This window comes from Tasmannia lanceolata, unplaced genomic scaffold, assembly GCF_043159265.1.
Source record: "Tasmannia lanceolata isolate RefF3 unplaced genomic scaffold, GAP_Taslan_0.1 ptg000015l, whole genome shotgun sequence".
NCBI classification, from domain to species: domain Eukaryota; kingdom Viridiplantae; phylum Streptophyta; class Magnoliopsida; order Canellales; family Winteraceae; genus Tasmannia; species Tasmannia lanceolata.
In genome coordinates, this window is record NW_027518692.1 from 25768771 (window position 1) to 25826686 (window position 57916).

The 57916-nt window shown below is 39.0% G+C and overlaps 6 protein-coding genes across 6 annotated transcripts; 4 read left to right on the forward strand and 2 right to left on the reverse strand.

Moving 5' to 3' along the window:
- The first annotated feature begins 1335 nt into the window (after positions 1–1335).
- Positions 1336–7993, forward strand: LOC143845690 (primary amine oxidase 1-like). Its single transcript, XM_077354096.1, has 5 exons — positions 1336–2209; positions 4436–4820; positions 4902–5015; positions 6520–7058; positions 7656–7993. The coding sequence occupies exons 1-5, from the start codon at positions 1380–1382 to the stop codon at positions 7855–7857; spliced, it is 2070 nt and encodes a 689-aa protein (XP_077210211.1). The 5' UTR covers positions 1336–1379; the 3' UTR covers positions 7858–7993.
- Positions 7994–11730: 3737 nt separating this feature from the next.
- On the forward strand, positions 11731–18313 carry LOC143845739 (primary amine oxidase 1-like). Its single transcript, XM_077354148.1, has 5 exons — positions 11731–12554; positions 13461–13845; positions 14133–14246; positions 16144–16682; positions 17558–18313. The coding sequence occupies exons 1-5, from the start codon at positions 11785–11787 to the stop codon at positions 17757–17759; spliced, it is 2010 nt and encodes a 669-aa protein (XP_077210263.1). The 5' UTR covers positions 11731–11784; the 3' UTR covers positions 17760–18313.
- A 1911-nt stretch (positions 18314–20224) lies between these two features.
- Positions 20225–26364, forward strand: LOC143846719 (spindle pole body-associated protein). The gene is made up of 3 exons (XM_077355239.1): positions 20225–20543; positions 22064–22205; positions 26078–26364. Exons 1-3 carry the CDS (start codon positions 20263–20265, stop codon positions 26147–26149), a joined length of 495 nt encoding a protein of 164 aa, XP_077211354.1. The 5' UTR covers positions 20225–20262; the 3' UTR covers positions 26150–26364.
- Positions 26365–33430: 7066 nt separating this feature from the next.
- LOC143845742 (thermospermine synthase ACAULIS5-like) lies at positions 33431–37895 on the forward strand. The gene is made up of 10 exons (XM_077354152.1): positions 33431–33937; positions 35027–35093; positions 35195–35289; positions 35389–35491; positions 35602–35690; positions 36644–36800; positions 36963–37038; positions 37142–37200; positions 37374–37510; positions 37659–37895. The coding sequence occupies exons 1-10, from the start codon at positions 33792–33794 to the stop codon at positions 37741–37743; spliced, it is 1014 nt and encodes a 337-aa protein (XP_077210267.1). The 5' UTR covers positions 33431–33791; the 3' UTR covers positions 37744–37895.
- Positions 37896–37981: 86 nt separating this feature from the next.
- Positions 37982–38854, reverse strand: LOC143845743 (photosystem I reaction center subunit II, chloroplastic-like). The gene has a single exon (XM_077354153.1). It carries the CDS (start codon positions 38764–38766, stop codon positions 38134–38136), a length of 633 nt encoding a protein of 210 aa, XP_077210268.1. The 5' UTR covers positions 38767–38854; the 3' UTR covers positions 37982–38133.
- Positions 38855–40195: 1341 nt separating this feature from the next.
- Positions 40196–50971, reverse strand: LOC143845741 (splicing factor Prp18 family protein). The gene is made up of 2 exons (XM_077354151.1): positions 50091–50971; positions 40196–40776 (listed from the first exon to the last, which is right to left on the reverse strand). Exons 1-2 carry the CDS (start codon positions 50916–50918, stop codon positions 40357–40359), a joined length of 1248 nt encoding a protein of 415 aa, XP_077210266.1. The 5' UTR covers positions 50919–50971; the 3' UTR covers positions 40196–40356.
- Positions 50972–57916: the final 6945 nt, after the last annotated feature.

A 57916-nucleotide genomic window follows, 5' to 3' on the forward strand; every position in this document is an offset into this window, starting at 1 on the left:
CACACCAGCTCACTTTTCAGCAGAGTCTGTCTTTATTCATGATGGGGTTTCCTTTCTTTTGTTCATGTCCCTAACATAAGTAGTGCTTGGCTCCTGGTCTAAGATTTCATAAGAAAATAAGTACTCATTTTGGAAAAGGCAACATGTTTTACTTAATTGTCCTCGGAACAAATTTGTTTTTGAGACCATAATTAAAGCATGCCTATTGGCTATTGTAGTGAATAAATGAATGTTTAGACTATAGTAGTCCATGTCCACAATATCACATGCCAGAATAGATCTCAGCCGCAGATCTTTGCTAAGACTATTAAAGGCTAGGATTAAATCCTAACAATTCAGCAGATAATACAGGCAATGATCTAAGGTCTGATCATGCATGGATGATTGTCCAGTATGGATCCATTGATGAGATAGAAAATTTCTATTAATCTCGGATTAATTTACAATCAATTTAATGAGTGTTTATATAGAAGTAGAACAGTCAAGGAGATAAAGATAGCAAGACAAAAACACAATAAAAAAAAGTGAAAAAGCTAGAAAACCTAACTACTAAAAATTGCTTAGTTGCTAATCTATCAAAAACTACCTAATCTACCACACACCCAACCAACGGTCAAGATTTGATCTCATTACTTGACAAAGAACAAGTCAATATGGGTCGGCTGTGATGTACGTGTACTCGCACTAAAATTTGGTTCGGTTGACGCACACTATAATTTTTATCTTCCTAGTTTTTTGAATTCTGAACAGTAAACGATAAGATTGATAAGATGCAAAGCATTGATAAATGTGACTTACAGAAACCAATGTTCAGTGTGTCACAGCATAGATAAATGATATGTCCACCACCAATTCTATCCTTTATTTCAATTTTATAATCTTATCCCCACAATACCAGAACCCCATGCTATTCCAAATTAAGGGGCTGTTCTAAACTGGGTTGGGTTAAGTAGTTTCCAATTTTTTTTTTTTTTTTGGATAATTTTATCTTGAATAAACTCGTGGGATTGGCTAACTTGCTTCTATAACGTACCCTACTCATTGGAGCTGTTCTTGGCAGGAACTGATGATATATAGCAAACTTATCTAAGGATAAAATAATCCCTGGCTTTCTAAAATAATCCTTCTCTAATATTCTTAAACTCATTGTTTATGTGTTTTCAGAGGCTAAGATTCAAGCTATCCACCTTGGCATGATCGTAATCTTGCCGCTGAGTTGGACCTGTAATCTTTTCTCTCTTTTAATATAGTTATTTTTGGCTACCAAATAAATCACCTGCCTTGCTACCCCCGCCGAGAATAGCCCCAGAAAGGTTCTCCACCCATTCACGTGCATAGCACTTGCCTTTAATTAGTCTAAATTATACCATTTTAATGATATGAGAGTTTCATTGAAACTTCTTCTAGCCAATAGCTTTGTTTTCTTTGACAGAGCCATGGCTTCAACCTGGTTCAACACACTTGTCTTCCTTCTCCTTTCTCTCCCCATCACCTTAAGCCGACACCACCCTCTAGACCCTCTTACCCCATCCGAATTTGACAAGGTCCGAACCATCATCAAAGGTTCGACCCTTGGTTCGGCAAAAAATCTAACCTTTCATTATGTGGGCTTAGATGATCCAGACAAACCAACCCTTCTGTCATGGCTAGCTAATCACACCAAAACAAGCCCACCTCCCCGAAGAGCCTTCCTAATTGCGCGAGCCGAAAGACAAACCCATGAGATCGTGGTCAACTTACCCGACGGTTCGATCATTTCGGACCACATCTATACGGGTTTTGGTTACCCTTTACAGACAATCGAAGAACAAATCACGGCAGCAAGTGTGTTGACACTTAAGTACCCTCCCTTTGTAGAGTCAGTTAAGAAGAGGGGGCTAGATATAGATGAGGTTGTTTGTGAATCTTTTTCTGTGGGGTGGTTTGGAGAAAAGGGGAAGCAAAAGAGGGTGACCAAAGTTTTGTGTTTCTATAAAAGTGGGAGTGATAACATATATCTATTGCCAATAGAAGGAATAACAGTGGTGGTAGATTATGATGAGATGAATATATTGGAGTATTCCGATAGGTTGATGGTTCCCGTGCCGAAAGCCGAGGGTACCGACTTCCGAGCATTCAAGCAGATGCCTCCGTTCGGTCCTAAAATGAAGCCTGTAACCGTTGTCCAACCCAACGGCCGGAGCTTCAAAATCGACGGCCACATGATCAGGTGAACTAAAAACTCATTCTAACAAACCCCCTTGTTCGATAGATGGACCCCCTTCTTTTTATTTTAAATTGCTCTTGTTGGCTGTTACAATTCCAACCTGATGTTGTACTAAAAGAAGTGAGATGAGGGTATTTAATTAATTTTTAGTTCACTTCAGCCTTTGCTCTTGGATGAACAAAATTGGTGAACAGTGAATCATATACTTTCAAGCTAGGGTATTTGCTAGGGACCATGCCTTAGGCATTTCGCACCTGGTGCAACAGCCGAGGCGTGAAATGCCTTCTCCAATGGTCCCTAGCAAATCCCACTTTCAAGATATTTAAACTTATCCAAGTACGATAGCCAAAACAAGAAAAGCATATCCAAGGATTTTTGTCACCGTGGTGAATACCACCGGGACAGACTGCCTCGAGAAAGATAGACTTGCTATCTCGAGGCAGCGTATTATCTCGAGCTAGATCCTTGAGAAACCGTGAAAGAGACTGGTTAACCATATACACCGTGTATTAGGTATAGTGTGACTAAAAGACAAATAACTAAACACCGTTGTCCATCTAATACTATATGTAACTACAAAAACTGGGATTGCCATGATGAGCAACCACACAATATTTAATTCCTATACAAATAAAATACCTAGGGTTGTCATGCGCACAAGTCACTAAGTTATTTTAAATCTTATAAATATTAGTATCATTCTATATGCATATTTAATAAGGGGAAACTGTTCATGAGCTCGAGCTCACAGAAGCTTATATGAGCTAGAGTGCCCAAACACATGGGTCCCACATTTTTTGTGGTGATCCAAACCATTCATTTGCAAGGCCCCATCATAGATAGGGTGTATACCAAAAATCAAGTCCATTGGATCATCCTGACCCTTCCAAAAGTGGAGGGCAAAAATGGGCAGATTTATCAACAGTGTCTGTCCATTTTTCCCTCCACTTTTGGATGGGTTAAGATGATCCTATGGATTTGATTTTTGGTACACACCCTATCTATGTAAAGGCCTTCTAAATGAATGCTTTGGATCACCCCAAAAAATGTGGGGCCCATGTGATTATGGCACTCTAGCTCATATAAGCTATATGAGCTCAAGCTCACAAACAATTTTCCCATTAAATAAATACTTTATGAAACAAAAAGGATTATTTAAATCGTTATAGCTACATGTAATTTATTTTGATAAATATTAAATACACGTGCATGTCAAACAATTAAATCAAGTTACTATAGATTATAATATAATGTGATCTCAAAAAGAAAAATGAAAAATGAAAGGTGACTCTAAAAGAAGGTTTCTATTTCTTCAACGTTTCATCATATGTAGAACTCTCTATTGGTATTGAGCATCTTGGTCTCCGCCTTACTTACGAAGCAACCGGCTATTCAAAAAGAAAGAAAGAGAGAAAGAATAGTGGGTCTAAGCCCTGCATGTCACGTTAACTTTACATTATTGGATTCATTCGTATGTCCTACAATAATAAGTCTTGCTTTGGCATCATGCCAAGAAAAGTTGAACCATTGATTTTTGTAGGTGTTGATGTTACTCATGGGCTAAGACCATGTATGGACCACACACGTGGGTTACAAGGTATCCGAGGTCAAAATATTGGGTTTCATAAAAGCATTAATCATAATGGAAAATAATTTTTACACAAATATTTTCTTGAACATAAAACAAATTTTACGTCCATTATTACGTCGAAAGAACGGAGCAAAGAAAGAAATTTTTTTACAATTTACAGGAAAATGATAGGTTAGGGTTTAGTTAGGGAAGTCATTATAAAATAAGGTCACATTTGGCAACCATGAATTTTTTTTTCCATGGAATATTAGCTTATTAAGTGGTGAGAGAGAGAGGGAAGGGAGCGTAGGAGATGATGATACTTGAGATCGCTATGAGTTGTAAGAGATCGAGTCGCGGAAAGCCATTTCCGCGAAATTGCCAAGCAAATCCCAACAATAAATTGTATTTTGATTTTAGAGTTTTTCTTTTCCATGTTTCCCTCCCTTTCTCACCCTCTCCTCTCTCATCCCTTCTCTAGTCTCTCTTTCTCCCACCCTCCCTAGCCCTCTCTCTCACCACCTGATAATTAAACTAAAATTTCTTGGAATTTTTTTTCTTTTTCCAGTTAATTATGCAATCCAAACAGGGCCTATAATGTGTTGCTTTAGTTTCTTGTTAAATTAAATTAAACATAAGCCCATTGTTTTGTTGATTAGGTGGGCTAATTGGGTCTTCCATCTGGCTTTTGACGTCCGGGCAGGTCCGGTCATATCTCTAGCATCCGTTTATGACACTGATAAGGGCAAACATCGACGTGTGTTGTATAGAGGACATGTTTCGGAGCTTTTTGTGCCCTATATGGATCCGACAGAGGGATGGTACTACAAGACATTCTTTGATGCCGGAGAGTACGGATTCGGATTATTTGCGGTCCCACTTGAACCGCTAACGGACTGCCCGGCCAATGCCATATTCATGGACGGATCCTTTGCGGGCCATGATGGGAGGCCCGTTAAGAAGCCCAACATTTTTTGTGTGTTCGAACGTTCGGCCGGGGAAATTGCGTGGCGGCATACCGAGTTAGGGATTCCCGGGAAAGTGGTAAGTGGTTTTCTGGTAAGTTTAAGTTGTTTCCGGGGGGTGGCTTCAGGGTTTTCTGATGATAATTGGGTGGTTTTGCAGGGAAAGGAGGTCCGGACTGAGGTGAGTCTAGTGGTGAGGATGGTTTCAACTGTGGGGAACTATGACTATGTTGTTGATTGGGAATTCAAACAGAGTGGCTCTATTAAAGTTGGGGTATGACACTTTCAAACAATTTTCCCAAAGTACCACTGAAGTTTACCAAAATGCACTCCATTTGAAGTTTGGGCCCTGTTCGTTTTAGATTTTGACCATTGGGCAGATGCCATGTGTCATGAGCTTATTGGATGGGTGGATTCTATCCCAATTCACAAACGGTTCTCAAAATCCAAAACAGAAAGGGCCTTAGGTTCATACAAGAACTTCTAAGCTATTCACAGTGGGGATTGTACACTAGAATTTATTTTATCCTTGGATAGACTTGGTATCTTCTGTTGACGACGACCTTTGTTCTTGGATTAATTATTGCCGGAGCAAGAAGGGGAGTACTATATTCACCCCCTTTCCTTTCACCCAACCACCAGCCATTAGTGCTTTTATGACTACTTTTTTTAACACAAGAAAGGGGTGGCCCAATGAAGAAGGGGGCGAATATATCATTTCTCGATCAAAATTGATGAACCTTGGATTAAATAATTTAAAGAAATTTCACGTCTAATTCAGATTCTCAAATTCACATTAATTTGGAAAACTCAAGAACTTTTGAATTCTTCTATATTTAAATTTAGGGAAAAATACGCTGAGACCCCCTGTGGTTTCTGACACATTCAACTTAACCCCTAAAGTTTAAAAAGTTACAAGTAGGAACCCTGTGGTTTCAAAACGTGACAAGTGCACCCCCTCCGTCAACTGTCTGTCAGTTTAACCTGACGGAAAGACTAAAACTAATGATGGTTAATCTTTTGAGGACAGAAATACCCTCATTTGCAGAGGGATTAGGGTTACGCCATTTCCCACCGCCGTCGTCGCCATCTCCGAACACCGCTGTCACCTCCACCACAGACAATCGAACCACACTCCATGGCTCCATCAAACCCACATTTCAAGAAAAAAACTTTCATAAAAACAAAAAATAAAGCCCTAAAACATTAAGGTTTTTGAGCAAATCATTATAATGATGTGAATGAAGACAAATAAAACTCCTAAATGGAGGGTTTATGTTGATAAATCGGCAAGGGTTTGAATCAAACCCTAATTTTTAGTTTCAAATATGAAAACCCTAATTTTAAGTTGGGGAAGACGAGGGTATTTTGGTCTTTTCCCCCACGCCGTCAGCTCCGTCCAATTAAAAAAAACCCAATAAAGTCATAGGGTGTCTACTTGTAACATTTTAAACTTTAGGGGTTAAGTTGAATGTATTGAAAACCACAGGGGTCTAAGTTTTATTTTTCCCTTAAATTTAAAATGGGGGATGAAAAGTTCAGGATATTTTCGAGAAATTTTCAATATTACTTGGAAATGAGATCGTGCAGTATGGTTGTCTTTAATTGTAATTAGATGCTACTAAATTCTAAACTATGGATTTTTATCTATAGCTCCTCTCATTTCATTTATAAGGGTTTTTTCCCCCTTTTATTCTATAACATCAGCTCTGTAGTTGATAAAATTGCCCTTGAATTTTTTTTTGGAAAATGCCTTTAAAAATACAACACTTTCTTAGGTGGGGCTAACTGGCATCCTAGAAGCGAAGGGCGTGCCCTACACTCACACAGACCAGATGTCCGAAAATGTCTATGGCACACTGCTAGCCGAGAACACTGTCGGGGTCCACCATGATCACTTCATAACGTACTATCTTGATCTCGACGTCGAGGGTGACAAAAACTCCTTTGTTAAGGCCAGGATGCAAACGGAAAGAGTAACAGACGGTAGCTCGCCGAGGAAGAGCTATTGGACTGTTGTTAGGGACACAGCCAAGACCGAAGCCGATGCAAGGGTTCAACTCGGCTCTGAGCCAGCCGATCTATTAGTGGTTAACCCTAACAAGAAGACCAATGTGGGGAACACTGTGGGTTATCGGCTGCTAGGTGGGTCCTCCGCTGGGTCCCTCCTTTCAGACGATGACTATCCTCAGATCCGAGCGGCTTACACTAAGTACCAAGTGTTTGTGACCCCCTATAACCGGTCCGAGAAGTGGGCGGCTGGGACTTATGCCTACCAAAGCCGAGGTGACGACAACTTAGCAATTTGGAGCCAAAGGTGAGTTTAGTTAAGCTAATATTTGAACATTTGAATGAATTGATGCGGTTTTATTTTAACAAGGATGATAGAGCTAAGGGCGCCCTTGCATAAAGAGCTGGAAAACAGCCCTTGATTGGATCCATGTCATTTTCAGTAACTTAATGATACGGATACAATCAATGGCCCTTTTCCGGCTCTTCATTCAAGGGCGTCCTTGGCTCTATCATTTCTCTTATTTTAATTTATAGAGATGATTATTTTAATTTAACCATCATTGTAAATGGGACATTAAGCTCTCTTGGAGGCTATTTATTATAGAAAAGGGAAGTGATATATTCACTCCCTTTTCTTCTCATGGCCACCCCCTCTAGTGTATCTGTAACAAGTAATTTTACACTCCAAGAGGTTGGCCCTGGGAAGAAAAGCGTGCGAATATATCATTTCCCTATAAAAAAAATGCTAAAAGAGTCACTTTTATGCTCCTTCCTAAATTATACCTATTAGGCCCTACTCTCCTTCATTTATGTGATCTGACCCATTCATCCCAACCGTTTATTTTTTGTTGTCCTTCATCTTATGCATGGGATGTACCTTTGGGTTGGGTGAATTTTGCAGGAATAGGGCTATAGAGAATACAGACATTGTCCTATGGTACACAATGGGTTTTCATCACATACCTTACCAAGAAGATTTTCCGGTCATGCCAACATTAACCGGTGGATTCGAGCTTCGACCTTCCAATTTCTTCGAGAGAAATCCAACTCTAAAAATGAAGACTCCTAAGCCCGTTCATTTCCCAAACTGCACCACTGCCTGATCGACGACTCAGATCAACTGTAACACCACTTGAATGGTGAGTAGCGAGTCTAATCAAGAGCTCACAGCAATCCATAGAGTAAAGAATGAAAGATCTTATGTTGATTCAAGATTCTAAATATTAATGGATTGAGATTTAACACCTTAAATATTGTGGACTACATACACCATTTAGAGCCTACATGTGGTCATCTATGCGCACCATAGGGCCAACACATTTAAGATATAGGAAACATAGAATTACACGTACTATGCTACTCAAACTCACATTTCATTAAAAAGAAATTAGGTTTAACTCAAAAATGGGTATTTAAAACCATTCATGGTTTTAGAAATTTAAAATAAGTTTAAAAATTAGCAACTTTTCTCCAATTTTTTAAGGAAGATGATATTTTCAACCCCCCCCCCCCCCCCCCCTCTCTTAATAATGTGAACAGTGGGCAACTTTAACATTTTTTTGACGTCAAATCACATGAAAAGGGGGGAGAATGCGTACGTGGGGTGAAAATATCATCGCCCTTTTTTTATTATTCAAAGAATTGTGTAAATATGATTGTAGATCGGGTATATGTTAATTTCCATGTACCTAGGTAGTCACTTGCACTAATATTTCAATGTGCTGACTTGTAACAACTGCTTAATGTGGAAAAAACAAGGTCAAAACGCAAAGCTTTGATACCACTTGTTGAAGAAGAGATCAAAGCAAAGAAGCAAACAACCAGCCGACGCAAATCTTTGAGAGAATACATTTTCTCTTGAATAATATTTCAATTAAAAATATCACACCACTTCTCTCTTTGTCTCTCTCTGTAAATGTTTTTCTTAGTAGGTTGTCACATGAGAGACCAAACAAACCTGATTTGATTTGGATCCCATCATTTTAACAAATGACTCTCTCATATCACCACTAATCAGTCAGTATCATTGACTTCGGCCAGACGCAAATTTCTCAACTTACTACACAATTTGTCAATACACAGTTACACACATCCTCAAAATGCATTCATGAGCTTGAAAAATTTTAAGGACGTGTTTGACGCCATCAAAAAATATTCCATGGAATATTTGTGGGGCAGCCAGGGGCGGAGCCAGGAATTTACACTTGGGGAGGGGGGCTTACTTTTAGCGGTGTTCATGAATGCCGATAAATGTGTCTAGACTTTTAGCAGCGTTCATGAACACCGCTAAAAACTTATTTCGTTTTAGTTAAAAGAGAGCTTTTTCAAGTCATTGGGGGCCGTGGCCCCCTTCACGCTATATGTAGCTCCGCCCCTGGGGCCAGCTGTGAGAGATGACGAGAGAAAGGGAGATTGAGAAGGTGGGTGTGAGGGAGAAGATGAAAATACACTAAAATGCGGGAAAAATAAAACCCAAATTTAAGTAGTGTAATCATTTTCACCATTTTAGGGATTTATGTTATGATACTAAGTGGTTTAAGGGTGTAGCCTAATATGTTCCATTATTCATAGCATGCTTTTGACATATTGGTTAGGTACTTAGCATTTGGCTCCAGAGCTAATACCATATCTCGAGCTCAAATTACGGAAGAGGCCATATGTGGAAATGATTTGTGGAAATAATTGGGATGGAGACAATCAAAGTGAAAGTTGTCACAAATGCGACAGAGCGGGCCACCAAAGACGTCAGCTATCGAGAGTGGTGTGTTATGATCCTAAGTTTTTTGAAGGCATAGGTGAACTTGTTCCACAAGTTATAGGACTTTTTGTGTATTGATTAGGTACCTAGCAATTTCCCATGCTCTATCCACTCCTATCCTCTTAAATCTCGCCCTCTCCCTCCTCCACAACCCTTGCCTCAAAATTGGGCCCACTAATATTCAATGGAATAGTTTTTCATGGTTGACATCTCGTTGATATCAACCCTGACCGTCTGATCATGCATGGATTGATTGTTAAGTGTGGACCCACTATGTGACAAAGAACAAGTCAATATTGGATGGATATGTGTACTCGTCCTGAAAATTTGACTTACTAGATCTTTTATCTTCAAATCTTTTGGACTCGGAATAGTAAACGACCAGTTTAGTTCATGCATTTGCTCCTTAGTATTAAAAAGACTTGAGAGAGTTTTGATTAGTGTGAAATACAGAAACCAATGCTCGCACTCACTATAGTGAACGCATCAACGTATGTCATTTTTCTTCTATATGCTTATATAAATGATATGATATTTCCACCCCTTTCCAGCAATTCTATCACTTTTTCGTTTGACTTGAAATAACTTTACTTTCGAGAAAATCCAACCGAATAGGGGTGGAAATTTTATTTCCCTATAAAGTAGGGGAGTGATAAATCGACTCCCCATGTGTCTTTCTCTCTCCTCTAGGTTAGAGAGAGAAAGAGGAGAGAGATAGACACATGGGGAGTCGATTTATCATTTTGGGGGGTCGATTTATCACTGCCCATAAAGTTTTGTCTAAACTTAATATGTTACACATGAGTTAGACTAGGGAAATGAAATATTCAATCCCTTTGGTATGTCCTTTTTCTTTAGGGGAAACTTAATTCTATCACTTTTTCGTATGTCCTTTTTCTTCTATATGCTTATATAAATGATATTTCCACCCATTTCCAGCAATTCTATCCCCTTCTCGTTTGCCTTTTCCTTTAAAATAACTTCACTTTCGAGAAAAGCCAACCGAATGGGGGTGGAAATTTCATTTCCCTATAAAGTATTGGCTAAACTTAATATGTTACCCATGAGTTAGACTAGGGAAATGATATATTCAATCCCTTTTCTTCCACAGGCCACCCACTTGTAGTATAAAACGAGTAGTTAAATACACTAGAGTGTCCCGAGGAAGAAAAGGGGGCGAATATATCACTTCCCCATTTTATACTTTCTAGTATAATAGTTCCATCTAAACTTTCCTAAGCCAATATCCTGGTTTTCTTTTAGAGAACCATGGCTTCAACCTTGTACAAGACACTCATCATCCTTCTCCTTTCTCTCCCATTCACCTTAACCCAACACCACTCTTTAGACCCTCTTACGCCTTCCCACTTCAACAAGGTCCGAACCATCTAGTGTATTTAACTTAGGGAACCATGGTACTACGAAGCCATGAAATGTTAGAAATAAGCATTGAATAGAATTATTCTCCCACACTTTCTTTAAGTAGGAGATCGAGGTGTATTATATAACAGGGATTTGGTAGGAAATTTCAGGGAAAGCCCTTTTGGGGCTACATTTTTCTGGAGACAACACCCGCTCACTTTTGAGCAGATTTTGTCTTATTCATTTAATTCATCTGAGGTGATAGTTTTCTCCTGCAAAAGTAAGCTGCGAATTAATGGCTTTCTGCGCATTTCCTAGCAAATCCCATATAGTAATAGAATCATCTTAGACTGGAAGGATTCTATGGGAGTTGGTTTGCAATAACAGGTATGTATCAACTTAATACCATGATCTGACGATATCCCCAAAAGGGTTTTATTTTATCCTTGGTAAACTTGATATCCCCTGTTTTGGTCTAAGTTTGGTGTTGGATAAAATATTGCCATAATAAAATGGGTGAATGGGCAGATAAGATAATTTCAAAATAAACTTAGGTAAGCAAGATAGCCAATCCTAAAAAAATAACTTATAAGATAGCCAATCCCAAGAATAATAGAGACAAAAACCATCTCCCAGTCAACTCAAATCTCACTAAAGTAGCATCTCTATAATTTATTTAAAAATTGCCCTCTCCGCCATTAGAATTTAACTATGCTATCCTTTTTTCTTTTTTTTTTCTCCATTTATTACCGAAATGCCCTTACCATTTACACCATTTTCAACCATTTACACCATTTTCCATTCCCGTGTATAACGCTTGCTTTTGACTAGTCTAAAGTAGACTATCTATTATAAGAGTTCCATCTTGACTTCTCCCAAAGGCAATAGCTTGGTTTTATTTCAGAGAGCCATGGCTTCAATCTTGTTCCACACACTTATCATCCTTCTCCTCTCTCTCCCAATCACCTTAACCCAACACCATCCTTTAGATCCTCTTACACCTTCCGAATTCAACAAGGTCCGAACCATCATCAAAGGTTCGACCCTTGGCTCAGCGAAAAATCTAACCTTCCAATACGTAGGCTTAGATGATCCAGACAAACCAACCCTTCTCTCATGGCTAGCTAATCACAACAACACAAACCCACCTCCCCGACGAGCCTTCGTAATTGCACGAGCTTCAAGACAAACACATGAGATCGTGGTAGACTTATCCGACGGTTCGATCATTTCCGATCACATCTATACTGGTTTTGGCTACCCATTACAAACATTCGAAGAACAAATCGCGGCAAATGCGCTACCGTTTAAGTACACGCCATTTGTAGAGTCAGTTAAGAAGAGGGGGGTAGATATAGATGAAGTTGTTTGTGAATCTTATTCTGTAGGGTGGTTTGGATATGAGGGGAAGCAGAGGAGAGTGACCAAAGTTTTGTGTTTCTATAGAGGTGGGACTGATAACATATATGTACTGCCATTAGAAGGAATAACACTAGTGGTGGATTATGATGAGATGAAGATAGTGGAGTATTCCGATAGGTTGAGGCCTCCGGTGCCGAATCCAGCGGGTACCGACTACCGAGCATCCAAGCAGAAGCCTCCGTTCGGTCCGAAAACGAAGCCGGTAACTGTTGTCCAACCCAATGGCCGGAGCTTCAAAATCAACGGCCATATGATCAGGTGAGCTAAAAAATGATACATACCCACTTGTTTTGAAAGATGCACCCCTCTTTTTATTTTAAATTGCTCTTGTTGGTTACTTGGTTGTTACAATTCATAACCTGGAGTTACTTGCATAGAGCTACTGAAGGAAGTTCAAAATTAAAAGAACGGGGTATTTATTTTATCCTTGGATAGCACTCGGGTTCATTTTATCCTTGGACTAGGCTTTCTATCCAAGGATAAACTTATAGCCAATCTCAAGAACAGTTTATCCAAGGATTTCTGTCTCCATGTTGAACACCCACAAAGGGTTTACTTTATTCTTAGATAGATTTGCTATCCTCTTTTATTGCAGACAAGAAAATTTCAAGAACAACTTATTCATGTAGTATAATCAATCCTAAGAAATGCTTGTCCAAGGATTTATATTCCCGTGCTGGACTGGATTGCTCTAGTCTACTATCTCAAGGTAGTGTATTATCTCGAGATCCTTTGGAAAGCTCAAAGTGAATGGTCAACCACACGCCGAGTTGTAGTCTATATACAAGAGAAATAAACTATACGCATTATTTGGTGTATAGTCTAGATTCCACATTTACCACAAAAAACTGGGTTGCCGTAAGCCGCCCGGAATATTTAATACCAATAAAAATCAAAAGTGAGAATTTTGTCTTATTCATTTGATTCATCTGAGATGGCTTATTCATTCATTTGATTCATCTGAGTTGGCTGCTCTCTCTCACAACAGCCAGCCGCAGAAATTCTGCGAAAGTCCCTAGCAAATCCCTTTTATATAACAAAAAATAGGTTATTTAAAACCTTATCAAGTAAATTTTTCAATAGATATTAAATCATGCAAATAAACAATTAAATCAACTTAATTTTAAATTAAATTAAAAATGCAACCCTTGTTTTATTGATTAGGTGGGCTAATTGGGACTTCCATCTAGCTTTCGATGTCCGGGCGGGTCCAGTCATATCTCTAGCATCGATTTATGACTCCGACAAGGGCCAACATCGGCGAGTATTATATAGAGGACATGTTTCAGAGCTTTTCGTGCCCTATATGGATCCGACAGAGGAATGGTACTACAAGACATTCTTCGATGCCGGAGAGTATGGATTCGGCCTATCTGCGGTCTCACTTGAACCATTTACGGACTGCCCGGCCAATGCCGTATTCATGGACGGATACTATGCGGGCCAGGATGGAGAGCCCGTGAAGACGTCCAATGTTTTTTGTGTGTTCGAGCGTTCGGCGGGCGAAGTTGCGTGGCGGCATACTGAATTGGGGATTCCCAATAAAGTGGTAAGTGGTTTTCCGGCCGGTAGGTGTAAGTTGTTTTCCGAGGTGGTTTTTGTTGGATTGTGTGGACATCAGCCCTCGATCGGAGATCCGTGATGGTGACGATCATCACGTGAAAATCCCCAAACACTTATTACACACATCCACATGCATAGTTTTCAAATTATATTATATTTATTATTTTGTACAGAAAACTGATTTTCAACTTAGTATATTTATCAATCTCATGGCATGCGCTTACAGGATCTTCAATTTTAGTGTTTTCTAATGAGAATTGAGTGGTTTTGCAGATAAGGGAGGTCCGACCGGAGGTGAGTCTGGTGGTGAGGATGGTTTCAACGGTGGGGAACTATGACTATGTTGTCGACTGGGAGTTCAAACAGAGTGGCTCTATCAAAGTTGGGGTACGATTCTTTCTATCAAATTCTCAAAATACCACTAAAGTTGACTAAAATCTCCTCATTTTTTTCAAAAGATAGATTCTGATTTGGGGAAGTATGGTCACACACGCGTGTGCTTAAGGACAATCGAGTAGCTTATATTGACTATTCTATTTAGAAGTTTATGACACTAGGAAATGACTAATGGGACATGTTCACAATGGGGATAGCGACCTGGGTTTTATTTTTTCCTTGGATAGACTCGCTATCCTCCGTTCACGTCGACCTTTGTTCTTGGATCAATTAATGCCGGAAAAAATTAAGATTAGTGAAAAGCAGACTAAATAATTTCAAGATAAACTAATCAAACTAGGATAAGCAATCCAGGAACAGGATATCCAAGGATTTCTATCTCCATTATGAACAGCTCGTATATGATAGTTTCTATGAGATGCAAGAGTGGGCCCACTCACTTGAGATCAATATGATCAGTGTGCTCATCCAATTGGGCCCCACGATGGAGATACTATAGGCGTAAAATCATCCTAATAAAAAAGGGACCTAAACATTTGTTTAGAGGATTTTTGCCTATTGTAGTTCGGTAAGTTAATGTGTCATGTGTGAAACTTTTCGGAAATCTATATATTGAAGAATTCGGGGAACAATGGAAAATGCACTGGCTTTTCTAATTACAGTATGAATTATATGTACATATTTTTCTAAATAAGAGACAACAAAGAACGTTAGAGGATGATCCAATGCATGTATATGCTAGATTAGGATGTAAGTTCAGTTTTCACTGGAATTATACCATTAAATTCATATATAATTTAGAAAATGAGAAAAGCGCTCCTGCGCTGCAACGCAGTTACGCTCCCTGCGCTTTAGTGGCTTATAAGATTTCCTATTGGTTCATATAGCGGGTCCCCCTTTGAAACGTATAGCGGGTCCACAAGAAGTGACGAATGGGAGGCTTTATAAACCACTAAAGCTCAGGGAGCGTAACTGCACTGCAGCACAGGAACGCGTTTCTCTTAGAAAATTTGTATTTAATTCGAAAACTGCAGACCTTTGAATCATTCAAGATTTTAAGTCAAAATGGGGCATAACAAATTCATCATATTTCAAGAAATTTTTCTAAGCATTTGGAGAATTTTGTAACAATGAGATCTCACATTATCATTGCTTCTAATTTTACTTGATGGTACCAAACTCCCATGAAGGCTCCGTTTGGATTGCGGGAAATTTCTGTAAAAGTTTGAAACAGAAAATCTTTTCCAGAATTTCTTGCTTTTCCATTATTTGGTTGCACAGGGAAAAAAAACGTAAATTGAACTACTGCAATTCAAGTTTAATCTATAAGGACCTTTAATTTAGGAAATGATATCAGCACTGCAATGTTTTAATAGATGGGCGGTGCTAGCTTGTCTTTTCTTTTTAATTTTCTTTTTAAGCTCTTCATGAAAATTTCCTAAAGGATTAATCAGCTGACCCCAACTAGTTTGGGACAAAGGCTTCGTTGCGTTGAGTTGTAAGAGCTTTTTGAGAACTGGAATATCCTTTTGACAGCTCTTTAAATAGTAAATGACAAGATGCTTCAACGCATCTATCTGCAGCGCTGATATCATTTCCCTTAATTTATATTGATATAACTTTTATATAATTTTCAGATAAATAGTTGGAACCAGAAAAAATTTCCTTTAAAAAAAAGAAAGATTTCTACACCAAAAGAAGAAGAAAAAATTCTGCAATCCAAACAAGGCCTTATTAGGTATTGTGTCGCTACGTATTGTTTCTCTAGCCCCTCTTATATCATTTATATTTTGTTATTTTTCCCATTTTTTTTTGCACTTCCATTTTTGATGACAAAAACTCCCTCAAAAGTTCTAAAAATGTCATTTCATATACTACACTTTCTTAGGTGGGGCTAACAGGCATCCTAGAAGTGAAAGGCGTGCCCTTCACTCACACAGACCAGATAACCGAAAACGTCTATGGCACGTTACTGGCCGAGAACACTGTCGGCGTCCACCATGACCACTTCCTTACCTACTATCTTGATCTCGACGTTGACGGTGACCACAACTCCTTTGTCAAGGCCAAGTTGCAAACAGAAAGAGTAACGGACGGGAGCTCCCCTAGGAAGAGTTATTGGAGGGTAGTTAAGGACACTGCCAAGACCGAAGCCGAAGCAAGGGTTCAACTTGGCTTGGACCCAGCCGACCTGTTAGTGGTTAACCCTAATAAGAAGACCCATGTGGGGAACACCGTGGGTTACCGACTACTTGCTGGGTCCTTTGCTAGGTCCCTCCTTTCGGACGATGACTACCCGCAGATTCGAGCGGCTTATACTAAGTACCAAGTGTTGGTGACCCCCTATAACCGGTCGGAGAAGTGGGCCGGAGGGACTTACACCGATCAGAGCCGAGGGGATGACAACTTAGCCATTTGGAACCGAAGGTGAGTTTAGTTACTTAAGCTAATATTTGAATATTGCAAAGAACTGATATGGTGAGTAGCTAATGCACCGGATTAATGTGTATAAGCTTACGAGTAGCGTGGGGGGCACCTAGTAATAGGTAAGATTATTTTAGTTTTGTTAGTGCCCCCTACTCCCCCCACCCGCACTCCTTTTACTTGGGAGAGCCACCTCTATTCTAAAAGAATAGTCATAAATACACTAGAGAGGATGTCACAAGTAAAAAGGGGGCGAATGTATCACTTCTCTAATTTAATCTTAATTGTAAACGGGACAAACACCATGTGGGTCACCGCACGATGCTTTACAAGATCAACGGTCTTGATTTCACATAATTGTTCCCTATAACTGACAATCAATTCCAAGGTCCGAAATAGGGGCATGAATGCACACTGTTGATCTCATTGAACATCAATAGGCAACCCACATGGCCTTAGTCCCATGTGGAACATAATTTCATGCATAAGATAAATAAGTACAAAAAACAACGGTTTAGCTTTTGTTGACGAACCCCAAAACATGCTCGAAGGAGGATCAGGGACTGAGATTATCCCCATTAGAGATTGGTCAACCTAAGAGGCAGTAGAAAATCTAGCACGATCGATCATCACCGTGGCCGGTTGTGATAGGTTCTCAATCCTTCTTTGTATTCTGGTTTATTTGCATGGTTAGATTCATTCAAGTAGAATAATAGATCTATAATATTGATTTGATTAGGTTAATTATATGTGTGATCATGACTTATTCTAATTATATGTTGATTGAATACCATGATTCTAGTTATTTCGTTAGAAGCAGAATAAAATTTTCCATGGGATTGAATCAAAGCTTTTGTTGTGTTGGGTCAATTTTGCAGGAACAGGGCTATCGAGAACACAGACATCGTCTTATGGTATACAATGGGTTTCCATCACGTACCTTACCAAGAAGATTTTCCGGTCATGCCAACACTAAGCGGTGCATTTGAGCTCCGGCCTTCCAATTTCTTTGAGAGAAATCCGATTCTTAAAACAAAGCCCCCAAAGTCCGTTCACTTCCCCAACTGCACCCGCACCTGATCGGGCAAATGGTGACTCCGATCAAGAGCTCACAGCAACACATTGAGTAGAATACATATATGGATCTCTATTGAACAATTTGATGATAAACCAGCCTTTTAGTGGGTGTACACCGTTGGCTTTCGTGTCTTTTTCCCACTGTCTTTATGGGCCCATCTCCTAGTTAGGTAAGAAAGACATAGGAAATGGTCTATCCTAAACATTTCCTAATTACAATAGGTGAGGAGTGGAAAAAACTAAATTTTAAATGCTTCCTATAGTAGTGAGGGAGGAAGGAAAAAAGAAACATGAGTTTTCTCTTAGATGTGAGATCCTCTTGGGTTCCATTTCCGCGACATCCACAGGGATCCTTCCATTGGGGGAAAGAGAGGGTGTACGGTCTTGTGGGCTGAGGGTGGGTAAGGATTATGCTTTAAGGGATTGGGTTAATCTCTTGTAGTTGTTATATTTGTTTTCTCTTCCATCGAAAGATGGTGAATTCGGCCTGTGGACGTTGGTTTTTACATTGAACTATGCAAAACACTATGTGCTTATGTATTTGTCATTTTCTTATTTCTTTGTGTGTGATCAGATCAATTTTCAAATTTTCTCCAAAATCAGAGAATGACAGAATTTATGATAGAACTCGTAAACTTATGAGTAAAGGAATTATAAATGCATGTTGATGATGTGAAACCAATGGGGGCGCCCTTGCGGCTGATTTTTGCCTGCATTCCTTGCATTTAAACTATACATTTGGCATGGATATACGATATTTTATATGATGAGTGTGCGAGAAGTCCAATATTTTTCAGAAAGTACAGTGGAGTCCACTGCTTAGGATGATCCAAACCATACATTTGATGGGGCAAAACATAAAGAGGCCATATCCCAGTAAATCATCTCCATAGGATGATCCTAACCCTCCGATCTAAAAAGGCAATGCACATTATAGAAATCTCTACCGATCGGAGGGCTAGGATCATCTCATGGAGATGATTTATGGGATACAATTTATTTACTCTGGAAATACAGGATATAATCAGTAAATTAGATTCGTTGCCATAATACCGGACCCATACCCATAGAATGATATGGATCAAATCTCTTCCACCCATGGGAGAAGGAAGACCACTACTTCCATGGTCGGTTCTGGACCAATGAACTCGCACTTATTGGTTTGGTGTTACCATTTCTTAATACAGTGGAGGCTATAGAGACTGTATAAGGGCTTTTTGCAAAAAGATGTCTTCTACAATGTTTTATTTGCACAAAAAAGGTCTACTTTCACAATTTGCAAATAAAGACATCGCATTTGACTGAATTTTGAAAATCCGGTCATGCCATTCTTTTTGTGACCAACATACCCACGGTATTTATATTTTTGAAATACCCACACTCAACAATGTGTCTGGATAGGGCAGGTCCCACCAACTCAACTCAACTCAAACTAGACCCGGCAAGAATTGACTCGGACCCGCGGGTCGACCCTGCCCGTCCATAATTTCCGGGTCCGGGTCAACATTTTGTGACCCGTTTCTAAGTTGACATGTGGGTCAACCTAGACCGTCAAAACTGGGCGGGTCCAGGTGGACTCGCGGGTGCCCGTAGAAGTGAAACAAAGTAGTTTTTCCGTAATTGTCATATTTTAATACCTATTGTTTGTAGTTTTTTTCGTAATTTTCCTTATTATTGCTAGCTTCTTTCAGTACTTATTATTGTTAGCCACCCTTCCAGAAATAGTATTTCCGTGCAGTTTTCACGTCTAATAAGACAAATCTCTCAACACATACCTATAAAAACTACTTTGTAGAAGGTGGACGAGAAGTAGCCTTTGCAGAAGGTGGCTAGCAAATACCCATAAAAACAAAAACAAAAATTTACTAAAAACACAGGTGACCCGTGAGTTGACCCGGCCCGTACGGCCGGGTGCGGGTCCAAGATTCGTGACCCGTAAATTTTTCCGGGTCATTTTGACCTAGACACGTACGGGTCAGGTCAAACCTGACCTGGCCCACCCGTTTGCCAGGTCTAACTCAAACCATGCATAAGGTTGGGCCCACCATTTTATGCCTCATGTTTTGACGGAGTGGGGCCCTTTAATATTTTGATAGGGTAAGTCCCGCCAACTCAACTCAAACCCATGCATCAGGTGGGGCCCATATTTTTACCTCATTATTTGATGGGATAGGTCCCAAGATATCCACTCGAGCCTATGCATAGGGTGGGGCCTACTATTTTACATCTCATACATTGATAGGATCAGGGTATTTTGATATTTTCAAAGTCATTTTCATCCTTTTCACATATATGGTGGACATTTTGGTCCTTCTACACATAAAAAAAAATCTCTACCATGGGTATTTTGGTCACTAGATTATAGCATGACCTGATTGCAAAATTGCCAAAAACTAGATGACTCTTTTTGGAAATAAAGCAAAGTAGGTGGCTTCTTTTGCAAAAAATCCCAAGCTATAAGTTCGTTTTAGTTTTTGCGGAAAAAGAGACAGACCCAACGGCTGAAATGGGAGCTCTATCCATTACTCTCTCAATTTCTCCCCTAATAAGACACAATCAATCTCCACCCAAAACCCATTTTTCAACTACAATTTTCTCATCGAAATTCACCTCAATAAACCTCAATTCCACTTATTTTCCCCACAATTCCTTAGTTCTTCGAAGCATTCAAAAGGACTCCAATGACCCTCTCTTCTTAGATGAAGATGGAGTTGTTGATGACATGGATGGTTATCTCAACTACCTTTCTCTAGAATACGATTCCGTTTGGGATACCAAACCCTCATGGTGAGATTTTCTTTATTACTTAGTTGGTTGGTTTTAATTCGTGACCATTTGTGCCAAGTTCACCTATTTCTAGTGTTTTTATCTGGGTTTTCTTTGTTTTCTTTGGTGGGTCTTTGTATACCAGTACTTTGTGGGTTTCCTTAATTCGTTTTGGATTTTGCTTATTGGGTTTGAAGTTTTGGGTTTTTAGTTTGGAGTGAAGAGTTTCTTTATTTACATTTCCGGATTGAATTTTGGTGCTGGGTTTTTTAAGATATGTTGCATATTTGTTCCATGTTTCAATGCATAACTGTAGATTAGGGAAAATAAGTGCTTTGTTAAGTAATTAATGCAAATTTCTCCATTAATTTCATTGTTAAGTAATTATTTATAAGCTGATTCCATGTTGGGATTTACTTAACAGCTTGTCCCTAAATGCAACCGTAGAATAGTACCAAGTGACCATGGATTTGGACTGAAATATTTGCTTTGGGAATTTCATCAAACTCTTAAGAGTGCGAAAATTTACAGAACAGGATTGTGCACTCTTGGGGACAAACTGGCAAAGAGCTAGTTCTTTGGAGCAAAGTAACGAGTTACATCTCGTGTAACCTTGACTAATTTGGAATATCCTAAATATTGAGTTTTAGATATTTCGGTTTTGGTTTCAATTTTGCTTAAACGAAAAGATTTTAATTTCGGTTGGAAATTCTTTAAAATCACAGAAACTTACGGAAACATGTGCAAATGATAGATTTTTAAGATGAAACTTTAGGAAATTGTAGAATAGGTGCTAATGCACACTTAGAAATCATCACATAAGTAAGACAGTAATCCATAAGGGCCCGTTTGGATACCTCATTCATTTGTATTTTGATTTGGATTTGAGTTTTAGATACAAAACATATCAATCATCTTCATGATCATGTTTTAAGAGTGAGAGAAAGAGAGAGAGGGAGGGAGGCAGGGATGTCTCGTTGCTGCCGGAGCAACATCAAGGAGCAGCGATGGTGAAGGAAAATGCCACAAATATTGATTTTCAAATAATGTCTTACAGAACAGATTTGAAAATCGGAATTTTTTGCGCTGTTGTAGCTGATTTGAAAATCTAAGGATCTGATCCAGTTGAAAATATCAACTAAATCCAAATCTAAATCCTGTTGGTATCCAAACGTCGCCTGATAGTTTAACAACATCAAACACCTAGTTACATACTATAATAATCACCTACTTTTAATAATTTTTGTTACCATAATGGTCCTGATGTGCAACGTGAAATTACAATTCAGTGAATCACATTATAGCATCGCTGTTATACAGCAGTTAAACAATTGCTTTCTCCATATGATTTTTGTATTTTATTTTAAATAATATCCTTCTGCATTTTTATGCTTATGAAACATTCAACTTCGTTTACATAATAAACTGACTTTAGCTGAAGTTCAGTCAGCCTTTTAACATCTAGCTGGTTCCTCAAATTCATATCTATATTTGTAATTATCTATTCCCGTATAACCTATGGAGTTCCATTTTCGTGCTAGGTGTCAACCATGGACAATATCACTTACTGGAGTAATGGTAATTGCTTGTAGCTGGGTATTCCTGCACTCAGTAGTAATCACCACGGTTGTCCTTACTCTAATTTGCACATGGTGGTATATCTTTCTGTACGCCTATCCAAAGGTGACGATCACCCACTTTTATATCTTCTCTTTTACCACATGTAATCATCTACTTGACAACCTTTTAAGTCATTCATGCTGCTCAATTTAGTGACTAAGAACATTTCTGCAAGTAATTCCGGACACACCTTCAAGGGGCAGGGCACCCTCTCTTATGTGATCGACGATTTTCCACCAGTTGGTAACTGACTGTCCGTCATAGAGTCAACTTGTCTAACATATTCCTCAATTGTCAATCAAGAATTTTTTCTTGCTGATGTCAGATTTATCAAAATCAACATTCATGTGACTTCCATCGCATGCTTACCATCATTTGTAACTTCAGGAAATGCTTTCCATTCCCAGATCAACTCAGAGCATGCTCCGATCTTCCTTGGATCTGAGGTATGATATGATGGCCCTATACCATTTCAGTTTAAGTACATGTGGTTCAAGATGCTGGGATTTTAGAAGAAGATCAGAAAGAGGTGAAGGGAATAGTTGGAAAGATCACATGTTCATGCATAAATTTTAGTAAAGAATGTATTTAAGAGTGGAAGGCTAAGGATGCGAAAGCGGAGAGGAACAATAAGTAGAGGTTGGTGACTGAGCTAAGGGCCATTCAGATGAGTGAAGAGGATTGGGCTATCTCTGAGAAATAAACTGTTAGGAGAACACCCTTGAAGAAGAGTACGAAGCAATCTTGATATTGGAAGAAATCAGGTGTGGACAAAGGTTTAAAGCCCAACGGTTGAAATAAGGTGAGTGGATAAACTTGCCAAGGCAGGGATGGACAAGTCGGAGGTGGGGGTGTGGTTGAAATAAGGTGAGCGGATAAACTTGCCAAAGCAGGGATGGACAAGTCGGAGGTGGGGGTGTGGATGAAATAAGGTGAGCGGATAAATTTGCCAAAGCAGGGATGGACACGTCGGAGGTGGGGGTGAGGTTGGGAAGCATTGCTTAGCTGTGGATATTGTTTTTGTAGGCCCAACATTAGGCTGTACACTGATTGTAACCGGGTCGGCCGACATCTTGTGTCCTGTACCGAACTGAATGTTTGGAAATTAATAAAGTTACATTTTCTAAAAAAATATGACCTTTTCTTCCAAAAGATGAACTCTAAAAGATGACTCAATAGCATGAGGGTTATCAAAGTTAACGAGAGATTGATCGGGGATCAGGAGATTGTGGGTAGCTTCAAAAGTCTTGAGGATAGATCAACAGAGTAGCTTGCATGGGCTTTCAAGGAAGTTGAGGTGAAAAAGGTGGTTTTTGCTATGGATAAGGATAAAGATCCTGCTCCAAATGGGTTGGGAGTGGATTAAGTGTGAACTTACGGAGGTTATGAGAGAATTTTTCTCTGGAGGTTGTATTAACGGGCAAGCCAAGGGAACCTTTGTTTCTTTAATCTCCAAAACGCGGAATTGGAAGAGATGAAGGATTTTGGACCGATTAGCTTGGTTGGAAGCTTCTATAAAATCATTTTGAAGACTCTTACTTTGATGCTAAAGAAAGTCATATGAGCCCCAAGGTGCTTTTGTGGAAGATTGACAAATTCTTGATGGGGTTTTGATAGCCAATGAGTGTCTTTGACACTCGGAAACAAAGGTAAGATAGTGGTCGAAGAAGAACTACTTATATGTGGGAGTGTGAGTTACTTTGATTAGGGCTTCTTTGTGTTACTTGTTATTTTCTTTATCGCTCTTTAAGATGTCAAGGGAGTGACTCATAAGATTGAAAAGCTCCAGAGAGACTTCCTTTGGGAAAGGAAAAAAGAAGGGATAAAGGTCAAACTCTCAGTGAATTGGAAGAAGATCCTGAAAAGAAAGGAGGGTTGGGAATTTGAAATTCCTTAAAAAGAATTTTGGATTTGTGGAAGTGGTGCTAGAGACTTGAAGAGGAGGGCCCGTGGAGGAAAGTTATTGAAGGGAGGGTTGGAGAAAGTGGGAGTGTCACGAGTTAGGTAAAATAATTTGCCAGGAGCATGGCAGTTAGTGTTTCAAGTTAGGAACGAGTTTCTGTCCGTTGGTAAGTTTTGATTTGGAAAGTGGGAGGGAATATGATTTTTTGCACAGATCTTTGGTTAAGGGAAGTTCCTTTGTGCTGTAGTAATGGCTCTTCCTTGTGGAAATTTCGGGGTCATATCGGTGTTGTTGACTAATGAAGTGGGAGCGATGGCGTTCTTGACAGAGCTATGGAAGCTCCAGAATTGATGGGTATCTCATTGTCGAAGGAACTCTCATAACAGAGTTACGTGGGGGGCTGACAATGGTAGGGGCCATGGCTCTTATGTCTGCTCATTAATGAAATATTTAACATTGCAAGATCGAAGAATTTTACACATATGTATGCTTTTAGAGAGGTCAATGAGATCGCTGATTCATTGGCCAAACCAGGAGTATTTGAGGGGCAATCTCTGCCCCATTTGTAATTGGGCTTGATTTGCCCCTCTATATTTTCTGTTTATGCTTTTTGAATTTGGATCTTTATAAAAAATATGTTGTAAAGGAAATACCTTCGTCAACTGTTTATCTAAGTTTTCCTGCTACATTGTGATCACCTGCCAGTACATGTCTTCTTGTAATAATCTTTTATAGGCCCTTTCTTGTGTCTTTTCTTGTGTCTTTGTAATTCTGACTGCATTTGGCTATAGTTATTTTGATTGACAAGATTTTTTTTTTTTTTTTTGAGCTTTTCAAGTGAAAACCACTGCTGAACAAATACAGTCAATATCAGCATCTAGAATCATCAGAACCTATTTATAGATGAAGAGAAAAGAGGGGTAAGAAGCACGGGGGAAAATGGGGAGAAAAGATGGGAAAGAAGCTCACTGGATTGTAAGATTTGGAGTTCTAGAGGTTTTAGTTTCCTTTCATGAATAAAACATTCAAAAATAAATAGTTTTCTTTCATGAATAAGTACAGTTTCTGGGTTACAAACTAGAGCCATGATATTGGTTACTTGTACTTGATTCAAATGGTTCTCAAAAAACTTGCACAACCTATCGTGTCTTAGAATTTTTTAAATAATAATTCACATTGAAAGTAGTAGTGGTACCAGGGTCTGAAATTGTTAAGATTGTTATCAGGGTCTGATATTATTAAGAATGGGGTTACAGCAGGAGTTTTTAGTTGCTGAGAATTATCATTTAAGACAAGTGCAGTTATAGATGTAGGCAGTTCATGCGATTCATGAAGTTTCTTTTTCCTCCTTAATTTAATATTATTTCGTCTCCAATTTAAGTGTTATAGTTTGAGAAGAAGTTCTCATATTCAACCTTCAAATTGAAGATGGGTTTTACTTGTAGGAAAAATGAATTTTATAGTTATTGAACCTTTAACTTAGTCCCCCATTTCCCAGTTTAAGAACTGATTTGCATTAAAAAGTCTGGTGTGAAAGTTTTGGTCGAAACCGTTTATGTTTTGGCCAATAAAACCAAAACAAAGCCGAGGCGTATGCAATTCTTATGTTTAAGTCAAAATGGTAAACCATGAAGGGAAGTGAGATGCTCTAGTATATGTTGCTAAGTTTATGAAGATCTTGGAAGACTACACTTGTATATCTGAATGCATCGGGCTATTGCCTATCAAATAACCTTTCACTATTATCTATTTACAGTAATCACACAGTTGATTAAAACAAAAATTTGGTGTCTCCCAGTGAAAAGTTTCTAACTTAAGATTCGACTGCCTGCTCAATTAGTCTCACCACATTTCAAGCAAGAAATGGGGAGTGACATCTGCTTTTACTTTAGTATATTTATGGAGCCTCATAACCTGCATATTTGTATTTTAATTTATGTGCTCATTGGATAGCTCACCACTGGAATTATAAGGGCCATTCGTAGTTTATCACAATGTTATGTAGTAGCTAATAGAATTTTTCATCTTTCAGGCATATTTGGATATGATCACAGAGAGACGAAACAAAGTGACCAGTGGCGTTGAAGACACGTTCGGACAGTGAAAGAGCCAATGATATAAGTGAGCTTTCGAATAAGCAGTTATTTTTCTTCTGTAATTTACAGCACGCACAATGTCATTCATCCAGTTAGATTGCTTGGGATGAGAAAATGAAATCGACAAAAAAAAAGAGAAGGAATTGTTTTTCTTTTCGTGGAATCTGGCAGTCAATATTTGATTACTTTCATTTCATTTCCTAATTAAAGTATCCTTATGTCATTTAAAGGACTCAGGTAGATTACTGTTACACTACTGTTAGCAGTTCCTATAATTAGATTACCCCAGTGCCCAAGATTTGTAAGGCCCTGTTTGTTTTGGACTTGCGATTGGTTCTCAAAATCCAAAACAGCAAAGGAACAGGTTTATGATTCGAAACAGCAAAGGAACATTTGCATCAGCTTTGGCGCAGTGATTTGGGTGGCCAAATTGGGAAAAGGCAGAAAGAGAAAGGAGACTGATAATCCATAACAAGAGAGATAAAGGAGAAAATGGGTTGTGGTAGATATGTAAGACAAGAGGTGACCAGCTGGTATTGAAATGTTATTGTGTTCCTAGTAGCCCAAATTTGTGTTGGATTAGGTGCAACTTGGGTCGGGACGGGTTGAGCTTTTGCTAAAAATTGAATTGGAATCAACCCGAACCTGACCTGATTTTAAGGTAAAAGCTCAACCCGAATTCCCAAAAATTGACCCGAGTTGCACCCCATGATATCCCTAGGATTGAAAGTTGGGTAAGAATGCAACAGCCTAAAATGCTAGCAAAAACTCTAATTTCTTAGAGTTTGACGAGAGCAGTCGTGAAGGATAGGCCTAGCACAAAAAAATCTGACTATGTATGTGCAATTATATATGAGAAAATAGTTCCTACACACTTGTGTAGATAAGTTATCTACACACTAGCTTAAAATACAGTGGGGGCTCACATTGTTTGGGTGATCCAAACCATTCATTTGAGAGGCCCTCACATAGATAGGGTGTCCACAAAAAATCAGATCCATAGGATCATCCCAACCCTACGATTTGTGGAGGTAAAATGGACGTGTATAAACCTTCACAAATTAGTCAATTTTTTGCCTCCACAGTTCGAATGGTTAGGATGATCCTATGGATCTAATTTTTTGTGGACACCCTATCTATGTGAGGGCCTCTCAAATGAATGGTTTGGATCACCCAAACAATGTGGGCCCCACTATTTTAAGGTAGTGTGTAGATAACTTATCTACACAAGTGTGTAGGAAACTAGGAACCGTTTTCTCATATATATATATATATATATATATATATATATTAGCCCACATGGGGCTCGAGGTACTTTTAGAGAAATATCATACAAACACACACTATTTATCTTTTGACATCATGTTTATCAATGCGATTGGATAGATGTTTCTGTTCACAGTTACTCAAGTGATTACTATTGTAAATCCCAAAATTTCAGATCTAGTCCATTTTCACTAATCTAGTCTCCAGTTTTCTGAGATTTCAAATCCTCATGATGCGAAAAATACTTGCTGATTCATGTCTTAGTATTTAATCAGAAAAATTCAATTTAAGCAGAGAATAAGATCCAATTTGATGAAAAATATGAGAAAATTAAAATTATAAGATCTAATGAGAATTAGTAAAAAAACAAATTATGGCTAGTAAAATATGGAATACTAAGGTTATTTGATTGATTTAAGGAACCTTAAAGTGAAGAAAAATATTCATGGTTTAGATATGAATTCCTTTGGTTGGAAGATCTAAAGCTAATAAGAAGAGGAAATGTAAAAATTTAAGCTTATAAATCAATGATAACTCTATAACTAGATGGATTTTGTCCATTAAAATGAACTAAAAACAAATTTTAAGAACTAGCTAATGTAGAACTTAGAAAAACTGATTATTAAATTTGAAGGTAGAAGGTTGGTGTTGCGGAGGTTTGGTCTTCAAATCTTCTTCACTAGCTCATGACCCACTGAAAGAGTGAAATAAATGCTACGGATTTAGTGTGATCTCCCTGTGTTTAAGAGTTAAAACATTATCTCTTTTAGGAGGGAGAGGAGAAATTGAATCGCATTCCAAATGCTTTTACATGATTGCCTTATTTAGGACTCAAATGTAGAGATATGGAGAGTTGTAAGAGGCTATTCTTGAACAGATCTAAAGGCTCTCTTTCCACATTCTTGAAGATCATATCCATTGTTTTTTTTCTTGGGTGAGACCTCCCCTCTAAATTTCTATTCTACCTTCGACCTCAGATTGGAAGGAGACATACTATGCTTCATAAAGAGGCCAATCAAGTTGCTGAAACATGCCATATTGAGAGGCCAATCAAGTTGCTTACTCCTTAGCTAATTGCGCTTGCAAAAGAAAAGGTAATACATCTTTAGCTGGTGGAAGGATCTTCCTCTTAATGCTAGGGGTGCTATTAGATTTGATGCTTTGGGTATTCCAAATATCAGTTGTAAGTAAGGTGTGCTTATATTAGGCTTTGAGGTACGGCCGAATTGCCCCCCTCTTGTATTTTTCTTTCATCAATAAAATCCAAGGTGCCTCCCCAGGTTCCTAGATAAATTTCGGGGTTTAAAAAAATAGAAAAAAAGGGATGACCCTCCTATTCCTAGATGGATGCTGCCGGACCCTGGATGGCTTAGGTTCAATTTTGAAGGCTGAAGTATGAGATACCCGGGCCCTATTGGGGTGAAAGGTTTGCTTAGAGATGAGGAGGGAGAGACTGGATGGGCATTCTTTGTTCCCATCAGATTCTAGAATTCTAGTGAGGCAGAGATTAGAGCGGCTTTTTCCAGGTATGAGGCTCGTCGACGATAACCTAGTAGATAGATTGGTAGTGGAGGGAGATTCACTTAATACCATTAGATTAGACAGATGAATGGTAGTAGACCGTATCCATGGAGATTTGCTGATTTGATCGATGAGATCTGTGACAGGATGGATGATTATATTGTCCGGCATGTTCGCCGCCCATCTAATAGTGACGCTGACCGGTTAGCAAGAGACTGGGTGAATCGGGCATCATTAGAGATATTTGATTTCCTTTAGCTGTGATTTGGTTTTCCCTTGTGTTGTTCTTGTTTCTTATTTGGCTTGTATTCCTCCCCTGGATCTTCTCGGTCTCGGGGTTTGATTCTCTTCTTAATTTAATCTTATCATTTCAGAACAAAATAAATGGGAAAGGTTACATAAACCTTATCCATACTCTGCTATGTGGAAAGTTGGGTGGCCTCCCAGGTTATTTAAAAGCTTATGAACGCAAAGTTTCCTTTAACTATTATATACCCTATTAATGTGTATTATTTATGACTATTAAATACCTTATAGATATAAATTTCTTTATAGCTATTAAACACCTTACATTTTAAAGCCTTTTACCTGGTCAAAATGACAATTTCTCAAAGGTGTAAATTAAGAACCTGCTTCCATGAAATTACTAGCAAATAATTCCTTCTTACCGACTAACATGAAATGCCAAAAACCTTTGAATTGAGACTGAATTTAGCACATCAAATCAGACCTAAAACTAGTATAACTTTTGAGTAAAGTTGCAACTTGGGTCGGGTTTTACTCGACTCACATCTACCCAACCTGAAAATACCCACGCCGGGTTAAAAAATCACGGGCCTTGGGCTGAGTCAGTTTTCAAGTTGAAATACCCAACCCGATCTCAGGTCGGATCGGGTCGAGTTTAAAGAAAAAACCCGAAACTCAATCCAGCCTGACCCGAGCTTTGTAACATAAAACATTTTCCTTCTTCATTAAAGCTAGAATTACTTCTCTCTTCATACAAGAATCATTTTCAAACCCAAAACCATTAGTTGAACTCTAAGTAAAATTAGTGCAAGTGAAAAAGTTATGTTATCTTGAATAGTGTAGAGACTCGAATTTACAAGCCATGTCAGGAGGCGGGAATTTTTTTTCATGATAAATTAGTGTCTCTGATGGCATGATTGAGGTGAGGGTGAGAAGTGGCTAAAAATCAAGAAAAAGTCGACCCTATTTTGATTATAGTTTTTTGTTTCCTAATTTTTAGCCACTTCTCACCTTGGTTTTAAATTTCAACCGAAATCTAAAATTTCAAGTTTCGGTGGAGACTGACACCGAAACGTTACATACCCGAAACGGTATTTTATTTTGTCCGAAATTCCGAAATTTCACCCAAAAACCTGTTTTTTTAAAAATAATTTAATATTTTGCAGAATTTTTGACCGAAATTTGGTATCGAATAAAATACTGTTTTTATCGTTTTGCCGGATTTCGGCCGAAATTTTGATCGAAATTTCGATTTTGGTAGGGTATGAAACCAGTAACGAAACCGAAATTTAAAACCATGCTTCTCACCACTTGGAGATACTGGTTTCCTGATTTTTAGCCACTTCACCCACCCCACCCCTCTCTGACACACTAGTTTATCATAAATTTAAAAAAAAAAGAAAAAAAAGAATCATGGTCGCCAAACGTGCCCTACGAATCTCCTCGAGCTTCCCCAGTAAAAACCTAGACACGACCAAAATAGTTTTTAAGATAAGGTAGTGTTATGAAAAACCAGACATAATTATAAGTGCGATAATAAGTTCCTATGGGGCAAGTAGCAAAAAGTACTTTGGCTGGTAAATGATATATTCTCCCCCCTGTTTTTGACTCGGGCATCCCCCTCTACCGTAAAAGAGTGGTCATAAATACACTAGAGTGGGGCTGTGGGAAGTAAAAATATCGCTTCCCTCTGGCTCTTCATCATATTTTTAACAAAACTGGCTAGGACAAGGGTAACCCCACAATCATGCCTAAAACTCCCCCACTCTTCTATTTAATTAATGGCTCTCATTTTGGCGTGCATGAAGATGACGTGTACATCCACGTCACGATGATGTGAGGGTAACATCAGCATTGGTGGGTTCCACATGGACACAGACTGAGTTCTTCTGGTGAGCTCAGTGATGGCAGAGTTGACGGGGTTAGGGTTAGGGTTAGGGTTTTAGTGGGAATGGTGATGGTGATGATGATTGTGGCTGGCATGGCACGCCCCATTTGTTTTAGGGGGTGGAAAATCGAATATATGGGGGGGTATATAATGATGGGGCATTGCACGCCCCTCGCTCCTACCGATACTTCCGATTCTTCCATCATCATTTTTTATCTTTTTCTCTCTAACTCCCCTTCTTTCTACCAACTTTCGTACTTTTAATACCCGTTTTTTCGGATGTGATATTTCCACCTCTTTTCTACCATTTTCACCCCCTTTATTTTGTCTTTTCCTAAACATTACTCTATTTTGTTCCACCCTCTTTTTCTTGGCTTTTCCGTTAAATGAAATGACAAATCTAAATCTTAATCTTGTGGGTATCCAAACATGGCCTCAAGCTATTCATCTCTTATTTTTTGGAAGGGAATTGCTAGCGTCCATCGCTAGCAAATTCCAAACAAGAGAGTGTGGGTTTATACTCTGTTTTTTTCTTTTATGCTTATCTTTTGCCTTACTTCTACAGTTATGCTAGTGTAACTCGCGATATCCCCACCATCTCCACGTGGGTTGAGAGAATATGGATATGGTAGGCCATTGCATGGATCAGCAATACGATCATAGGTTGATCAACAATCTGGGCCGTTTATTCCTTATTTTATGATAAAGTTCAAAAATTGATATTTGCACCCTCTCTTTTATTTACTTGCATTCATCGCAAATTTCTCATTTTGGTATATCAAATTACAATCATAAACAGCTAAAGCCCAACCAGAAGGCATATATCAAAACAACTACAATGAACAGTAGCGTGCATATATCAAAACAAGGGGGGCACGAATATTAGCTCTGTTTAAGCTAGATTTGTTAAATGGATCTGGGTTTATTATTAGTAGTTTGGGCTTGCCAATCAATGGGCCTAACCAGAAGGCATTAATCTATGTCCTCGAAGCTTATTCTATTATATTGCTTCTTTTCCTATATGTATCAATTGAAGCCCAAACTAAGGCCCAACTAAGTAGATTTAGGCGCTGTTTATTTTGGATTTCAAGAATTCGTTTTGAGTCCCAACAATCAGTTTTGGCTCACAATCTGTGCTAAAAAATCCATAACAAACAGTGTAATTGGATTTTGAGAATTGATTTCGAATCCAAAACTTATTATCGGAATCAAAATTGTGTTTAAATTTGAGCCCTATTAATTTATACTGATTTGCTAGGTAATTTTGCGGAAAGCAATCTAGCAGCTCACTTTTGCAGTAGAGAACAACCACATCCTAGCAGATTGATTGTCTTATTCATTTAATTCATTTGAAGTGACTGTTCTCTCCTGCAAAAGTGAGCCTTGAAATGGCTTTCCGCGAAATTATCTTACAAATCTCTATCTATATAATTGGAGAGAACATGGGTGACACTCAAGATTATTTAAAATCTTATAAATATAAAGTTCTCTTAAGCTATTTAAGTACTGGTAAATGTAAATTTCTCTACAGTTGTTAAATACCACATGGCTGTAAATTTCTTTGTAGCAATTAAATGAACATTTGAAAGGTCACACTCTATGTGCACATCGTGTGTTGTTTTTTGTGTTCCAAGTTGATCTTATTTGTAAATGGAACTTTAAGGCCACTTTGGAAGCCATGAACTAAGATATAAAATGTTTCCTAACCTTTATAGGCATATAAAGAACATAAAAAATTAGATAGAGAGAATAGGAAGGGCCATTTGGATGCATGTCAAGTGGAGATTTTATATGGTATATCATTTCCACAGGATGATCCCAACCCTCCGATCTATAGAGGGATTGCACATGGAAACCTCTATAGACGGGAGGGATTTAGGCCCAACAAATGGATGGTTTGGATCATCCTATGAAGTGGGCCGTACAGTACTTTTTGAAAAATATTGGACTACACACCGTATAAAAACTAGTCAAGTAGAAGTGGAAGAAAAGTAAAATGATGTCACTCCACAAGTAAAATTGTAGTAAGAAGTAAAAATTATATTTACTCTCCCTTCTCATCCTTATTTATGAGGAAGCTCAAAAGGGTTAGGATCATCCTGTGAAGATGATCTATAGGAACAACCTATTTACGTTTTGGCCCAACAAAAATGAACAGTTTGGATCATCCAAGTGGGTCCTATAAAATCTCCTTAATCTTTTCCTACCTTGCTTAAGAATAGAAACAATCTCTCTCTCTCTCTCTCTCTCTCTCTCTCTCTCTCTCAAAGGAGAAATGAGATATTGAGATGGTTCAGAAATGCCCATCATAACTCTCACCATCGAACACTACCACGTACCAACAACATCATTCAACTATCTTTCTCTGTCTACCCATACAAGAAACCAAGCTTTCTTTCACGCGACCATATCACCCTCAAGAATCTCATTTCCCTTTCCTTTAGTTGCGAAAATCCAAGCGGCTTCTCTACTTTTCTAGCACCCACTCGATATCCATTCCAACTATAATTCTCCTCCTTTCCCCATGCCAATGAAATTATAACACTCATCGATTCTCCTGCCACCACCCCCTCCTTATAATGCCAATCACTCCTCAACCATTTTCACATTCACTCTTATTCTTCTCTCCTCCTTAGCTTCTTCCCCTTTGTTTGAGAAGATAAAAGAAAGGCTCATTGGGTTTCATTGTTTTTTTTTTTCTTCAACTTTTTTCTTTTGAATTCTAGAAAATGGGTGATATTTCTAGCTCTAATGGTAATGGAAATGGAAATGGGTTTTATGGGAATGGCCACGTGGCAGGAGAAGGTAGGAGGAAGAGCTGCTGGTATGAAGAAGAGATTGAGGAGAATTTGAGATGGTGTTTTGCACTTAATAGGTATATCTATCATATGGGATTTTTATCAAAATGTCCCGTCTCTTATTCCTCTGTTTTAGTAGCCCTGTTTTGATTCCAAGAATTTTATGCAAAAGTTGGGAAAGGAAAATCTTTCTGAATTTTCGTACTTTTTTTTTTTTACACATGAAAAGAGATAACTTGGAGAGACCTTCAATTTATGATAGGGAAGTGATATCAGCACAACCATAGTGTGATACTTTCACTAACCCATCTTGTCTTTTAGCATTTAAAGAGCTGTCAAAAGGTTATTATATTTCCCAAAACGGTCTCACAAGCGAATTGAAGCAGAAAAGACAGCTGGGTTTGTGCAGATATCAAAATATGGTTGCGCTGATAACATTCCCCTTTATGATAATCTCTCTCCAAATTGACTGGTCATATAATCTCCCTCTAAATCATGGAAAGGAAAAAAAAATCATCAGAAAGGTTTTTCTTGCAATCCAAACAGAGCTTAGGGCAAGTATAAATCAAAATCAAAATCAAATAAAAATTGTCTTTTTTCAGAAAAAATTCTGATCAGTCTTTGTTCATGTTCTTGAATAGGCTGACAAACAGTAGAACATCGATAGAGAGAGAGAGAGAGAGAGAGAGAGAGAGAGAGAGAGAGAGAGAGAGAGAGAGCTTGTTTTAGTGTTGGGTTTTAGGTATATGATCTTTTGGTTAGGAGTTTTAGTGTTGGGTTTTAGGTATATGATCTTTTGGTTAGGAGATTCTATCTCATGATCATGAATTCATGACAAGCTCACCTTCTGGTTTTTCAACACTTTCATATACATTACTTTATTCAAAGCTTTGAAATGAAAAGGCTTGAGAAAGGAACAAGAGTTGAAGCTCTCTTCCATGGCTGTCTTGCAACATCCACTTTTCCTTTCTAGAGTTCTGCTTATAATCATGACAGCTTCTAAAGTAAAATAAAAAAAGAAAGTTGTTTTGTTTTATTGTGTCTGGTTGGTTTGCAACACCAACTTTTTAATGGTCATGTAAAAGGTTGAAGGCATTAATAATGATAGTTCGGCAAAATAGATAAGAAAAACATTGGTCTAATAATGATAGTTCTATCTTTTGCAGCATTTTGCATACTGGGGCCACTCAATACCAGGACATTGCACTGCTGGACACAAAGCCTTTTGGAAAGGTCTGTTTAAGTAAAAGAAACACTTCTCATAAGTCATAACTGTAGAAGATAAATATGTTCTCTATATCCTTCTAAGCTTTTATCTTTATATTCTGTTGCAGGCTTTAGTCATTGATGGGAAGCTTCAAAGTGCAGAGATAGATGAATTTGTCTACCATGAATCCCTTGTTCATCCAGCACTTCTTCATCACCCTAAGTATTTCCTTATTCTTAAATCATAATCTACCCAAATCTTCTATGATCTTAATTTTTCGTGAATGGTGAAACATATAAAAAATCCACCTTTTATTTTCAGCGCCAAGACAATTTTTATAATGGGAGGAGGTGAAGGTTCCACTGCAAGAGAAATCCTCAGGCACAAGACTATAGAGAAGGTGATCATGTGTGATATTGATGAGGTAATATCTCCTAACAGATGTTTGATTTCTGCCTTTTCTCTGTCTTTTCCATCTGTTTTTTTAATCTGATTTTTGAAGGTTCTTACTACTTTGTTTTCCTTTGCTGGCAGGAAGTGGTGGATTTCTGCAAGTCCTACCTTGTGGTAAACAGAGAAGCCTTCTGCGACTCCAGGCTTCAGCTCATCATTAACGATGCCAGGTTTCGTCACTAATGACTCCGCCATTTATGTTAATAGGAAACTGATTTTAAGCTTCAATTGACTGATAAACCCCTTCTGTTCTCTTTTAGAACTTTCTTCTATTGATTGTTAGGGTGAACACATTTTATCATACAGTTGGGACTCTAATAATTAATATTGTTGGTGAACACATTTTATTTAAGGTATTAGATAATATTAATTACACGACAGGTATTGTCCATCATCGTCCCATTTGTAACATGCAGTTGGGACTCTATAATTAATATCGTTGGTGAACACATTTTAATTAGGTATTATTAGAGAGTGTTAATTGCCTGACAGGTATTGTTCATCACTCCGTCCGTTGCCCACAGTTACGTACCACTTCCAAGAATAAAATCCTACGACAAAGAAGACAACTTGACGACCTCCTACTGCCATTGTCAGGCGTGAGTGTCCCTTTTTGCCTATGCCAGAGTCCATGTCTTCTGTGACTACCGCAACGGATTCCACGGGAGAGATTGAAGAATGTTAATTATATAGAGTATCTACTTTGAACAGTATTAATGTTCACCTGTATGTATGTATTTTAAACAATGTTTCTTGAGAAAGTTCTCAATGTCTTATACCACTGGATTTTTTAGGAAGTATTAAGAGATAAGAGAGTATAAATTATGAACATCGGAACTGTGTTGGCTCCGGGTCTGAGTAATAAGATATAAGAGACTAAAAATTTATGGAGCATTAATTATGAGAGTGCCAACTATAGTTCATAACCAATGGAAGAAAACAGAAGTGGGTGTAAAAAAGTGCTCTTTTATTATGATTGTAGCTCTTTGTGGATTAGGCTACTTGAGTGTGTTTGAACCTCACTTGCGCTAATTAAATGATGTGAGATGATACACTCTGCACTTAGTGTGTACACTGTTAAATAGGTTTGTTGGTGAGGAGAGTCTAATTTGTTGTTTCACAGAGCTGAGCTTGAAAACAGAGAAGATTACTTTGACGTGATCATCGGCGACCTTGCTGATCCCATTGAGGGAGGGCCCTGCTATCAACTCTATACCAAATCATTCTATGAATCCACTGTTAAACCTAGACTTAATGAAGGTGGCATTTTTGTCACTCAGGTATTTATCAAGGACTGTTATTTATCTAAATAAAGATCATATTTGTGTGCTATGCAAGGCCCATCTATACACCGTCTAATCAATGGACCTTTTCTCTTTCGATTGGATTGAATGGGGAATAATACACAATCTTATAATATTTTCCCTTTTTGGGGTTTGCAGGCAGGGCCAGCAGGAATTTTTAGCCACACAGAAGTTTTTTCCTGTATTTACAATACTCTAAGACAGGTTTTCAAATGTTAGTAAGATCTACCTCTGTTTTTCCAAATCATTATAATTTTGATGATTGAAAAAATCAAATGGAATTCAAATCATTGAAACTAATTGGGTTTTTTGTGCAGATGTTGTCCCTTATTCAGCTCATATTCCTTCATATGCTGACACTTGGGGATGGGTCATGGTATATAAACAATCCCCTTCTTCTCCTTCCCCATTTGATACTCAGTATCAACATCACAGCCTATTTAATAATCAAATTTCTAAAACAACTTATCCATAGATGCTCTGTTAACTGCTTTTATAACTAGAAATTAGATAAAAGAGAGTTTGCTAAAAACTTGCTGCAAGTCGCAGGCTTCCGATTCTCCATTTACAATGGATGCTGAAGAGTTTGACAGTAGAATCAAGCGGCGGATAAAAGGGGAGAACAGATATCTTGATGGGAAAACTTTTGCATCGGCGTCAATCTTGAGCAAAATTGTCAGAAAATCGTAAGTTTTTTCTTCTATTTCCCCCTGACACTGAATTTTATTATGGCCAATAAATCTGTTTCTCATAAGAAGATCCTACTCCATTAACTTGCTCCTTTTATAGTGATAGTGTTCTCTCTTTTCTGTTGTTCTCATTTGGGATGGACAGACTCGCCATGGAAACACAAGTGTACACAGAGGGAACAGCCAAATTCATCTATGGACATGGGGCTGCCCACAAATCTCATCCTTAGCTGCTGTTGGGTTTTTACATAGACAATCTCTTTTTTTGTAACGTTGAGAGAAAATCATACTATGACATCTCTCTCTCCCACTGAAATGGAACTCTGTTTTGCAGTTTGTTTTCCTGTTCGATACGTAATCAATCATGTTTTTCAATTTGAAATTAGTCTCATCTGTGAGCAAGAAGAGTCTTTGAATGGATGGTCAAAAACTATGAGCAGAAAGAGGAGGCACATATGATCATACAAGTTTAAGGAAGTTTAATAACTAACCATTGCCGAAATCAAATAGAATTACAGAACCCAACCAACCAATGTTCTTGTGGGAGCTTGTTAAAGAAAAATACACATACACAAAGCATTGGAAATAGTCGAATACATACAATCACTAATCAACTCACCTTACAATTCATAAACCTGTTTGCCAGTAAACTTGACCTCGATTGGGCTGACGTTCTTCCCGATCGATCGGAAGTTCACGCCGACGCCCTGGCGACCCGGATTCACCTTCTCAGGGTAGACCCCATCCTTAGGGTGGAGATATTGCACCTCTCCATTAGGGAACACCCTATAGAACTGGTACTTGATCTTGTACTTAGACCTCAGTCTAGTCCCAAGGGCTAAGCACTGTTCTTTCCTAGCCAACTTAAGCAAATTAGGCCCTTGTCTCATAATAGCTGCCCCTCCAGTTGGCATTTCAAATATTTGCTCCTTAGGGGACTCCCATGTGATCACATAGAACTCCTCCACTTGCGCCTTTCGTAGTAACCCTCCGGTGGAACCGCCGAAGATCGGAGATGGGGTGTTTGGGTCCAATTCCGGTGGGGTGAAGCCCACTGGTGCCTCTGGTGGGGCCGTTTTCTCCTCTGTGGCGGACACTTTCATGGTCCGTGACATCGAGAAGTTGACAGATCGAGGGCTAGCGAATGGCATCGACACTGTTGATTTCCATGGGGCTAGATTATGGGTGGTGGATTTTGGTGTGGAGAGGGTGGGGGTGAAGAGGGTTGCTTGGGTTGCCATGGCCATGGACATGGACGAAGGTTGAACAGAGTGAGGGTGTCTGTGGGGGGATAATAGAGGTGCTATGTACAAAGGGTAATGATTTTGGATGTGTGGTGGACACACTATTGGATAAGATGATATTGGGTTGGACCAATTGGGTTGTGTGATTTTTATATTTTGCCTTACCCAGACCAAGTCTTTTTTCCTTTTCATTTCTTTCTTTATCTTTCAATTGAGAACTGCTACTAATACACTCTTTTCAGCAAAGTCCTAACACTCCTCCCTCTTGTGCCAAATTTGAAATACTACATGAATTACCTTGTCTACGACAGAAGTAATTTTCTTTCTTTCTTTTTCCAAGGCACAAAAATATCCTTACTATGTTACACAGTTACACTCAGCATCTTTTGGAGTGGTTGTTTGGGACAATCCTAAAACAAATGTGTCTTTGTATCGCTGATAGTTTTTGGAATCTGATATCTGCACTCCATTGTCTCAAAAATGGCACTCCACGATTTTGAGCTTTCTTAACTAGCTTAAAACGCTATCATGTTAGCAAGATGCTCTCAACTGCTAACTAGAAAAGTGGATTGTAAAGTATGGAGTAACATCAGCAAAACAAGATTGCTCTAAGAAGCCCAGTCAGAAAGCAAGAATTGCACTATGAGATGGTTAGATCGTGTGGTTGCTATGAATTTTGGGCTTGGTGGCCCACCAGATCAACGCTTGTAATCACCCTAATGTGCCACATTTCGAGTGGAGAGGGCCAACGTCTTCTATCAAAAAATAGATAGTATAAATTTAGAACTTAGGGCAGACCAAATCAAAAGGAAAATTAGTAATTTGATTTGAGACCTAGACCTTTTCTTTTTTTAGGAGTAATAACCTATACAAAAAAAATCTTAATAGCCTTACTTGATTTGTGCCTATACCAGTTTCAAATAAAAATGATGTTTGGATCTAGGAAAATCCAAGGAAAAAAAATCCATCTTCTGATTTGTCAGATGGATCCAAGCAAGAATTCATAATGGCCCAACATCTCACCCATAGTTAGATTGATGGCTATGATTTTCGTATGGCTATTTGGGCACATAGTCCATCTGCAATTAGGTCCAAAATATCTGGATCAGTGCGAATGCACGCCCATCCGTGCAATTTGTTGGACCAAATTCATTAGGTATTAGATGATAAACATCTAAGATTTTAAGTTTAACAAAACTAAATCAAGTTTACCCAATGACCACAACCTTCTTACTTTATCGTAATAAAACTAGAGATTACACCAATAAGATAAACTAATTCATGCAAACAGAGATGAGGAAACCATCTTCCCCTACCTCACCTTGAAAATCAAGGCGAAAGCCCCTCGCAACCATGAAAAGTTTTGACCTTAATATACAACAAAGTCACCCTTTTCCAATCTTGTCTCTCGAGGCTAAATCTATCGGTACACGAGACATTTGAAACAAAGTAAAGATCAAATAAAAGCCAGATTGGTAATTAACAAAAGACATCTGTAAGCAAATTTGTAAGTTTAGAAGGTATCCTTTCAACAAATTTAGATTCGAAGAAATGTCTGGAAAAGCCAATCTGTAAATACGCCAGTGACATTTACGGTACCTAATTATCCTTCGGAGCCGCCGTAAGCATTAACCGAAACATTTCCTCTGAGGACTGACTCCCGGTAACAGCCTTTTCCTCAGATAGAAGTGATTGCAAGTCACTCCCATTTGCCAAGCTGTTGAATTCCACTGCCTTTGATGGCATAGCTGGATACTTTCTTTGACAGAATGTCATCAATCTCTTCACAGACTGCAAGTATTTACGAGTAGTCTCATCGTTCATGATGTGGGCTACACTATTTGTGTAGATTTTTTCACGAGCTGAACGCTCGTGGATACCAACCATAGTCACACCAATAGGCCAGGGTGCATTTCCAATGGCCATTTTGATGTATTGGTCCATCGCAGCCAAATAATCTCGCTTCATGCAGCACTGAACCACCACTAGCAATGCTTCACGGATATCGTCTGGGAGAATCTGCAATCCGATAAGAATTGTTTCAACACACAAACAGAATACTCTGGGTTGTGATTTAATTTGGATCTAGGAAAATAGTTACACAAAAACCATCTTATGTCAAGAACGGAAAGGATAAAGGACACTACGGGGCCGTTTGGATAAGCGGATTTTAGAAAACAGGTTTTTAGTTTCAAATCAGTGTAAAAGAGGGTTCATGATCAGGCTGCTGTGTGCTGTCCCAGTAGCGTTTCTAAATCAGGTTTTAAAAATCTCTCCTGCAACCTGAGATTTCTAAAACCAGGAAAATAGGAGGATCTTCTACTCTCTTGCTGATGGAAAGAAGGGAGAGAAGTCAAAATGAGTCAAAAACGACGGCTGGTCCGCTTCTTCTCGTCTCTAACCCTCTTTTACACTGTTTTCAAACTAAAAACCTGGTTTCTAAAATCCGCGTATCCAAACGGCCCCTACAGGTCTATGAAGTGCTATTGTTATAGACTAGTTTTTATAAGTTGAGCTCCAACTAGAGTGCTAATCGAGCAAGAACTAGAAGCAGAATACAACAAGTTGAGATAACAGGAACCTTCAAACAGCAAAGGGTCTGGCTTAGAATTAAAATTCAATGTCTCAGTAAAACAAGAAAACGTTAGAAATTTGATGTAGAACTAGGGGTGCAACTTGGGTCGGGTTGAGGCCAACCCAACCCAACCCGACGAACCCTTTTTTTTCCAACCCAACGAAGTTCGACCCGACCAGAGGAACTCTTTTTTCCAACCCGACCTGAGTTCAACCCGACCCAACCCGAGTTTTTAAGCTGGAAAAAAAAATCATGAAAAAATGCCGGATTTCACTCGGGTTGGGTTGCCCAAACCCTCAACCCGAACTCAAGCCAGGTTGGGAAAACTCAACCTGAACCCGACCCAATTTTTTTAGGGTGGAACCCGACCCGAGTTGCACTCCTATGTAGAACAGGCTGTTGAAGAGTTTCTAAACGTTCAGGGTCAAAAGAAGGCAGTTAGGAGGGTCAAAACTTCACATGACCATAACTTTTGTTACGGCCGTTGGATCAGGCTTATAATAAGTTGTTGGAAATTTATTGAGAAGCTTTAAGAAGCTCGAACCCACTTTGCTAACTATCTCAGACCTGGTAGTTAACACCAATATAACACACTTAAAGAGCTCCTTCCACTTAGAGAATGCATTCGAAATTTATTGTGGGTTTACTATAAAACCGGTGCAAACCTATAGGTTTATGGATGACTTTCTGGTAATTTAAGAGCAATCTATGGGTTTTAACTCAATAAAGCAGCAACATGCATTTCCAAAACAGCATAAACAGACGTAAATCATAAAATACAATAAAGATTTTCAAAGAAATGCTAAGCTTAAGAGATCAACCATCAAAGAAACTAAATTCATCCAAATCCTGCTTCATGCAATAGTTTTCAAAAGAGAATAGCTATGTAATGAATAAAAATCAGATCTCAAACAAATCTGACCTAGAAATTGGATATCTAAAGAAACTGTCTAAGGCCTAAATAACAATGGTTGATGAAAGGATCAGGGGTGCATGGGTGACTTAGGGTGGATTGAGTTAAAGCGGGGTGTAAAGATTGATCGAAACGGGGTGGCTATGTAGAAAGGAAATGGGAAGGTTCAAAGGGTGAGATTATGGGGAAGTAGGATATAGAAAATAAGGGGGAAATAGAATCAATACTTAAAAGGGCCAGCAACGCATTGTGCATAGATCATCTGCTACAGGCAATGTTTGAGAGGAAGAAGAGGGCAAGCCAGAGAGAGGGAAATAAGGGCTATTCACAACAGAGAGAGAGAGAGAGAGAGAGAGAGAGAGAGAGAAAGAGAGAGAGAGAGAGAGAGAGAGAATCAAGATCAAGAAAAGAAAAAGACATGCGTAGAAGGGGGTGGCTTATGAACTCAACCTTGGGGGTGAGAGAGAAAAGGGCAAGGAGAAGTGAGGGACAGAAGAATAAATGGAGGAGGAAAAGGATGTGAGAAGGGAGAAGGGTGGCGACAGAAGTGATGGAAGCCAAGAGACGGAAGAAGGGCCAAGCAAGGGAAGTAGAGAGAGAGAGAGAGAGAGAGAGAGAGAGATAATGATGGGTTTTTTTTTTTGGGGTGGTGGTGGTGGTTTTGCGTGTGTGTGTGTGTGTGTGGTGGTGGTGGTGGGGGGGGGGGGTAGCTGGGCAAGCGGTGGGCTTCATCCTAGAGGGAACCAATGGGATAAAGGAAGGCTTAAGTGATCGTGGGCCATAGTATGGGCTTGGGTTTGAAGTGATGGTGGGTGATGGGTAAAAGGAAAGAAAGGCGGGGTTATATGTTGATATGGACATCCCCCATATCTAGAGGATAGAACGTATAACTAAAAAGAGAAATAAAACCTACAAAAACGGAACTAAATAAGTCTTCTCATGAACAAGGTTTTAAATTTTGGTTTCGGAATGCGTTTCGGTACTCACCGAAACCGAAATTTTTGCCGAAATTTCGGTATTTCATTCGAAATCCAACGACATAAAAAAAAAGTATTATTTTATCCTCCCCTGAAATTTCGCCCGAAATTTATATATTAAATAATTAACAAATTCCAGATTTTTTGGCGAAATCCCTGATATCGAAATAATATAACATTTCGAATTTAATCGATTTTGATTTAGGTCGAAATTTAAAACCTTGCTCATGAATGAAAAACTAAAATCTATAGATGATGGATCACTTAACCCAGAAAGGGTTAATTGACGGTGGGCGATAGTTTGGGCTTGGGTTTAAGTGATGATGGACCATGGGAAAAGGGAACGAAAGGTGGGGCTCCACATCTAAAGGATAGAAATTATAACTAAAAAAGGGAAATAAATCCTAAAAAAGAACTAATAAGTCTCCCGTAAAAAAGACTAAATAAACTAAAATCTATGGATGATGGATTACATTAGTTCCCCCAAGTGGGAAGAATTCCACTCAATCATGTAGAAGCCTGCAATCAAATTAAAATTTAGGAATCTTATGGATTTAGGCTTTAATGCAACCAATTAAAGGTAGCAATAAGCTTTTAAAAGACAAAAAGAACCGTCCAAACTTTAATTGTGAAATCTAGTTTCAATTTAGGGTGGATTTGACAAATTGGGAAGAAGGGCATTTTGGTATTTTTTGAGAAAAAAAGAGGTTAAGAAGATTAGAAGGAAAAAAAAGATTCAAGGTTGTAAGAATGGATTTAGATCAAGTAGAGAGTTTAAAATTAGAAATTCAAGAAAGAAAGAAGATTGAAAGAGGAGAGAAGTGATTGAGAAATACGTTGCTTGACGCAAAATCCTCAAATCTTACACCAAGTAGTAGTTGATTTCACACCAGGGAATCTGTAAAGAGTCACACCCTGTAAAAAAGTGAGACGTTCACCAAAAAATCTATATTTATTCTATCATCAAACCAAATGGAGGTAATAGCTCGCTGTTGACGCCTCCATCTACGCTGGTATACTCGAAATCCTAGTTGGATGTCCTCATCAACTCTCCCCGGCTTGGAGAGACTCACCACTAGTGATGTAAAACTCAGTTACCGCTCGTACAAATCGGGGATGCAACGCTGAAGTTCCTCTGACATGATCCAAGTGCACTCTGTCTATGGTCGTCCACGCCACTTCACCAAGAATTTTTGGTAACCTCTAGAATGGGTGGTGATAATTTCTTATCAAGGATGTCCTCAATTTCCTATCTTTTCTGGCGGAATGGAGGTGGAGGTGGTAAAGGAGATGGGGGTAGTAGTGGCAAGGAAGTGGGCAGATTTGATGTGGTAGCTCCGTTACCATGAATTGATCCAGTAGTGAAAGAACTTAATGGAGGAGGGATTAGGTCTGAAACATGTGATTTGGAAGGGTACAAAAAGAACGGGTACAGGTTGTTCCCTGAAAGATACTAGGTCCTCCATATTAAAAGTGTCATCGATGCCTGATTCTGGGTAGTTCGAGGGCATATGCATTGGCACTAATCTTCTTTAATACTTTAAATGAACCAACAATTCGGGCATGTAGTTTCGATGTGGTGCCCTTAGGGAACCGCTCGGGTATGATGGGAACCATTACCATGTCACATTATTTGAACTCCTGAAACCTGTGATGTACATCTGCAAAAGTTTTGTAATATTAGTTGCTAACAGATATCTTTCCTCTGATTTCAACATGCAATTCATGAATGTGCCGAGCAAAGGATTCTGCTGATTCGAATGGCTTAGAGTCTGGTGAAATACGAATGAGATCTACGGATTTCTTAGGCTTTAGGCTGATAACCTAAGACTATCTCAACAGGGCTGAACCTGTAGACTGATTGACTGAGCTATTGTAGGTGAACTCAGCCATAGGACGGACCTGATCCTAACTAGAAACACAGTCACCAATAAGACACCTCAAAAGATCCCCAAGACTTCGGTTAATGACCTCGGTCTGACCATCTGTCTGGGGATGCAATGTCGAAAAAAAATGAAGCTTGATACCTAATATTCGCCCCAATATCTTCCAAAAATAACTGGTGAACTTGAGATCACGATCTGATATTATGATTTTAGGCAATCCAAACCGACCAACCTCCCTAAACAGAAGTTTTGCTATGTTCAAAGCGTCATCAAGGGTCTTTTCGCAAGGGATGAAATGGGCCATTTTGGAGAAAAGATAGGAAACTAAAGACATGGAGTCGTGAACCCATAAAGTTCTAGGAAGGGCCAAAAAGAAGTCCATACTCATATCCTGCCATGGTGCATAAGGTACAGGCAGAGGAGTATATAAATTAATGTTTTGTTTCCTCTGTTTGGCTACTTGACAAGTAGAACTGGCAAACGGGCGGGGCAGGGCGGGTTTGACCCGGCCTGTACGGGTCCAGGTCAAACGGGCCGGGTCAAAATTACCCGTAAAATTTTACGGGTCACTAAGCGTGGACCTGCACCCGGCCCGTACGGGCCGGGTCGACCTGCGGGTCACCCGTATTTTTCCAAAGAATATTTGTTGTTTTATTTTTTAAGAGTTAAAATGGGAGTGCAGATACCAATTCCACAAAAAAGTGCCATGTGTCACATTTATATTGGTATTTATATACCTTCTTATCTTCTTCTCCTTCCTACGCTGTGAAAAAGTGACACATGTCAGTTACCTCATACCAAGAAACCCGATTTGACGTTTGAGAATGGTAAAAGGTGCTTGGGGGAGGTAAAAGGTCCTCTGCCACATGCTATAAATCTATAATATAGGTGGTTTATTGGCCAATGGGAAGAGATTTTCATTATAACTTTTGGGGAAGGTAAAAGACGTTTAGGAATGTTTGGGAATGATCAAAACAGCTGGCGCCTATATATATAACTTTCCAATAAAAACAATTTCCATTTTTTTACAGGCACCCGCGGGTCAACCCGGCCCAGTCCAGTTTTTACAGGCCGGGTGGACCCACGGGTCATTATAAAACGGGTCATGATTTAGTGACCCGGACCTGGAAATTACGAGCGGGCCGGGTTGACCCGCGGGTCCGGGTCACTTTTTGCCAGGTCTATTGACAAGTGCGACATTGCCTAATGACCCTAGCTACATCTCATTTGAGAGTAGGCCAGTAGAATCGATCTTCTACTGTGGTAATTGTCTTATCTCTACCGAAGTGTCTAATAGCACCACCAACATGAAGCTCCCACAAAACAAAGTCTCTAAGGGAGGAACTGGGTAGACACAGTCTGTTGGCCCTAAACAAGAACTCATCTCAAATAAAAAATAGTCAGAGCCCAGTTTGGGATGACCCTCAATCAAAGAAGTGTATGACTTTCAAAAGTAAAGCAAGATGCATATTCACCTTTTATTCCACTCATAGTGTATTGAGTGCGGACATTCGGCTTAATGCGTCGGCAGGCTTATCCAAGAACGTAGTCAAAAGCGCCATCTCTACATCTTCGAGGATCATTCCTTGCTTCAAGATGTATTTGGCTATAGATATGAGACGTTGTTGAAGGGAGATTTGTGCGAGCAAGGATCGAGAGGTGATAAAGGGCCCCTAGATGATCCTGACGCAGAATGTTAGCAGAGTAGGGGCGGAAGCAAAGCTCAAGAGTTGGCGGGGTGTTTTGAGTGTATCGTGTTATCTATACCTGTAAATGCTAGTGTAATTGGTTCATATTCAGATTCTTGTCGAGCTGTCAGATCAAGCAACATGGCCACAAATTCATGCTAAACACCCACCATCTACACGTGCAATTCTTAACAGCCACTCAAGGAGAAAACCGACATTAATGTGACATAAACAAAATTGAATAGGTATCTTTAAAAAAAAAAAAAAAATGAATAAGTGCTCAAGCACATTTAAATTGAAGATTGAAAAAAGGTGTAGCTGAGAATAATATTCCACCTAGAGACGAAAGACATATTTTAACTCCAAGTAGGATTTCAAGTGAATACTGTTGTTGGACTCTAATTGCTTGCTCAGGTTTATTATTGATTAAGAGCCAACTATATTATGCCCAAACCAAACACTCTCATTAACTTCCATAATGTGTTTCAACTAATTGTAGGCAAGGCAATGAGTAATGCTTCAAAAAAAAAAGTAACTGTAGGAATAACCAATTGGGTTAACATGTGTCATTGTGACCCATTTTCCAATCCCCTCTCTTTATGTCACTTGTAGAAATAGAATTCAAAGATGGGACTAAGCTCATGAATTTACTGGCACGTGAATGAATGCACAGAACTATACCTTCCACATTTTTACTATCCTTCACACTTAGTTGTTCAAGTTCTACCAAGGGACTAGGGGCATCTTTGTCGGTCGCAAAGCATTCTAGTTGGCATTACTACAAACAGTTTCTGAGCAGCCTTTTTTTATTTTTCTTCCTTGTACCAGCTAGATAGGAAGCATCAATACAAGGGGATAAGGATCCCACACCATTCAAGTGTAGAAAGGGAGTCATGGCTGAGGACTCTCCATCTTTTAAGATTCTAGTAGATGATGGGCTGTGTTGCCATGACCAACTCCAATGGGCTGCACGATGTGGTACCTTCTCGCCACATCCCAAATTCAAATGATGTAAACATAGATCTTATGGGATGCAGCTAATTTTCTCCCGCAGCCATACCAACCCCATGAAAGGCTAACAATGGAATATTCAACCGGTAGTTAAGATCTCACCCTGACCTGAAACTCAAACTTCTCAGAGTTTCACTGAGAAGAGTATCAACCAGCATGACCGAACTCCATGTGACCAAGAGTTCAGTGACCAAGATCTGTCAAGAGGGCTTTGCTGTGTGTGTTTTAACAAATCTGTGTGCTAGTTATTGATCAGTTGTCTTTTGAATCTCAAAGAGAAATAGACAAAATGACATTGATTTCATTCAATTGTGAATACAAGGCCTTTATTGTGGAACAACTCAGTAATCTAATAATCACAGGATAACCATGGCTTCACTCCATCAAAAGAGAATTAAAAAATTCAAGGAAGAAGACTAATTCAAAAGAAGCTTCTGTTGAGAAGGCAACAGAAGTTGAATCCTGCGTGCAACAAGTGAAAAGATAAAGAGGATTCAGGGAAGGACATACACTCGATAACTGCTCCTGATCTCCTTGAATTTAAGTTGAAGCCTGCATGCAACAAGTGAAAAGATAAAGAGGATTCAGGGAAGGACGTGCACTCGATACCTGCTCCTGATCTCCTTAACAGAGGGTTCTGAGCAAGCTCCTCCTCTTCACAATTTTTCTTCCTTCTTCTTCAGACATGTGTAAAAGATCCCTAATCCTAATACCATATTGGTATTTATGCTAGGCTAAAAGAAACCGAAACGACTGAAGTGCCCCTTAAATGTCCATAACCCTTTGTTATAAAATGATAGTGACAGCCCCTCTAACTTGAAATGACGAATATAGCCCTGCCTTTATTCACCGAGCAACCTGATTCTGAGCTCCAAGTCTAGCAGCTCTGCGTCAGATCCCCCTTACCCAGGTTGGTTGAAATTAAATTTTGACGGCTCTAGGGAGGTCTTCTTAAAGGTAAGACTGGCTTGACCAAATGGGTTTTTTTTGGGCCTATTCGAATGAAGGACTAACGAGGCAAAAGTGAGGAATATTCTTCAGAGCATTAGATCAACGACCAGAGGAGATTTGAATAATCTTATTGTGGAGGGAGACTCCCTCAACGTTATAAGATGGTTAGATGGGAGGCACCCTCACCATTGAAGATTCTCAAAGATCTTAGACGAGATCATGGATCGCGCGGAGGGTCACCCAGCCCGCTTCTAGCATGTGTTGGAGGTCAGCTAATGGAGAGGCAGACCACCTTGCACGTGTTAAAAGTGGATAGATTGTCGCTAGAGATCTTCAATTTTTTACTTCCTTGATTATTGTTGTTCTTGTAGACTTTTGGTTTTCTTTGTGTTTCCTTTATAGTAACGACCTTCTCTGTCATGTTTTCCTTGTAGTCCCGACCTTCTTGGTCAAGAGCCTTTTTATTACCTCAAAAAAAAATTCACCATTTCAAAAAAGAAAAAAGAAATCTTCAAAGCCGATTCCTTTTAGACAAACCATATGGGCTAAATATTGAAGTACCACGCATATGGGCTAAATATTTAAGCAGCAGCATGTCTCATGGTCCTATCACCACTACACAATGTATTGTGTGTACTTGTCTTAGCCTAATTCATTTTGTATGTGTTCCTCACACCACACTCACAGTGGAAATATAGATCCAACAATTCCATCACACCCACGATGTATAGAAGTGTAAAAGAAGAAAGAAATAAGATTAAAGAAAATAAAGTTCTCTTGCGAGACCGCGTAAGATGCCATAAAATCACAACAGAAGATGCAAACAGATGTGCTTAAAAGAATGAACTCTGAATGTCCTGGTTGTACACAAGTTGGAGTAAGTATGGGTGATATGATGCCTGGACGCTGAAGAAGTTTAGGTAGGCAGCTAATAACTTGATGCTGTTGCCCCCCATTATTGAAATTGTAGAGAGATTGTTACTTCCCTCAAAGTACCAACAAGAATTCTACTGTTATTGTGTTATCTTTTGATTTCCAATGTAGGCATTGGTCATCACTATCAAGCAAAAGTGCATAACCAACACAAATATTCATAAAAATGTTGAATAACAAAAAATGAATTCAGTAGAACACATTTTCATAGGAAACAGAATAGGATCACATTATTAAGTCGTGCATCTTATAATAGTTGGGTCGCCCTAAATTATATATGCTAACCAAACTCCATCATGGCAGATCTCAATCCTATTAAAACTCCAACCATACTCAGAAACAGTGTAAAAATTACCATTCAAATAAACAAATCAATTAATAAAACAGTGTAAAACATACCTTTTTCCTGCAAAACTTGAAGAGGGGATTCAAATACCGCGCACACTGCTTGAAAGTCGCGACCATTGATTTCCCCTTTGCGGTTCTCTTCTCCGTCTCCCCCATATCCTCAAGCTCCTGATTCCACTCATTCAAAAGCCTCTTAAAGAACACAAGAATCTTATCCTCATCACACAATTCATCAAAATTCGACTTCATCCTCTTCAAATCCTTATCAACATCCACCCCATCAGAACCTCCTTCTCCACTCAAATCATCATCTCCACCTCCTCCACCCTCTCCCTCCTCAATCCCATCTTTCTCCTTACTTTTCCTCTTCCGATCGCTCGAAATCCCCGTTTTTTGCCTCTTTCTAAGCTCTGAAATATCTCTCAAAAAATCATTCGTTTGCCCTTCAGTCATATCACTATCGATCTCGAGAATTCCAGATTTCATAGTCAGTTTCAGACGCTCTAATCGATCGTCATCATCCTCTCCGAAGAGAGTGATCGGTTGTTTAAGAAATCTCAACCGTCTGATCACTTCTTGTTTGGGAAGGACCAGATCGTCGAACTTTTGTTCTTCTTTTAGGGTTTCTAGGGTTTTGGATGAGGGTTTTGAGGTGGATGTGGAGGAAGGGGCGTCTGATTTGGAGCTAGGGTTAGGGTTTGAATCTGAGGATTGTTTTTCTCGTAGCGCTGATTTGGCTTCGATCTCGCGCTTTTCTTCTTCGCGGAGTTTTTGGATTTTCTTCTGCTCGATTTCGGATCTTTTGAAGAATTTTTTGCCTCCGAAATCTTGTTCTAAGCTTTGTCGTTTTCTCTGCAATTCTCTCTTCAAAAGATCCATTTCCTCTCGCTCGCTCGAGGCAGAAACCCTCTCTTGTTTGGATGGGATTGGGAGACGAGTTTATACTTATATTAGATCGTTAGCGGTCCATCGCAGTAAACGTACGATGCGGAAGTTTTTCATACGTCCGTTGTATGGAGTTTTTATACGGTGCGTGGCCGAACAGTCCAGTGTTGCTCAAAAATGCTGTACGGCCATCTCCGTAGGATTCTCCAAACTGGGAGGTGTCGATGGATCCAGACGGTCTGATGGATACTCCTAATTGGAACTTTAATGGACGGGATGTGGGCATATTAGAAAGATCCGCAGACGTGTTTTGGATCCTCGTTATAGGATCCGAAATTTTTTAGGATCGGATATAGACATGCAAAGAAAATCTGATGGATAGTCTTGATCCGAAATATTTTTACAAAAATAACCTTATATAGTATGTAATAACATATGTTATGTGCAGAGTATTTCCATAAAAGCGAATAAATTTCACATTTTTATGATTTCGTGATTCACCTTCCTTTTCCTCAATTTTCATTGATCGATACATCTCTTCCTCTTCCTCCATCATTTTCTTCCTGTAACCCTATCATTTTCTTCCCGTAACCCTAATCCCACTTGGCCAATCCATTCACGCCATCACTAGTCACTCACCCATACCCTAATCCACTATGCCACTCCATTCCGTCGATGGTAAAAATATTGTCTTGCACATGCTCCATCGTAATAACTAGAAAGATACAACCTATTTGGATCACAATTTTAGCTCACTCTCAATTTGCAATCTTCAAGTTTTAGTTAATATAAATAATAAAAAGAATCACATTTTTATTCATTTGTGCATTGACAAGACCTGTTTGGATTCCATTTGGTGAATAGCTCTATTCATGGATTTCCATCATTATGCAAGTACTAGGGCTCTGAGTCATTTTGGAGATATTGTGTATCTTATGATCCAGTAAAGCATAGTGGTTTACTCATAGTTGACTAAGCATTCTAACTTCTTTTCAACTTTTTAATTGTGTACAATGTAAGTAGGACATACTAGGACTCTCCGATGGACGGTCCGATTTGAAATGGATTGTGACCGGGACACGGAAATTAGGATCCAAAGAACACTCCAAATTCGATTCGACGGATAAGGGATTTGAATGGATCGTTACTGAGACATAAGTGGATCTGTTGAAACCCCTACTCCAAATCGTTCATTTCTTGGGCTTCAAGTTGGGGTGCAACCCGGGGTTGGGTCAACCTGACCCGACCTATGGAACCCTTTTTTCCCAACCCGAGTTTCTGAGCTCACAAAAAAAAATTGATAAAAAATGTCGGGTTCACTTGGGTCGGGTTGCCCAATCCCTCAACTTGAACCCGATCCAAACTCCTCCGGGTTGGGAAAACTCAACCCGACCCGAACCCAACACGATTTTTTTTTTCGGGTTGAATCCGACCCAGTTGCACCCTCTAGCTTCAAGTTAAACAGGTTGCCCCCAAAAATAGGTTCACTATAGTACTTGCTAAAAAATACTGGACTGTATGCCCACACACCATATAAAATCTCCCTATAATGGCTGTCTGATCATTTTCTTTGGCCGTAGATACTAAGGTTGCAACTAAAAACCAACCCAATCTTGGGTCAGGTCGGGTTTAAAGAAAAAAATGAACTCCTGATACAATTCTTTTCATTGAGGTGAATAGGTCTTTGATGTGAAAAAAGAGAAATTATATGATGCCTGACCGTGAAAATGAAGGGCGGAGAGAGAGAAAACCTCTCTCCCTTGATTTTTAATCCAAGGGAAAGCCCCGTTTTTTACTTTTCCTTGGTTCAAAAACCCAAGGCAGCAAGTTTTGTCTCCTTCCGCCCTTTACATTTTCACAGCCGGGCATCATATAATTTCTCGTGAAAAAATAGTTTCTATTTATATGCACTTTTTTCAATTGTTAAATTTTTGCACTTACTACTTAAATTTAGAGACTTTCGTTGTAAAATTTGTTGTTTTCTATTTTTTTGAAATTAATCAATATAATAAGCTAAATATTAAAAACCCGATCAGACTCCAGAAACTATCTTGAGAAGGTCCGATTACTGAATTGCAGGTTTTCTCATAAAGGCTGGACCCTGCCCCGGTTTGCAACGGGCAGTTATAAGTAACGAGATTTTATATGGCGTAAGCCCTTATAGTCTACTATTTTTCAAAATGTATTGTTCGGACCACATCATAGGATGATCCAAACCGTCTATGTGATGGGCCACAACATAAATAGGTTGTGACCAAATGATCATTTCCATAGGATGATCCTAGCCCTCCGATCAATCAAGGTTTCATGAAACCTCTATAAATCGGAGGGGTAGGATCATCCTAGAAACCTCTATAGATCGGAGGGCTAGGATCATCCTATGGAAATGATTTTTTGGGGCACAATCTATTTACGCTATGTTCCATCACTTGGACGGTCTCGATCATCCTATGATGTGGCCCGTACAGAAAGAGAGAACAGAGAAAAAAAAATGGATAGAGGAGCAAAATTAAAAAGGCTTCCTCCTAAGTCCTAACATCGATTTGCAGGTTTTATTGCATCGACCTTCTGCATTTCGTTCATCTCAATCTTTTGACCATCTCTCTGAAACCATGAGTCTTCTCAATTCCCTTCATTTTATTCCAATTGGGTATCCATCTATATACCGATTCTTGCACAAAATATATATTTATATACCGTTTCCTTCTATTCTGGCGTTTCAAAATTTTTCTCTTCTTATGGACCAGTGCATTTTTCTCATACTTTTCTGAATCTGACGAACTATGGCAGTTCAAAATGCTTTCTACATGACATATTTGGTGCGCTGGCCGGACTATTTTCAGGTTTGGGAAGGTCCCCAATATTCATTTCGGCTTTGGATGGCTGTTTTTCTCCCTTACCTTAAAGATGATAATCCAATTGCTGTAATTGTTTACGCTCTTATGTCTTAAAATCCTTAAATGCAATGAGTGGACCTTGCATCAAAAGTTAAATACTTCTCGCTTCCCAAATTTAGGAGAAAAAAATACTTTGCACACGCTTCTCATATGCTTTTTATGCATTTCCTCTTAATTAAGAGTACACTACTTACTTAGGTGATTACTTTTTACCTAAATGAGTGTTTTCTCCTTAGTTACCGGAGTTTTTCTAGTTGGATGGGAAGCTTGCATCCCCGGAAACTCGCTTCGGAAGCTAAGTTCTTCTCGCTTCCAAAATTCAAAAGAAGCGTACTTCCCATATGCTTCCTTTTGTTTTCTCTTAATTAAGAGTATGCTTCTTATTTACTTGATTATGTCTTTTTAAAAGAGTATTTTCTCTTTTTGAGGATGCGAGAAGATTGTATTTAAAACATAAAAGAGAGCATTTAAAACTTGAAAACTCATCTTAAGTTTCAAAGGAAAATTATGTGGATCTTTCTAAAAAAAACTTAATATCCAATAAACATGCATACTCAATTCAACTCAACTCAACAAAGCCTTTGTCCCAAACTAATAGGGGTCGGCTAAATGAATACTCAGAATAAACACCCCAGATTCCCAGAAGGGCCAATTCTGCAGCCCGTTGAATACAAATGGTGCCCAAGCTCTTGCAATGCAATACATTCAGCCACTCATCGAAAGGCTTTCCGAGACTTCAACCGGAAATAAAACAAGGCCCGCCCACAAAGATGGAATGGAGGTCAGTTCAAAGTAAGGCCTCTGCGGCAAAGAAAACCTCAGAAGCAACATAAGAGAATTTTGTTCTTACAGAAGACCCTGATCTTGAGAACGCACCAAACTGGACTAAACCCTCTCCAAGACCAAGAACTGGATCCTCAAACGAACACACTCAAGGAGACCCAATCCAAAATATAGATCGAGTAAGCAAAACCAGAGAAGAAATTTCCCTCGGAAACAGCTTTTCTTTGCTGGAAACCCTGAAGATGGAGCCAAAGACCATATCCCATCTAAACTAGAAGAAGTTTCAGAGGCAGAGGAAGCTCGAGAAGCAGAGAAAAAGGCCCCAGACATAGAGGATAGTGAATCTACTTCCCAAGCAGATCTAATTCAGGAGAAATTATTGGCAAGCAACCGAGCCATCCCAAGAAGAAATCAGAGGCATTTTGGAGGCTCAGAAATCGAGGAGGAGCCAAAAAATCAGGAAGTTGAGTCAAAAGATGATCGACCTCCTGGAACATTAGGGGCATATCCAGCTCCCTTGGGATTCTAAAGGCAATCCGATGAACTAGAAATCTGTTTCTTCGCCTCCGGCATGCTCATAGGTCTTTTGTACTTTTGGACAACTTGAGTCCTTTGTTTTCCCTATCTAGTGTGTCTCAAGCATAGGGTTGGTGATCAATATTCTTCAATGTATCATCTGTCTTTTCATCTTAATAAACCGGTAGGGGTTTCTGCCAAACCCCAGCTTACCCACCCAAAGAAGAAATAATAATAGAGTCTAGACATTGTGGTCCTGTTCATGCCTAAATATTTATTCCTAAAATAACTTTTCTATATGTTAGATGACTTGTAAAATGAGAAAAAATGACGACGCATTTTCACTTTCTGTACCCTTTTGAGGTCTGTAAATAATCTCTATAAATCGATCTTGGCTAGCCAGAACTTGAGTCACTTTGCTGCGCAATCGGAACCAATTGATTCATATGAGTAGAACTTTTTAAGTGCATTCGCAACTATGAGAAATTCATGAACATCCTCCTCAAATTTAGGACTTATTCTTCTAAGTTTATCCAGAGTCAGTTCCAAAAACTGGCAGGCTTTTGAGAGGCACAATGAAACAAATCTTCCAACTATATTTATCTTGTGAAGTACTAAATGGTACTCCTTGATAGCATATAAGAAATATCAATGGATAAGTAAGGCTGTTGATTGCCATAAGGCTGCATTTGCTTACCATTCTCCAGCCAGCGATCTAAAAATAGTTCCTAACAGGGGAATTCCGAGGAAATATTTGGTCTGATCTTCATTTACAATTTGTAACGGTGATAGTGCTTGTTGTCGGACATGTCAAGATCTTTTCTAAAGCTTTAGACGTAGTTTTCTAACAACATGTAATCGGATTACAAGGCAAAAAGCAGTGAATTTGATTCTGATCACTCTTCTAGGCGAGTCCGTAATGGATATCAGGGTTTGTAATCAGAATCCACCATTTTCTTCCATGGTTTCTAAGGTTCTGCTTAGTTGGAAGTTGTTATTTGTGTGTGTGTGTGTGTGAGAGAGAGAGAGAGAGAGAGAGAGAGAGAGAGAGAAGACGGAGAAGAAGAGAGGTACAGTTGAGAGGAGAAGAGATTCTTTGTTATTAAGCTTTTACAAAATAAGGTTAGCATTTATATGTCATGCTAACCTATTAAGTGAAAGGACAAGATTACCCCTATCAACACTCCCACTCAAGCTGGAGCATAAATATTAATTATGCCCATCTTGGTACACATAAACTGAAAAAGTCCCATACCCATAGCTTTAGTGAATACTTCACCAATACTATTGTACCATGATATGAAATGATCCGTTGATGTCGTCTTCATCCCATTACCACACTAAATTTGTCAAATGATCGATTGCTTGAGTCAATAAATTGACTTTTTTAAACGGCATACCTTATTAGAAGACCCCCTTGAGCAACATAACCTGAAGGATGCTATGATACTCTGTTATTTGTAAGAGAGAGAGAGAGAGAGAGAGAGAGGGAGAGAGAGAGATTCTTTGTAATTAGGGTTTTACAAAATAAGGCTAGCATTTATATGTAATTCTAACCTATTAAGTAAAATGACAAAATTACCCCTCTTAGCAGAAGTAAAGGCCTTTTTACATAAAAAGTGGCAGCACATTTCTTTACTAATTCAATTAAAACATAAGAGGAATGCTAAACTGACAGGAGCCCTTGCAGAATCTGGAGAGAAGGGCAGCACCATTGGATCCACATCATTGTGAGTGCATTTATAATGGCACTGAGAACGGCATAAGCATATGAAGTGATCCAATGGTGCCGCCCTTCTCTCCGGATTCTGCAAGGGCTCCTGTCAGTTTAGCATTTGCATGAATGTGGCTGCACACTCTGAACCTGCAACATGCTATTCAGCTATTGGGTCATCCGAATCTGACACTTTGGGCACTGAGAACCCAGATTTCAGAAAAGAAGAAAATGGGAAAAAATATGGTGTTTTATATAACTTGCTCACTACAAAGTCACCCATCTGTTGAAAGCTGCCTGAAAAACAATTCTCTCCGTGCCTCACTTCGTTATCTTTGGTAGGTCAACATGGATTTTCATTTGATAATATATTGAAGTTCTCTTAGTGACCTGTCATAGCTAAAGAAAATGATATAGCAATTATTTTACCTCTAAAAAAAAGATATAGCAGTTATTTCCATCCCTTCCTTGCCAGCGAAACTTCCAGTCCCTGCATCTCTTAAAATATGTAATGTTATAATGTAGCCATGTTGGTGTCTTTAGTTGTTTTTGGATGTTGATGGTCACTATTTCAGCTCTGAGAAAAGGTTTCTTGTCAGGGATAAGACTTACTTTGTGGACCTTTTTTTGACAGTATCCAACATGGCGGCCATAAAGATGCATTGAGAAGGTCTGTTCCCTCCTACCTTTCATATCAGCTTCTAAAACTTTTCATTTGTGTTACCACTTCTATTATGGGAAGTGCATGAGACCAATGTACCCCATCTCTTTGCTTTGTTTTAGTAAGAACCCTACAGCACTATAAAGAATTATCATCATTCGAAGCGCTGTTGGGTTTTGGGTCAAATGATAAAAATCAGGGATGTGGGTGCATTCAATTCATAAAAAATTAAGGGGTGGTTTTAGTAATTTTCCCATATTATAGGAGGAATGATCTGCTATGGTCTCCCACCCAAAGTTTCGATGTAAGAAGCTTCTGGAAACTATATGATCTTGATCCCATGATTAGATATGCTAACATTGGACATCTGAAATACCTGGCCATCTGCATGGCCAATGTTGTGAGCAACTAAAGAGAAATT

Excerpts from the sequence above, each read along its gene's own strand:
- LOC143845690 (XM_077354096.1), top strand. The coding sequence starts at position 1,380 with ATGAGAGTTTCATTGAAACTTCTTCTAGCCAATAGCTTTGTTTTCTTT. Across the intron at positions 4,821-4,901 it reads TAGGGATTCCCGGGAAAGTG|GGAAAGGAGGTCCGGACTGA; the intron begins GTAAGTGGTTTT and ends GTGGTTTTGCAG. Across the intron at positions 5,016-6,519 it reads GTGGCTCTATTAAAGTTGGG|GTGGGGCTAACTGGCATCCT; the intron begins GTATGACACTTT and ends ACACTTTCTTAG.
- LOC143845739 (XM_077354148.1), top strand. The coding sequence starts at position 11,785 with ATGGCTTCAATCTTGTTCCACACACTTATCATCCTTCTCCTCTCTCTC. Across the intron at positions 13,846-14,132 it reads TGGGGATTCCCAATAAAGTG|ATAAGGGAGGTCCGACCGGA; the intron begins GTAAGTGGTTTT and ends GTGGTTTTGCAG. Across the intron at positions 16,683-17,557 it reads TTAGCCATTTGGAACCGAAG|GAACAGGGCTATCGAGAACA; the intron begins GTGAGTTTAGTT and ends TCAATTTTGCAG.
- LOC143846719 (XM_077355239.1), top strand. The coding sequence starts at position 20,263 with ATGGGAGCTCTATCCATTACTCTCTCAATTTCTCCCCTAATAAGACAC. Across the intron at positions 20,544-22,063 it reads TGGGATACCAAACCCTCATG|GTGTCAACCATGGACAATAT; the intron begins GTGAGATTTTCT and ends TTTTCGTGCTAG. Across the intron at positions 22,206-26,077 it reads TTCTGTACGCCTATCCAAAG|GCATATTTGGATATGATCAC; the intron begins GTGACGATCACC and ends TTCATCTTTCAG.
- LOC143845742 (XM_077354152.1), top strand. The coding sequence starts at position 33,792 with ATGGGTGATATTTCTAGCTCTAATGGTAATGGAAATGGAAATGGGTTT. Across the intron at positions 35,290-35,388 it reads GCACTTCTTCATCACCCTAA|CGCCAAGACAATTTTTATAA; the intron begins GTATTTCCTTAT and ends TTTTATTTTCAG. Across the intron at positions 37,201-37,373 it reads ACACTTGGGGATGGGTCATG|GCTTCCGATTCTCCATTTAC; the intron begins GTATATAAACAA and ends TGCAAGTCGCAG.
- LOC143845743 (XM_077354153.1), bottom strand. The coding sequence starts at position 38,766 with ATGTCCATGGCCATGGCAACCCAAGCAACCCTCTTCACCCCCACCCTC.
- LOC143845741 (XM_077354151.1), bottom strand. The coding sequence starts at position 50,918 with ATGGATCTTTTGAAGAGAGAATTGCAGAGAAAACGACAAAGCTTAGAA. Across the intron at positions 40,777-50,090 it reads TCAAGTTTTGCAGGAAAAAG|ATTCTCCCAGACGATATCCG; the intron begins GTATGTTTTACA and ends ATCGGATTGCAG.